Source organism: Eucyclogobius newberryi, unplaced genomic scaffold, assembly GCF_026437365.1.
Source record: "Eucyclogobius newberryi isolate DKJ021-1_F unplaced genomic scaffold, fEucNew1.0.hap1 SCAF_12, whole genome shotgun sequence".
Taxonomy (NCBI): Eukaryota; Metazoa; Chordata; class Actinopteri; order Gobiiformes; family Gobiidae; genus Eucyclogobius; species Eucyclogobius newberryi.
The window spans coordinates 512,303-583,111 of NW_027315746.1; the positions used below are offsets into that span (position 1 = coordinate 512,303).

The window sequence follows — 70,809 nt, forward strand, 5'->3', positions numbered from 1 at the left end:
TGATGCTAACGGCGTGGTGGAATGTGGGTGTGATGCTAACGGCGTGGTGGATGTAGGTGTGATGCTAACGGCGTGGTGGATATGGGTGTGATGCTAACGGCGTGGTGGATGTAGGTGTGATGCTAACGGCGTGGTGGATGTAGGTGTGATGCTAACGGCGTGGTGGATGTAGGTGTGATGCTAACGGCGTGGTGGATGTGGGTGTGATGCTAACGGCGTGGTGGATGTAGGTGTGATGCTAACGGCGTGGTGGATGTGGGTGTGATGCTAACGGCGTGGTGGATGTGGGTGTGATGCTAACGGCGTGGTGGATGTGGGTGTGATGCTAACGGCGTGGTGGCTGTGGGTGTGATGCTAACGGCGTGGTGGATGTGGGTGTGATGCTAGCGGCGTGGTGGATGTGGGTGTGATGCTAACGGCGTGGTGGATGTGGGTGTGATGCTAACGGCGTGGTGGATGTGGGTGTGATGCTAACGGCGTGGTGGATGTGGGTGTGATGCTAACGGCGTGGTGGATGTAGGTGTGATGCTAACGGCGTGGTGGATGTGGGTGTGATGCTAACGGCGTGGTGGATGTAGGTGTGATGCTAACGGCGTGGCGGATGTAGGTGTGATGCTAACTGCGTGGTGGATTGTAGGTGTGATGCTAACTGCGTGGTGGATTGTGGGTGTGATGCTTACGGCGTGGTGGATGTAGGTGTGATGCTAACGGCGTGGTGGATGTGGGTGTGATGCTAACGGCGTGGTGGATGTAGGTGTGATGCTAACGGCGTGGTGGATATAGGTGTGATGCTAACGGCGTGGTGGATTGTGGGTGTGATGCTAACGGCGTGGTGGATGTAGGTGTGATGCTAACGGCGTGGTGGATGTGGGTGTGATGCTAACGGCGTGGTGGATGTAGGTGTGATGCTAACGGCGTGGTGGATGTAGGTGTGATGCTAACGGCATGGTGGATGTGGGTGTGATGCTAACGGCGGGGTGGATGTAGGTGTGATGCTAACGGCGTGGTGGAATGTGGGTGTGATGCTAACGGCGTGGTGGATGTAGGTGTGATGCTAACGGCGTGGTGGATATGGGTGTGATGCTAACGGCGGGGTGGATTTAGGTGTGATGCTAACGGCGTGGGGGATGTAGGTGTGATGCTTACGGCGTGGTGGATGTAGGTGTGATGCTAACGGCGTGGTGGATGTAGGTGTGATGCTAACGGCGTGGTGGATGTAGGTGTGATGCTAACGGCGTGGTGGATGTAGGTGTGATGCTAACGGCGTGGTGGATGTGGGTGTGATGCTAACGGCGTGGTGGATTGTGGGTGTGATGCTAACGGCGTGGTGGATGTAGGTGTGATGCTAACGGCGTGGTGGATGTGGGTGTGATGCTAACGGCGTGGTGGATTGTGGGTGTGATGCTAACGGCGTGGTGGATGTAGGTGTGATGCTAACGGCGTGGTGGATGTGGGTGTGATGCTAACGGCGTGGTGGATGTGGGTGTGATGCTAACGGCGTGGTGGATGTGGGTGTGATGCTAACGGCGGGGTGGATGTAGGTGTGATGCTAACGGCGTGGTGGATTGTGGGTGTGATGCTAACGGCGTGGTGGATGTAGGTGTGATGCTAACTGCGTGGTGGATGTAGGTGTGATGCTAACGGCGTGGTGGATTGTGGGTGTGATGCTAACGGCGTGGTGGATGTAGGTGTGATGCTAACGGCGTGGTGGATGTAGGTGTGATGCTAACTGCGTGGTGGATGTAGGTGTGATGCTAACGGCGTGGTGGATTGTGGGTGTGATGCTAACGGCGTGGTGGATTGTGGGTGTGATGCTAACGGCGTGGTGGATGTGGGTGTGATGCTAACGGCGAGGTGGATGTAGGTGTGATGCTAACGGCGTGGTGGATGTAGGTGTGATGCTAACTGCGTGGTGGATGTGGGTGTGATGCTAACTGCGTGGTGGATGTAGGTGTGATGCTAACGGCGTGGTGGATTGTGGGTGTGATGCTAACGGCGTGGTGGATGTAGGTGTGATGCTAACTGCGTGGTGGATGTAGGTGTGATGCTAACGGCGTGGTGGATTGTGGGTGTGATGCTAACGGCGTGGTGGATGTGGGTGTGATGCTAACGGCGAGGTGGATGTAGGTGTGATGCTAACGGCGTGGTGGATGTAGGTGTGATGCTAACGGCGTGGTGGATGTAGGTGTGATGCTAACGGCGTGGTGGATTGTGGGTGTGATGCTAACGGCGTGGTGGATGTAGGTGTGATGCTAACTGCGTGGTGGATGTAGGTGTGATGCTAACGGCGTGGTGGATTGTGGGTGTGATGCTAACGGCGTGGTGGATGTAGGTGTGATGCTAACGGCGTGGTGGATGTAGGTGTGATGCTAACGGCGTGGTGGATTGTGGGTGTGATGCTAACGGCGTGGTGGATGTAGGTGTGATGCTAACTGCGTGGTGGATGTAGGTGTGATGCTAACGGCGTGGTGGATTGTGGGTGTGATGCTAACTGCGTGGTGGATGTGGGTGTGATGCTAACTGCGTGGTGGATGTAGGTGTGATGCTAACGGCGTGGTGGATGTAGGTGTGATGCTAACGGCGTGGTGGATGTAGGTGTGATGCTAACTGCGTGGTGGATGTAGGTGTGATGCTAACGGCGTGGTGGATTGTGGGTGTGATGCTAACGGCGTGGTGGATGTAGGTGTGATGCTAACGGCGTGGTGGATGTAGGTGTGATGCTAACTGCGTGGTGGATGTGGGTGTGATGCTAACGGCGTGGTGGATGTAGGTGCTGTTGCATGGGCGCCAGGTCAGAGAGTTTCAAAGGTGCGTTTTAACATGTGTGAAGACAGCATGGCTCTTCCTTCTCCGTCCGTTCTTCATCAGTGTGTGTGAGCGTTACATCGAGGTGGTGCTTTTGTTCCTGGGGAGGTGTTGTAGACGTTTTCATGTTTCTTTGTGTTGCATCGACTCCTCCTGAATTCACCTCGGACATGAGCTCACTGTAATTTGGAAGAAGAACCGTGAGAAAGGTCTTGTTCCTTCTTTGTGGACCTGTTGACCCTGACTTACAGCTTTCCCGGTATCATTTTTGCTCTGCAGATCTTCCTTGTCTTCTCCATCTGTGTTTGATATCTCAGAACTGTAGGGCCAACGCCCTTCTTTCAGCGTGTTCCTTTTCGCCCCCTCAAACAACAAAACAAATAAAATGGAACGCCCTCAGATCCTCATCACAGAGTTGGTCTGTTTATGAGCAGCTTTTGTCACCTTTTTATCTCCTGAACTTGTCTCTGCGTCTCTAAGAGTTTTACACTTTTCGACTCTAAGTCTTAATCCTTCTCTCAGTGCATTCCATTGTTTCACATCTGGCATTGGCTCATAGTTAGGTGCACATTTTTTGTTTTTGTGAACGATTAGTAGCTCATGTAGTCATACAAAATGTATTACAGTTTCCCAAAACTATATTAAAGGTGGGATGGACGATTTTTTTCAGCAATTTTTTTATCATATTTCCTGGTGTCGTGGATAAATCATTTGTCCTGCCACGTATCGATCATAAAACGCACCTGTCGCTCACCTGCTGCCGCGTGCGGTTTGTCCCCACGTTTCCGCGTGCCTAAGCGCATGGATCTATCATAATATAGTTCCCTCAGTGCACGGGGCAAAATGAAGACGGAGAAAGACAGTTGGAGCTGACGCAGAAGTGACAGAAATCTACGAGAGACGAGAGATGTGATGTGATCCGTTGCGCTAATAAACAAACGCACGTGTGTGTTGTATCAGTCCACACGGGGGAGTGGCATGAGCACGGGGGAGTGGCATGAGCACGGGGGAGTGGCATGAGCACGGGGGAGTGGCATGAGCACGGGGGAGTGGCATGAGCACGGGGGAGGGGCATGTGCACTTCCACCTGCGTTCTCAAATCGCCGAAAAATCGTCCATTGCGCCTTTAACTCCTTATATTGTAAATGAGTTTTCTGACTTTATATCAAACTTAGTGTTAGCCTGGGATAAAGTAGTTATAGCTGGAGCCTTTAATATCCACGTGAACGTGAGTGATGACTCTCTCAGTAATGCCTTCAGCGCCTTGTTAGACAGCATCAGTTTCACTCAGAGTGTAAATAAACTGACTCACACTCTGAATCTTGCTGCAAGAGTCAGTCTGCTCCAGTGTCTCCCTCTAGTGGACGTGTGGAGTACTGCTGTTTTCTCTGTCAGGTTTTTGTTCAGAGTGTTGGTGTTTCCTGTCACTGTGGGCCTCACAGCACAGTAGTACACAGCAGAGTCTCTCACATCCACATCCTGGATCTTCAGCATTTCATGCTCAGCATTAAACCTGGGGTTGTTCAAATCTGGAGATATAGCTACAGTCAAACTGCCAATTATCGTCATCATGTACTTCAGAGCTCCTCGTCCTTCTTGTTTGTACCAGAGCAGTGTTGAAAATGAACCTGCATGAAACTCACAGAGTATAGTAGCTGAGCGTCCCTGAGTGGCAGAGGCGTCTCCTGCTGGCTGGGTCACTGTGTCTTCTCCTTTACACTCTGGGGAAGAACACAGGAGCACAACCAGAGCTGAGAGCAGTGTACACAGGGCAGACTCCATCTTAAAAGCTGAAATCCTCTCAAGTGTCTGTGTCTGCTCCTCTCTTACAGTCTGGCTCCTCCCTCAGGTCTCTGTGGTGGTGACACTGATGCAGTTGGAGGTCTGTAAATACATCAGATCAGACACAATGTGTTTCTCCTTCAGTTTATGGACTGGAGTGTTCATCTGCAGCTCCTTTGAGTCCAGAGAGTTTGAACTAGAACAGGAGGCAGAGTCTTTATCTTCAGCCTCCTCTGTTACTGCTCTGTTCTGGAGAGAAGTCCACACATTTCACTGAGACATTTCAGCGAACTGAAAATATTGTAACTCATAATGTGAGAATAAACCTTTCTCTTAGTAAAGATTTGAGTCTCTCAACACTGAGAAAGAAGAGAAGAGGGCCAAGGACTGACCCCTGAGGATCAACAGCAAACTGCAAAAAATAAGATAAGATAAGATAAGATAACCTTTATTTGTCCTACGTTGGGAAAATTCCAGTGATGCAACACAGATTAGGCAAAGAAGTATAATAATAAAAAACAGATAACTTAGAAGTAAAATCTTATAATCTTAATAATAATAATACTCTTATTTACAGCTGTTATATGGACAGAAAATATTGCACCAGGATGATTGACATTATGTCACAGTATTGCACATGATTATTTCAGTATTGCACATGATTCTAGGGATGAGCCCCAGGTGCAGAGCAGCAGTTCAAGACGCTCCTCTGTCGCTGAACTCTCGCCCGCTCTGTTACATGTGAAGTGTTCAGATTCAAGACAGATAGAGACTGTGTGTGTCCCTCGTGTCCCTCGTGTCCCTCGTGTTCCTCGTACAAATAATGCCAAAAAGTCACATCTCAGAAAAAATATTTCAGGCGTCAGACCAAATATCTTAAGGAAAATAACAATCACAAATGACACAAATACACAAATGAATAAACACGTAAAATGTGGACTGCTAAACATTAGAGCAATTTCCTCCAAATCGCTCTTAGTTAATGAATTAATTAGTGACTATAACATAGATCTTCAGCTCTAACTGAAACGTGGCTTCAACAAGACGACTACGTCAGACTAAATGAGTCCACCCCACCCACCCACCCATGTTAACCCCACCCACTCATGTTAACCCCACCCACCCATGTAACCCCACCCACCCATGTTAACCCCACCCACCCATGTTAACCCCACCCACTCATGTTAACCCCACCCACCCATGTTAACCCCACCCACCCATGTAAACCCCACCCACCCATGTAAACCCCACCCACCCATGTTAACCCCACCCACCCATGTAAACCCCACCCATGTAAACCCCACCCACCCATGTAAACCCCACCCACCCATGTTAACCCCACCCATGTTAACTTTCAGACTGCCAGGAGCACAGAGGTGGGCGTGGCAGTGATCTCACACTCGACTCATGAGCCCTAAAACTAACAATGCATTTCACTCATTTGAAAGCCTTATGCTGTCGATCACATGTCCAAATATGAAAAACCAAAAAGGAGTTTTGTTCATAGTTATCTACCGACCTCCTGGTCCCTACTCAGAGTTTTTAACAGAGTTTTCTGACTTTATATCAAACTTAGTGTTAGCCTGGGATAAAACAGTTATAGTTGGAGACTTTAATATCCACGTGAACATGAGTGATGACTCTCTCAGTAATGCCTTCAGCGCCTTGTTAGACAGCATTGGTTTCACTCAGAATGTAAATAAAGCGACTCACACTCACAAGAACACTCTGGATCTTGTCCTAACGTATGGAACAGAGATTAGTGATAATGAAAAGGACAATGAAAAGGACAATATCTGAAAAATCTATCTCAAAATTCAAAGAAATAATAGAGCCAATATTCAGTGACATGTCATGTGATCATGTCATGTGATCATGTCATGTGATCGTGTCATGTGATCGTGTCATGTGATCGTGTCATGTGATCCTGCTGAGAACAGCTTTAGTCCCAGTTTAAGTGATCAATTTGTCGACTTGACCATGAATTCTCTGAATTCTGCTCTTGACGTTGCAGCTCCGTTAAAACAGAAGGTCATTAGGTCAAAGCGCCTCCTCCTGGTACAACCAAGAACTGCGTTCACATAAACAAAGAGTTAGAAAGTTAGAGGGATTATTTCGTCGCTCTCACAGAAGAATCTCTAAAAGCAGGAAAAGTTGCTCCTGTCCTGTCAGCAGCTCTGAGTGAGGCCCAAACCAGATATTATTCAAATCTAATAGAAGTCAACAAAAGTAACACTAAATTCCTTTTCAGCACTGTAGCTAGGCTAACAAACTGTCACAGTGCAGTAGAGCCCTCACTCCCAGCTACACTTAGCTCTGATGATTTCCTCCTATTTTTTAACAATAAAATAAAAACAATCAGAGATAAATGAGATGAAATTACCCCCGCTATTAGCCCTGAACTAGCCCAAGCTGTAAATCTAACGTCCCATATAAATCCACCTGTAAACTTAGAAAGGTTCACAGCTGTTGATCAAGAGAGAGAACTTCAGCCCTTATGTCCTCTAAAAGCTCCACTTGTGTCCTAGACCCCATTCCAAGCTCCTCAAAGACATTCTCCCCCTAATTATAGACCCTATTCTTAATATAATAAATACTTCAGTAGAAAGTGCTTATGTTCCACGTCCTTCAAACATGACGTCATTAAACCTCTTCTGAAAAAGACTCATCTAGATCCCGACCTATTGGTAAACTACAGACCTATTTCAAATCTTCCCTTCGTCTCTAAAATCCTTGAAAATGTTGTAGTAAAACAGTTTTGTCGCCACCTGCAGGACAATAACTTATTTGAAGTTTTCCAGTCAGGGTTCAGAGCCCACCACAGCAGGGTTCAGAGCCCACCACAGCAGGGTTCAGAGCCCACCACAGCAGGGTTCAGAGCCCACCACAGCAGGGTTCAGAGCCCAACACAGCAGGGTTCAGAGCCCACCACAGCAGGGTTCAGAGCCCACCACAGCAGGGTTCAGAGCCCACCACAGCAGGTTCAGAGCCCACCACAGCAGGGTTCAGAGCCCACCACAGCAGGGTTCAGAGCCCACCACAGCAGGGTTCAGAGCCCACCACAGCAGGTTCAGAGCCCACCACAGCAGGGTTCAGAGCCCACCACAGCAGGGTTCAGAGCCCACCACAGCAGGGTTCAGAGCCCACCACAGCACTGAAACTGCACTAGTTAAAGTCACAAATGATTTGTTATTAGCCGCTGATGATGGACTGGTCTCAGTCCTGGTTCTGTTGGACCTCAGCGCAGCGTTTGACACCATCGACCACAACATTCTACTGCAGAGGTTAGAATGTGATGTAGGTGTTGGAGGAACAGCCCTCAGAGGCCCCGCCCTCAGCTGGTTTAAATCCTATCTATCTGATAGGTTCCAATTTGTTCATGTAAACCAGAGCTCCTCACCAAGCTCTAAAGTAATTTACGGTGTGCCACAGGGTTCGGTACTCGGTCCAATTCTGTTTACTCTTTATATGCTACCATTAGGCAACATTATCAGAAAGCATGGCATTAACTTCCACTGCTATGCAGACGACACTCAGCTGTATTTATCAATGAACCTGATCAGAGCGATCAAGGAGACAGACTTAGTACTTGTGTGAAGGAGATAAAAACCTGGATGACACTAAACTACCTGCTTCTTAACCCTGAAAAAACCGAGGTCATTGTGCTGGTCCTAAGCATCTACGAGACGCTCTATCTGAGCAGATAGTCACACTGGACAATGTCAGTGTAGCCTCCAGTTCTACTGTAAGAAACCTTGGAGTCTTATTTGACCAGGAGCTCTCATTTAAAGCTCATATAAATCAAGCTTGTAAAACAGCCTATTTCCATTTGTGCAACAAGAGCCAAAATCAGAAGAATCCTGCCTAAAAGTGATGCCGAAAAACTTATCCATGCATTTGTAACGACTAGATTAGACTACTGTAACTCCCTGCTCGCAGCGTGTCCTAAAAGCTCCATAAAAAGCTTTCAACTGGTTCAAAATGCAGCAGCAAGATTACTAACAGGAACAAAAAGAAGAGAGCACATTACGCCGGTGCTGAAGTCTCTTCACTGGCTCCCCGTCGAGTCTAGAATCAAATTCAAAATTCTACTCTTGACCTACAAAGCCATAAATGACATGGCCCCATCCTACCTCAAAGATGCTATAGAACCATATCATCCAAACAGAGCTCTTCGCTCTCAGAATGCCGGCCTTCTGGTGGTGCCAAGAGTCTCTAAAAGTACAGTAGGAGGTAGAGCGTTTAGCTACCAAGCTCCTGTGTTATGGAATCAGCTCCCGACCCATGTTAAATATGCTGACACAGTCTCTTCATTTAAGTCCAGGCTTAAAACGTTCCTCTTCGAAATCGCTTATGGTCAGACTAGTTAGGAACAGAAACATAAACCCACAGCTTTAGCTACGCTGCCCTAGGAGTAACTATGCTGGGGGAAGTATGACAGCTTGAGCACTATCCTCTTCTTCTTCTGACTACTTATGCTATCAAACAATATTTATTTTTTAATTCCACTTGCAAACTGTTCACCGCCTTCTTTTTCTTTCTCTCACTCCTGAGGACCTGTGGACCCAGATGCCCCTCCCCTGGTGAAGTGGTCCCTGCCCTGTGTGGACGGTCCCTCATCTGCCTGAAGAGTGGGTCCAGCTCCAGTCTCCCTCACGTCTGTGAGAGTCGGATCTCTCCTCCACTGGAACTCCTCCAGGTTTCTACGCTTTTTTCCCAAAGAGGTTTTTTTTGTAGTTTTTCCTGGCCGAGAAGGAGAGTCTAAGGACAGAGGACCCTGGGACATCGTCCCTCGCCACCACAGACATTGTTGATTCATTTCTCCCTGTGGCCCTCAGAGGCAACTGTTGTTGTGATTTTGGGCCTTCCATCCATCCATTTTCTACCGCTTGTTCCCTTTTGGGGTCGCGGTGATTTTGGGCCTTACAAAAATAAATTGATTTGATTTGATTTATTTTCAATTCAATTTATTTTTGTAACGCCCAAAATCACAACAGTTGCCTCTGAGGGCCACAGTAAAAAAAATTAGCAATGTCTGTGGTGGCGGGAGACGATGTTGCAGAGTCCTCTGTCTGTCAAATTATGATTAGGCTGAGCAAAATAATATGTCTGTTTGTCGTAACCCGACCGACCCGGTTTGAAACTCGCCGACTGAAAAAAAATATCACCATTTTGTCGAAAAAACGTCAAAATCTTTTAATTTTCAATTATTTCGCCGACTCACCGACCTTTCTTTCCTAAACCGCCATGTCGAATATTTTTATCACATTGATAAACCTATCTTTCATTTCAAAGGACGGAAGACGCACTGCGCAATACATGTGCATCTTCATAGTCAGCTCTCCACATGCTTCTGTAACGAAACAGAACGTACAGAAGTGTCGGTATATTGCCTTTCACAGGATGGTTTGTCTCTGTCCATAGGACATGTGTTTCTCTATCACGGTGTGAAATTTGACTTACGCAATGCATTCTGGGATGAAACACGTCCAGCAACGTCATCACAACACACATGGTGGGGCCCGTGTCCCCCGCATGTTCCCCCCACTCGCCTTTGCTACCAAAATAAAGGATAACGACGAACAAAAGGTCGATTTAAATATCTTAAAATCGTGAGATTTAGTCTCATGATCGGGTTGAAAGAGACATTTTCCGTCACTGACTGTTGAAGCCTGACCTCTGGACTGTTGAAGCCTGACCCCTGGACTGTTGAAGCCTGACCCCTGGAGGTCGCTCCGAGTCAAAAAAATTGCAAGATTTGGATCTTTTTTTTTTGCCTTCAAAGTAAAAAAAATAAGAATTTGCCTACCGACCGACCCACTTGAAAAATGTTGGCTCGGGTTACAGCAAACAGACAATTTATTTGGGGCAAACTTATGACAGTATTGCACATGATTGTGACAGTATTGCATATGATTAAGTCAGTATTGCACATGGGTATGACAGTATTGCACATGTGTATGTCAGTATTGCATATGATTAAGTCAGTATTGCACATGGGTATGACAGTAATGGGTATGACAGTATTGCACATGAGTTTGTCAGTATTGCACATGAGTATGTCAGTATTGCACATGGGTATGACAGTATTGCACATGTGTATGTCAGTGTTTGTTGTAGAGTCTGACAGCAGCAGAAGGACAGACTGTAAAACGTCTCCTTCACACAACGAGGGTGGATCAGTCACTGAAGCTGCTCTCCAGAGTGGACAGAGTGCCCTGCAGGGGACAGAGTGTCCTGCAGGGGGCGACACTCGTGGTCCAGCAGAGATGTGAGTTTAGACATGACCCTTCTGTCCCCCACCTCCTGCACCGAGTCCAGAGCACAGCCCAGGACGGAGCTTTGTCCAGCTTCTTCCTCTCCCTCTGTGATGACCACACCTACAGGAGCTGATGCACCACAGAGTCAGAGAAGGTCTTCAGGAATGGCCCTGTCAGGAGCGGCCCTGTCAGGAGTGGCCCTGTCAGGAGTTGCCCTGTCAGGAGTGGCCCTGTCAGGAGCGGCCCTGTCAGGAGCGGCCCTGTCAGGAGCGGCCCTGTCACTCCAAAAGACCTGAGTCTCCTCAGGAGGTGGAGCCGACTCTGGCTCTTCCTGTACAGTCTGTGTTATGAGTCCAGTCCAGTTTGTGGTTCAGATGAACACCAGGTCCTTGTATGAGTCACTCTCTCAATGTCCCGTCCCTGGATGTTCACTGGTGAGGGGGGCGTGGCCTGTCCCGTCCCTGGATGTTCACTGGTGAGGGGGGCGTGGCCTCTGTGGAAGTCCACCACCATCTCCTTGGTCTTCCCCGCGTTGATGAGGAGGTGGTTCCACAAAGTCCTGCTCCAGTCCTCTGTCCTCCACATCATCGTCGTCTGTGATGAGTCCGATGATGGCAGAGTGGTCAGAGAACCTCTGCAGGACACAGCTGTCCGTGTCGTGTCTGAGGTCTGCAGTTTAGAGGGTGAAGAGAAAGGGCGAGAGGACGGTGCCCTGGGGCGCCCCCACACTGCAGGTCCCCCACACTGCAGGTCCGACACTGGAACCAGAAGCAACATTTGAGCGGTGAGAAGACTGCAGCAGCTTCTACCACAGGAGGAGACTGTGGAGCAGTCTCAGGAAGTGCAGCAAGAGTCAGTCTGCTCCAGTGTCACCCTCTAGTGGAGCTACTGCAGTATTGTCTTTGCTCCAGAGGTTTTTGTTCAGAGTTTTGGTGTTTCCTGTCACTGTGGGCCTCAGAGCACAGTAGTACACAGCAGAGTCTCTCACATCCACATCCTGGATCTTCAGAGAGAAAGAGTTCTTCTCAGCCTCAACTTCAAATCTCTTTTCATTGAAATCTGGAGATTTGTATGTCTTAAGCCAAGAAGATGATGACTTAGTTTTCTTCATCATGTATTCTGGAGCTCCTCGTCCTTCTTGTTTGTACCAGAACAAAGTTGGAGTTGAATCACTAGTTTCAAACTCACAGAGTATAGTGGCTGAGCGTCCCTGAGTGGCAGAGGCGTCTCCTGCTGGCTGGGTCACTGTGTCTTCTCCTTTACACTCTGGGGAAGAACACAGGAGCACAACCAGAGCTGAGAGCAGTGTACACAGGGCAGACTCCATCTTAAAAGCTCAAATCCTCTCAAGTGTCTGTGTCTGCTCCTCTCTTACAGTCTGGCTCCTCCCTCAGGTCTCTGGTGCTTTGAGGTCTACAGTTTGTGGTGAAGTGTGAGGAGGCCTGGTCTGGAGCATGTTTGAAGCACAGCCTCTGCAGCTTTCAGCAGTCTGGTTTTCACCTGCACAGACATAAATGTATTCATTAATTTATTTAGGTTTATTTGATTGGGACAAATGTGTTTCTTGAGCTCATTTCACAAACTACAACATTTGTTCCGGGGCTAATTCTATGAACTATGAACCCCTGTGCTCTGAGAGGAACTGTGAACCCCTGTGCTCTGAGAGGAACTGTGAACCCCTGTGCTCTGAGAGGAAGGAACTATGAACCCCTGTGCTCTGAGAGGAACTAGAAACTCATGTGCTCTGAGAGGAACTAGAATCTTCTGTGCTCTGAGAGGAACTATGAACCCCTGTGGAACAATGGACCCCTGTGCTCTGAGAGGAACTGTGAACCCCTGTGTTCTGAGAGGAACTATGAACCCCTGTGCTCTGAGAGGAAGGAACTATGAACCCCTGTGCTCTGAGAGGAACTATGAACCCCTGTGGAACAATGGACCCCTGTGCTCTGAGAGGAACTGTGAACCCCTGTGCTCTGAGAGGAACTATGAACCCCTGTGCTCTGAGAGGAACTATGAACCCCTGTGCTCTGAGAGGAAGGAACTATGAACCCCTGTGCTCTGAGAGGAACTATGAACCCCTGTGCCTGACAGAAGTGGCCTGGGACCAGGAGTTGCAGCAAGAACTTAAGTGTGAGAAGATCATAAAGTGCATGAAACTATGAGCAGGATGAAACTGCAGATAGTCCCTGATCAGTCTGAATGTGTATAAGCTTGATTTGGCAACTCTGGATAAGTTCAGCTTGAGTTTGGGCTCAGTTCAGGTTTAGTTTAAGTTCAGGCTAAGTTCAGGTTTAGTTTGACTTTAGGCTAAATTCCGGTCTAGTTTGAGTTCAGGCTAAGTTCAGGTTTAGTTTGAGTTTAGGCTAAATTCAGGTTTAGTTTGAGTTCAGGCTAAGTTCAGGTTTAGTTTGACTTTAGGCTAAATTCCGGTCTAGTTTGAGTTCAGGCTAAGTTCAGGTTTAATTTTAGTTTAGGCTAAGTTCAGGTTTAGTTTGAGTTCAGGCTAAGTTCAGGTTTAGTTTGAGTTTAGGCTAAGTTCAGGTTTAGTTTGAGTTTAGGCTAAGTTCAGGTTTAGTTTGAGTTTAGGCTAAGTTCAGGTTTAGTTTGAGTTTAGGCTAAGTTTAGGTTTAGTCTAATTTAGGCTAAGTTCAGGTTTAAGGCAAGGCAAGGCAAGTTTATTTGTAGAGCACATTTCATACACAAGGCAATTCAAAGTGCTTCACAGCAGGAAAAATGCATTCAAATCACAAAGAAATTAGAGAAATACAATAAAATTAACTAAATTAAAAATTATCAATCCAACTGATTTTCTAAACTAATCAAATCACAAACAAAAGAGAAGAGTGCAAAGAAAAAATCCTTTCAGTCATATGCGCAGCTAAACAAAACTGTTTTTAGCTTAGATTTGAACATTGTCAGAGTAGAAGCCTGTCTCACATCTTCAGGAAGACTGTTCCAGATTTTAGCTGCATAAAACTGAAACGCAGATTCCCCATGTTTTGTCCTGACTCTGGCACCAGCAGGAGGCCGGTCCCTGAGGTCCTCAGAGTCCGAGATGGTTCATATGGCACTAACATATCCAAGATGTACTTTGGTGCTAGGCCATGGAGAGACTTGTACACAAGCAGAGCTGCTTTAAAGTCTATTCTCTGAGCCACAGGGGGCAGTGCAGAGACCTGAGAACAGGACTAATGTGATGGTACTTCCTGGTTCTGGTCAGGACCCGAGCAGCAGCGTTCTGGATGTACTGCAGCTGTTTTACAGCTCGTTTGGAGAGACCAGTGAGCAGGCCGTTACAGTAGTCTAATCAACTGGAGACAAACGCGTGGATAAGTCTCTCTAAATCTGGTTTTGACACTATATTTTTGATTTTGGCAATGTTTTTTAGATTTTCAAAGTTTATCATTTCCATAAACAGTGCACCTGTGCCATCACTTATGTGTCTCCTCTGAACAACTGCAGGACCAACCGGAGGTTTGGGAGAAACAGACAGGTCAAAGAAGACACAGAAATGATCAGACAGAGCAACATCGATCACATTAACGTTTGAAATATTTACCCCCTTTGTAATTATGAGATCTAGAGTGTGTCCTTTGCTGTGGGTGGGGCCTCTCACATGCTGAGTAAGACTGAAGGTTTCAAGGACAGCATCAAGCTCTTTAGCGTTTCTGTCACAAATATTATCAACATGCACATTGAAATCACCTGTAATGACCAAACCATCAAAGTCTGTGCGACTGAAACGTCTCAGTAAAATCATCAGTCAAACGTTGTCAGTGCTGGAGAGTCTTGTGTTGAACAATGAAGAGAATGAGACTGTTTTAGCTCCATTTTAAAGGATACATACTCAAATGATGAAAACACCCCAAAAGACAACCTGCGGGTAATTATTTCATCTCTAAAGACAGCACAGACTCCACCCCCTTTTTTGTTTTCTCGTGTTTCAGATTCAAACTTAAAGTTGGGTGGAGCAGATTCTATCAGAACTACATTTCCTGTGTTTTTGTCAAGCCATGTTTCAGTTAAAAACATAAAATCAAGATTATAAGAAGAAATACAATTATTAATTAAGAGAAATTTGTTACATAAGGATCTGACATTTAGCACAGCAAGTTTCAGACTAGTTTCAGTGAGACTGGGCTTTATCTTTTCACAGGGAATATGAATCACATTTCTCAGATTGGGCCTGACTCGCATTTTGTTTTTCCATCTGTGTGATGTGACACAGAAACAGCACTAGGGGGGGCTCTTTTTACATAGGGCCCCGGGTTGGTTTGATTTTTAATGTGACAATAAGTCAGGTTTAAATTTAGTTTAGGCTAAGTTCAGGTTTAGGTTGAGTTTAGTCTAAGTTCAGGTTTAGGTTGAGTTTGAGTTAAGGCTAAGTTCAGGTTTAGTTTGAGTTTAGGCTAAGTTCAGGTTTAGTTTGAGTTTGAGTTTAGGCTAAGTTCAGGTTTAGTTTGAGTTTAGGCTAAGTTCAGGTTTAGTTTGAGTTTAGGCTAAGTTCAGGTTTAGTTTGAGTTTGGGCTAAGTTTAGGTTTAGTTTGAGTTTAGGCTAAGTTCAGGTTTAGTTTGAGTTTAGGCTAAGTTCAGGTTTAGTTTGAGTTCGGTCTAAGTTCAGGTTTAGTTTGAGTTTGGGCTAAGTTCAGGTTTAGTTTGAGTTTAGTCTAAGTTCAGGTTTAGGTTGAGTTTGAGTTAAGGCTAAGTTCAGGTTTAGTTTGAGTTTAGGCTAAGTTCAGGTTTAGTTTGAGTTTGAGTTTAGGCTAAGTTCAGGTTTAGTTTGAGTTTAGGCTAAGTTCAGGTTTAGTTTGAGTTTAGGCTAAGTTCAGGTTTAGTTTGAGTTTGGGCTAAGTTTAGGTTTAGTTTGAGTTTAGGCTAAGTTCAGGTTTAGTTTGAGTTTAGGCTAAGTTCAGGTTTAGTTTGAGTTCGGGCTAAGTTCAGGTTTAGTTTGAGTTTGGGCTAAGTTCAGGTTTAGTTTGAGTTTAGTCTAAGTTCAAGTTTAGTTTGAGTTTAGTCTAAGTTCAGGTTTAGTTTGAGTTTGGGCTAAGTTCAGGTTTAGTTTGAGTTCGGGCTAAGTTCAGGTTTAGTTTGAGTTCGGGCTAAGTTCAGGTTTAGTTTGAGTTTGGGCTAAGTTCAGGTTTAGTTTGAGTTCGGGCTAAGTTCAGGTTTAGTTTGAGTTCGGGCTAAGTTCAGGTTTAGTTTGAGTTTAGTCTAAGTTCAGGTTTAGTTTGAGTTTGGGCTAAGTTCAGGTTTAGTTTGAGTTTAGTCTAAGTTCAGGTTTAGTTTGAGTTTAGTCTAAGTTCAGGTTTAGTTTGAGTTTAGTCTAAGTTCAGGTTTAGTTTGAGTTTAGTCTAAGTTCAGGTTTAGTTTGAGTTTGGGCTAAGTTCAGGTTTAGTTTGAGTTTAGTCTAAGTTCAGGTTTAGTTTGAGTTTAGTCTAAGTTCAGGTTTAGTTTGAGTTCGGGCTAAGTTCAGGTTTAGTTTGAGTTTAGTCTAAGTTCAGGTTTAGTTTGAGTTTAGTCTAAGTTCAGGTTTAGTTTGAGTTTGGGCTAAGTTCAGGTTTAGTTTGAGTTTAGTCTAAGTTCAGGTTTAGTTTGACCTCCGTAACACAGAGTCTCTTCGTCTCTTAAATCCAGACTCAAACCTGTTCAGATCCTACACCTCATTACACGTCCTGATTCATGAGAAATGCACAGTATTGGACTGTTTCCCGATACAGTATCAGAACAACTCCTGACCCAGGTCCTGGACATTGTATCAGGCCATTTAGAGCGACTTGATTATGTGTGAAAATATCTCTGATTGACGTCTGAATGAGAAGATGGAATCGTCACAGGCGTGATGGCTGTTCTATCTCTTTTGGAGCTGATTGAGTGTGATGATGTGCATACGTGTCAAGTGTTTGTCACCGCCTTTAAAAGGATGTACTCTGTAAGTGTTATGTCAGGTAGGGACAGACTCTGTCAGGGAAAGAGAGTTTATCCACTGTGAATAAACCTCCACCTTTTGAGAGAGACTCTGTTTCTGCTTCATCTTTTCTTGGTCATTGTTTGCAGAACTTCAGTAACAAGGGTCAGGACATGGCTCGAGGGTCAGGACATGGCTCGAGGGTCAGGACATGGCTCGAGGGTCAGGACATCAGGACATGGCTCGAGGGTCAGGACATCAGGACATGGCTCGAGGGTCAGGACATGGCTCGAGGGTCAGGACATCAGGACATGGCTCGAGGGTCAGGACATGGCTCGAGGGTCAGGACATCAGGACATGGCTCGAGGGTCAGGACATGACTTGAGGTCAGGTCACCTCACGCCTCAGGACATGGCTCGAGGGTCTGGACATGGCTCGAGGGTCAGGACATGGCTCGAGGGTCAGGACATGGCTCGAGGGTCAGGACATGGCTCGAGGGTCAGGACATGGCTCGAGGGTCAGGACATGGCTCGAGGGTCAGGACATCAGGACATGGCTCGAGGGTCAGGACATGGCTCGAGGGTCAGGACATGGCTCGAAGGTCAGGACATGGCTCGAGGGTCAGGACATGGCTCGAGGGTCAGGACATGGCTCGAGGGTCAGGACATGGCTCGAGGGTCAGGACATGGCTCGAAGGTCAGGACATGGCTCGAGGGTCAGGACATCAGGACATGGCTCGAGGGTCAGGTCATGGCTTGAGGGTCAGGACATGGCTCGAGGGTCAGGACATGGCTCGAGGGTCAGGACATGGCTCGAGGGTCAGGACATGGCTCGAGGGTCAGGACATCAGGACATGGCTCGAGGGTCAGGACATGACTTGAGGTCAGGTCACCTCACGCCTCTGGACATGGCTCAAGGGTCAGGTGTTGTGGAAAAATATAATCTGGCCCTTTGCTTTTTAACTTTAAATCCTATTTTCAATTGAATTTAGTTCTAACACAGTCAACAGCCTGAAACGACTCCTCTTGGCCTGGAAATTTACATGTCCGGACCTCCTGGAGTGACTAGGAAGTCCCACGTTCTGTTTCACACTAGGACAAAGCCAGCAAGACATGTGAATTTAATTAATGCAAATGTTCTGTACTGTCTCCTTCCTGAAACCACTGTTTCTTTGATGTCCCATTTGCTCCTTGGTTCCTTTGTACCTGAGAGACCAGTGACCGGGAACTTCTGTGTGTGTGTGGTCATGTGACCATCTGTGATTTAAGGAAGGGGACAGAGGTGGCACGGGAGGACTTGGGAGACACACATTTTGGGAAGCAGGCAAGAGACAGACGTGTGGACTTGGCCTTCCATGAGAATGGCCGAGTCCACACGAGTTTCTTTCCGATTCAGCCATAAGATTAAACAGTTTACTTTTGAAACGAGACAACTTGCTTCTTTGTCTTAACTAGAGATTTTTACCACCACACAGGTCACCTCACGCCTCAGGACATGGCTCGAGGGTCTGGACATGGCTCGAGGGTCAGGACATGGCTCGAGGGTCAGGACATGGCTCGAGGGTCTGGACATGGCTCGAGGGTCAGGACATGGCTCGAGGGTCAGGACATCAGGACATGGCTCGAGGGTCAGGACATGGCTCGAGGGTCAGGACATCAGGACATGGCTCGAGGGTCAGGACATGACTTGAGGTCAGGTCACCTCACGCCTCAGGACATGGCTCGAGGGTCAGGACATGGCTCGAGGGTCAGGTCATGAGTCAGTTTATGTAACTGCTTTAAAAGGATGTGATGTCATTGTTCTGGAGGATGAGGGACTTTGTCAGGGAAAGTGTTTTTTTACTGACCACGAGTAAATAAACATCCACCTTTTGAGAAAGACAAACTCTGTTTAAATCTTTATTTATTTGTAGAAATTCCACAACAGTCTGACACTGGAACCAGAAGCAGAAGGTTTTTGTTCAGAGTTTAGGTGTTTCCTGTCACTGTGGGCCTCAGAGCACAGTAGTACACAGCAGAGTCTCTCACATCCACATCCTGGATCTTCAGAGGGAAAGAGTTCTTCTCAGCCTCAACTTCAAATCTCTTTTCATTGAAATCTGGAGATCTGTATGTCTTAAGCCAAGAAGATGATGACTTAGTTTTCCTCATCATGTATTCTGGAGCTCCTCGTCCTTCTTGCTTGTACCAGAACAGAGTTGGAGTTGGATCACTGGTTTCAAACTCACAGAGTATAGTAGCTGAGCGTCCCTGAGTGGCAGAGGCGTCTCCTGCTGGCTGGGTCACTGTGTCTTCTCCTTTACACTCTGGGGAAGAACACAGGAGCACAACCAGAGCTGAGAGCAGTGTACACAGGGCAGACTCCATCTTAAAAGCTCAAATCCTCTCAAGTGTCTGTGTCTGCTCCTCTCTTACAGTCTGGCTCCTCCCTCAGGTCTCTGGTGCTTTAAGGTCTTTGAGAGACGTTTTTATCTGGAACCACCTGCTGAGATAAAGCAGAAGAGAGCGTCGCACAAGAAAACAATATCATATCATATCTTTTATTTTCCTTCTGAATGGACCAAACAATTTGAGTTTAAGCTAAGTTTTAGTTTGACCTCTGTAACACAGAGTCTCTTCGTCTCTTAAATCCAGACTCAAACCTGTTCAGATCCTACACCTCATTTTTTCTCCACACTCCCTGAATGTTCTTCTGCTGCAGCTGCTCCTCCATCCTCCTCTTGTAGCCGGCCTCAGCCTGCCTGATCTCCCTCCTCAGCTCATTCTGCACGGTCCTCAGCTCCTCCTTGTTCCCTGACCTGAAGGCTCTCTTCTTCTCCTCCAGCAGAGCCTTCAGTTCACGGTTAATCTATGGCTTGTTGTTTGGAAAACACTGCACCGTCCAGGAGGGAACAATGTTCTCAAAACAGAAGTTGATGTAGTCCGTGATGCACTCTGTGATGGTGTTGATGTCCTCCCCATGTGGGTCATAAAGCTCAGTCCAGACAGTGGTGCTGAAGCAGTCCCTCAGAGCCTCCTCACTCTCAGCAGACCACATCCTCACCTCACGGGACACCACAGGCTGCCTGCGCACGATGGGTTCATACACAGGCCTCAGATGTACAAGGTTGTGGTCCGAGCTGCCCAGGGGAGGGAGGGGGGAAGAAGAATAAGCCTCCTTGGTGTTGGCAAAAAACAAGTCCAATGTTCTATTGTTCCTGGTGGGGCAGGTGACATACTGGGTGTATGTTGGTAGAACAGAAGAGGGAGAAGCGTGGTTAAAGTCACCAGAGATGAGGAAGAGAGCCTGTGGATGCTGTGTTTGCAGCCTACAAGTGCAGGAGAGCAGTGCTTCACAAGCATCTTCAGCATTGGCAGACGGGGCCACATACTCTGCGATCAAAATCACATGTGAGAACTCCCGGGGCAGATAATATGGCCTCATGCCAATAGCCAATAGTTCAATATCCTTGTTACATAGCTGCTGCTTCACTGCAGTGTTCGGGTTTGGACCAGCTCGTGTTCACATACACAGCCAGACCTCCACCTCTCTTCTTCAGACCTCCACCTCTCTTCTTCAGACCTCCACCTCTCTTCTTCAGACCTCCACCTCTCTTCTTCAGACCTCCTCCTCTATTCTTCCCGGATTCTCTCGTTCTGTCGCCCGCAGCAGATGAAAATTGTCCAAACCTACAATAGAGTCTGGCATTTCTGCTGTTAACCAGGTCTGTGAAAATCAAGACGCTGCTGTCCCTATAAATCCTCTGGGACCGCATGAGGCTCGCTATTTCTGTCATTTTATTTTGAAGGGACCTCACGTTACCCATGACTACAGCGGGAACCGGCTTTCTGTTTCCTCCTCTCTTCTCTCGGAGTTCACGTCCAGCCCTTCTGCTTCTCTGCGTTTTCCTTAGGATGTTCCCCGGGATAACGTGACGATCTCCGGGCAAGACGACGGTGCTCCGCAGTTTCATGAGTTCTTCCTTTGTGTAATCAAGCACCGGCGCCGCCCGGGGAGCGCGGGGGGCGGGGCAGGGCCGGGGGGGCTCGGAGCTGAGGCACATCGCGACGACACGACGAAAACACTCAATCCAGCCGAACAAAGTCAAAACAAGTTGAATTAAAGCGATTCCAGTGTGTGTCCCGATCGTTCATGAAGTTCCTCTTTTATATAAACGTGTACCACGTAATATGGGCCCCTGATTAAGATGGTCCGTATCACGCCTCAGGACATGGCTCGAGGGTCAGGTCAAGGCTCGAGAGTCAGGACATGGCTCGAGGGTCAGGACATGGCTCGAGGGTCAGGACATGAGTCAGTTTATGTCACTGCTTTAAAAGGATGTGATGTCATTGTTCTGGAGGATGAGGGACTTTGTCAGGGAAAGTGAAAAGCGAAAGTGAAGCAGCAGCTTCTACCACAGGAGGAGACTGTGGAGCAGTCTCAGGAAGTGCAGCAAGAGTCAGTCTGCTCCAGTGTCTCCCTCTAGTGGAGCTACTGCAGTATTGTCTTTGCTCCAGAGGTTTTTGTTCAGAGTTTAGGTGTTTCCTGTCACTGTGGGCCTCAGAGCACAGTAGTACACAGCAGAGTCTCTCACATCCACATCCTGGATCTTCAGAGGGAAAGAGTTCTTCTCAGCCTCAACTTCAAATCTCTTTTCATTGAAATCTGGAGATTTAACTGTCTCAAGCCATTTTGAAAGAGATCTAGTTTTCTTCATCATGTATTCTGGAGCTCCTCGTCCTTCTTGTTTGTACCAGAACAGATATGCAGTTGAATCACTGGTTTCAAACTCACAGAGTATAGTAGCTGAGCGTCCCTGAGTGGCAGAGGCGTCTCCTGCTGGCTGGGTCACTGTGTCTTCTCCTTTACACTCTGGGGAAGAACACAGGAGCACAACCAGAGCTGAGAGCAGTGTACACAGGGCAGACTCCATCTTAAAAGCTCAAATCCTCTCAAGTGTCTGTGTCTGCTCCTCTCTTACAGTCTGGCTCCTCCCTCAGGTCTCTGTGGTGGTGACACTGATGCAGTTGGAGGTCTGTAAATACATCAGATCAGACACAATGTGTTTCTCCTTCAGTTTATGGACTGGAGTGTTCATCTGCAGCTCCTTTGAGTCCAGAGAGTTTGAACTAGAACAGGAGGCAGAGTCTTTATCTTCAGCCTCCTCTGTTACTGCTCTGCTCTGGAGAGAAGTCCACACATTTCACTGTAAAGACTCATTCTCACAATCCAAAGATTGAGAAGAACTTTTTGGTTTTAAGTTGAAGCGTTATGTGTGGAGAAAATCAGACCCTGCTCATCATCTGTAATGTAATGACACTTTATTTTGTGCAGTTTGTTTTATATTTAGTTTTATGTTTTATATTACCTTAATTTTATTTTGAAGCCCTTTGGTCACTTTAAGTGTTGTAAAGGTGGAGGAGGAGAGCTGAGATAAATCAGTGACAGCTCCTTAAACACCTGAGATCCAACTAAATATTGAAACTGTGCCAGTTGTGTAGGTGTGAATGTAAGTGTGATTGGAGTGAACTCTTTTGAAGCAGCAGGATGAATGGAAACAAAACAGTGTCAACACAAACTTGTAGTTGGTTGAAGTAGATTGAGAGACCATCTCATTAAGGCTCTAGGTGGAAGGAATTAGGAGTTTAAAACCTTCTGTATTTCTGGGATCGAGCCCCCAGTACGTGGCTGGATCAGACAATAGGTTTGACCTAGAAACTTGCCACGTAGGAAACACACTACGGTTCATGAGTCGTTCTCCTTGAATTCCAACCACACTCCGTAACTAAGAATCGATATAAAATGTTGTATAAGTTGAAAGAGAAGTTAATAGAACATATGTAAGCAGTTACATAAATTAGCAGAGGGGCTTTAAGCCAACACCAGCCCACCTCTCAAGGAGATGGTTCCAGAACCCAAACTGTGCGTGGAAGTGAGGCCGACTTTATCTAGTTGATACCGCTCAACTTCCCGCACAAGCTCAGGCTCTTTCCCCCCAGCGAGGTGAAATTGGTGACATGTGACAGTGGTTTGCCTCCTGGTGGTGCTGTTTGGGTCAGAGCAATGAGGTCGAAGGAACTGTCCAAGGAACTCAGAGATAGAATTGTGGAAAGGCACAGATCTGGCCAAGGTTACAGAAGAATTTCTGCAGCACTCAAGGTTCGTAAGAGCACAGTGGCCTCCATAATCCTTAGATGGAAAAAGTTTGGGACGACCAGGACTCTTCTTCGAGATGACCGTCCAGCCAAACTGAGCAACCGTCGGAGAAGATCCTCTGTGAGAGAGTTCAAGAAGAACCCAAAGATCACTGTGGCTGAGCTCCAGAGATGCAGGAGAGAGATGGTAGAACGTTCCACAAAGTAAACACTCACTGCAGCTCCACCAGTTGAGGCTTTATGGCAGAGTGGTCCGACAGAAGCCTCATCTCAGTGCAGGACATATGAAAGCTTCATAGAGTTCATAGAGAAGATTCTCCGGTCGGATGAACTTGGTCTTTTTGGCGTTAAGTCTAAGCGTTATGTGTGAAGAAAACCAGGCCCTGCTCATCATCTGCCCAATGCAATCCCAACAGTGAAACATGGAGGCAGCATCGTAATGTGGGTGTGTCTTTGAGCAGCAGGAACAAGGTGACTGTGGCCAAACACAGAGAGATCCTGCAAGAAAACCTCTTCCAGAGTGTTCAGGACCTCAGACTGGGCAGAAGGTTCACCTTCCAACAAGACAATGACCCTAAGCACACAGCTAAAAGATCAAAGGAGTGGCTTCAGAACAACTCTGTGACCATTCTTGACCAGCCCAGACAGAGCCCTGACCTAAACCCAACTGAGCATCTCTGGAGAGACCTGAAAATGGCTGTCCACCAACGCTCACCATCCAACCTGATGGAACTGGAGAGGATCTGCAAGAAGAATGCCAGAAGATCTACTAATCCAGGTGTGTAAAACTTGTTAAATAGACACATTTCACCAAATAAACATGTGACTGTAGCTCCTCCACTGAGATGGACACACTTTCCCACTCTTCATCCGTCAAAACAAGATGAGCTTCTCTTTCATAATTGTTTTTCATATATTTAGTATTTGTCCAGATCAGAAATACTTTGATATAATTTACATATTATTCCCCTTGAAAGTTCTGATTTATAAGCCTTGATACTCGGCAGTCTCAGGAAGTGCAGCAAGAGTCAGTCTGCTCCAGTGTCTCCCTCTAGTGGACGTGCGGAGTACTGCTGTTTTCTCTCTCACGTTTTTGTTCAGAGTTTAGGTGTTTCCTGTCACTGTGGGCCTCAGAGCACAGTAGTACACAGCAGAGTCTCTCACATCCACATCCTGGATCTTCAGAGAGAAATTGGTCTCATTCAGCTCAGCATCAAATCTTCTTTTGTTAAAATCTGGAGAATTGTCCTCTGACCTGAATGTGTCTCGCCGCAAAATGTACTTTAGAAAATCACCATGGCTTTGTCTATACCAGAACAAATAGTAGTTTGTTAAGCTATTTCTCTTAAACGTACAGAGTATAGTAGCTGAGCGTCCCTGAGTGGCAGAGGCGTCTCCTGCTGGCTGGGTCACTGTGTCTTCTCCTTTACACTCTGGGGAAGAACACAGGAGCACAACCAGAGCTGAGAGCAGTGTACACAGGGCAGACTCCATCTTAAAAGCTCAAATCCTCTCAAGTGTCTGTGTCTGCTCCTCTCTTACAGTCTGGCTTTGTGTTACTGTAGGTTTATAGTAAAGTTTTCTGTCCCTCTAGTGGACGTGTGGAGTACTGCTGTTTTCTCTATCAGGTTTGAGTTTTGGTGTTTCCTGTCACTCACAGGCCTCAGAGCACAGTAGTACACAGCAGTCTCTCACTGCAGCAGACGACAGGAGCAGACGACAGGAGCAGACGACAGGAGCAGACGACAGGAGCAGACGACAGGAGCAGAGACACTCTACGTCGGCCCTTGAGGTGAGCAGAAAAACGTGTGTGATCGGACTGAAGCTGCCGGCCTCGAAGCGTTCACTCCAGAGACGTAGAAGAGGAACTGAGGAGCGTCTCCAGGATTCTGATGATAAAAGAAGAAATCGTTTTATTCCTGAGCTTTTATTGGAAACAGACACGTCGAAGCCTCGAGAAACAACCTGCTCCAGGCTGAGAGGAGAGAACATCACACCTGAAACACCTGAAACACCTGAAACAACCTGCTCCAGGCTGAGAGGAGAGAACATCACACCTGAAACACCTGAAACACCTGAAACAACCTGCTCCAGGCTGAGAGGAGAGAACATCACACCTGAAGCACCTGAAACACCTGAAACAACCTGCTCCAGGCTGAGAGGAGAGAACATCACACCTGAAACACCTGAAACACCTGAAACAACCTGCTCCAGGCTGAGAGGAGAGAACATCACACCTGAAACACCTGAAACACCTGAAACAACCTGCTCCAGGCTGAGAGGAGAGAACATCACACCTGAAACACCTGAAACACCTGAAACAACCTGCTCCAGGCTGAGAGGAGAGAACATCACACCTGAAACACCTGAAACACCTGAAACAACCTGCTCCAGGCTGAGAGGAGAGAACATCACACCTGAAACACCTGAAACACCTGAAACAACCTGCTCCAGGCTGAGAGGAGAGAACATCACACCTGAAACACCTGAAACAACCTGCTCCAGGCTGAGAGGAGAGAACATCACACCTGAAACACCTGAAACACCTGAAACAACCTGCTCCAGGCTGAGAGGAGAGAACATCACACCTGAAGCACCTGAAACACCTGAAACAACCTGCTCCAGGCTGAGAGGAGAGAACATCACACCTGAAACACCTGAAACACCTGAAACAACCTGCTCCAGGCTGAGAGGAAAGAACATCACACCTGAAACACCTGAAACAACCTGCTCCAGGCTGAGAGGAGAGAACATCACACCTGAAACACCTGAAACACCTGAAACAACCTGCTCCAGGCTGAGAGGAGAGAACATCACACCTGAAACACCTGAAACACCTGAAACAACCTGCTCCAGGCTGAGAGGAGAGAACATCACACCTGAAACACCTGAAACACCTGAAACAACCTGCTCCAGGCTGAGAGGAGAGAACATCACACCTGAAACACCTGAAACACCTGAAACAACCTGCTCCAGGCTGAGAGGAGAGAACATCACACCTGAAGCACCTGAAACACCTGAAACAACCTGCTCCAGGCTGAGAGGAGAGAACATCACACCTGAAACACCTGAAACACCTGAAACAACCTGCTCCAGGCTGAGAGGAAAGAACATCACACCTGAAACACCTGAAACAACCTGCTCCAGGCTGAGAGGAGAGAACATCACACCTGAAACACCTGAAACACCTGAAACAACCTGCTCCAGGCTGAGAGGAGAGAACATCACACCTGAAACACCTGAAACACCTGAAACAACCCGCTCCAGGCTGAGAGGAGAGAACATCACACCTGAAACACCTGAAACAACCTGCTCCAGGCTGAGAGGAGAGAACATCACACCTGAAACACCTGAAACACCTGAAACAACCTGCTCCAGGCTGAGAGGAGAGAACATCACACCTGAAACACCTGAAACACCTGAAACAACCTGCTCCAGGCTGAGAGGAGAGAACATCACACCTGAAACACCTGAAACACCTTAAACAACCTGCTCCAGGCTGAGAGGAGAGAACATCACACCTGAAACACCTGAAACAACCTGCTCCAGGCTGAGAGGAGAGAACATCACACCTGAAACACCTGAAACACCTGAAACAACCTGCTCCAGGCTGAGAGGAGAGAACATCACACCTGAAACACCTGAAACAACCTGCTCCAGGCTGAGAGGAGAGAACATCATACCTGAAACACCTGAAACACCTGAAACAACCTGCTCCAGGCTGAGAGGAGAGAACATCACACCTGAAACACCTGAAACACCTGAAACAACCTGCTCCAGTCTGAGAGGAGAGAACATCACACCTGAAACACCTGAAACAACCTGCTCCAGGCTGAGAGGAGAGAACATCATACCTGAAACACCTGAAACACCTGAAACAACCTGCTCCAGGCTGAGAGGAGAGAACATCACACCTGAAACAACCTGCTCCAGGCTGAGAGGAGAGAACATCACACCTGAAACACCTGAAACAACCTGCTCCCGGCTGAGAGGAGAGAACATCACACCTGAAACACCTGAAACACCTGAAACAACCTGCTCCAGGCTGAGAGGAGAGAACATCACACCTGAAACACCTGAAACACCTGAAACAACCTGCTCCAGGCTGAAAGGAGAGAACATCACACCTGAAACACCTGAAACAACCTGCTCCAGGCTGAGAGGAGAGAACATCACACCTGAAACACCTGAAACACCTGAAACAACCTGCTCCAGGCTGAGAGGAGAGAACATCACACCTGAACACCTGAAACACCTGAAACAACCTGCTCCAGGCTGAGAGGAGAGAACATCACACCTGAAACACCTGAAACAACCTGCTCCAGGCTGAGAGGAGAGAACATCACACCTGAAACACCTGAAACACCTGAAACAACCTGCTCCAGGCTGAGAGGAGAGAACATCACACCTGAAACACCTGAAACACCTGAAACAACCTGCTCCAGGCTGAGAGGAGAGAACATCACACCTGAAACACCTGAAACAACCTGCTCCAGGCTGAGAGGAGAGAACATCACACCTGAAACACCTGAAACACCTGAAACAACCTGCTCCAGGCTGAGAGGAGAGAACATCACACCTGAAACACCTGAAACACCTGAAACACCTGAAACAACCTGCTCCAGGCTGAGAGGAGAGAACATCACACCTGAAACACCTGAAACACCTGAAACAACCTGCTCCAGGCTGAGAGGAGAGAACATCACACCTGAAGCACCTGAAACACCTGAAACAACCTGCTCCAGGCTGAGAGGAGAGAACATCACACCTGAAACACCTGAAACACCTGAAACAACCTGCTCCAGGCTGAGAGGAGAGAACATCACACCTGAAACACCTGAAACACCTGAAACAACCTGCTCCAGGCTGAGAGGAGAGAACATCACACCTGAAACACCTGAAACAACCTGCTCCAGGCTGAGAGGAGAGAACATCACACCTGAAACACCTGAAACAACCTGCTCCAGGCTGAGAGGAGAGAACATCACACCTGAAACACCTGAAACACCTGAAACAACCTGCTCCAGGCTGAGAGGAGAGAACATCACACCTGAAACACCTGAAACAACCTGCTCCAGGCTGAGAGGAGAGAACATCACACCTGAAACACCTGAAACACCTGAAACAACCTGCTCCAGGCTGAGAGGAGAGAACATCACACCTGAAACACCTGAAACACCTGAAACAACCTGCTCCAGGCTGAGAGGAGAGAACATCACACCTGAAACACCTGAAACACCTGAAACAACCTGCTCCAGGCTGAGAGGAGAGAACATCACACCTGAAACACCTGAAACACCTGAAACAACCTGCTCCAGGCTGAGAGGAGAGAACATCACACCTGAAACACCTGAAACACCTGAAACAACCTGCTCCAGGCTGAGAGGAGAGAACATCACACCTGAAACACCTGAAACAACCTGCTCCAGGCTGAGAGGAGAGAACATCACACCTGAAACACCTGAAACACCTGAAACAACCTGCTCCAGGCTGAGAGGAGAGAACATCACACCTGAAACACCTGAAACAACCTGCTCCAGGCTGAGAGGAGAGAACATCACACCTGAAACACCTGAAACAACCTGCTCCAGGCTGAGAGGAGAGAACATCACACCTGAAACACCTGAAACACCTGAAACAACCTGCTCCAGGCTGAGAGGAGAGAACATCACACCTGAAACACCTGAAACAACCTGCTCCAGGCTGAGAGGAGAGAACATCATACCTGAAACACCTGAAACACCTGAAACAACCTGCTCCAGGCTGAGAGGAGAGAACATCACACCTGAAACAACCTGCTCCAGGCTGAGAGGAGAGAACATCACACCTGAAACACCTGAAACAACCTGCTCCAGGCTGAGAGGAGAGAACATCACACCTGAAACACCTGAAACACCTGAAACAACCTGCTCCAGGCTGAGAGGAGAGAACATCACACCTGAAACACCTGAAACACCTGAAACAACCTGCTCCAGGCTGAGAGGAGAGAACATCACACCTGAAGCACCTGAAACACCTGAAACAACCTGCTCCAGGCTGAGAGGAGAGAACATCACACCTGAAACACCTGAAACACCTGAAACACCTGAAACACACAGGGCTCAGTGAGGAGGGTCCTGAGGTCTGTGGGGGCGGGGCCAGGCCTTTAATTGTTGGTTGTCCTGAAAAGACCCATTTATTTAAGTGAGCCACATAGTGAGACTAAAGAGCCACAAAGCACTGGATCAAAGACAGAGAGAAGATTCTGATTTTATCATTTAAGATAAGATATTCCTTTATTGTCCCACATGGGGAAATTTCATTGTTGCAATGCAGGTAGATACAGAAGAAGAGAACAGATCACTTATAGGAAGTTTGAAAAACACTCTCAGTAGAAGATCTTCTATAAACAAAAACTCCCATTTCACAACAAGGGATGGAGGGGAAAATAATAAAGATAAACATAAATACATAAATACCATGTCATGTGTCACGACGGCACATGAATGTCACAGTAATGACACATGTTCAGGACAAACAGTGTTTGTTCTAAAGTCTGACATCAGCAGAAGGAAAGACCTACGGAACCTTTTCTTTCACACAGAGGGTGGATCAGTCTCTCACTGAAGCTGCTCTCAAGAGAGGACAGAGTGTCCTGCAGCGGACAGAGTGTCCTGCAGCGGACAGAGTGTCCTGCAGGGGACAGAGTGTCCTGCAGGGGACAGAGTGTCCTGCAGCAGACAGAGTGTCCTGCAGGGGACAGAGTGTCCTGAAGCGGACAGAGTGTCCTGCAGGGGACAGAGTGTCCTGCAGAGGACAGAGTGTCCTGCAGGGGACAGAGTGTCCTGCAGGGGACAGAGTGTCCTGCAGAGGACAGAGTGTCCTGCAGGGGACAGAGTGTCCTGCAGGGGACAGAGTGTCCTGCAGAGGACAGAGTGTCCTGCAGAGGACAGAGTGTCCTGCAGCGGACAGAGTGTCCTGCAGCGGACAGTGTGTCCTGCAGGGGACAGAGTGTCCTGCAGAGGACAGAGTGTCCTGCAGGGGACAGAGTGTCCTGCAGGGGACAGTGTCCTGCAGCGGACAGAGTGTCCTGCAGGGGACAGTGTCCTGCAGCGGACAGAGTGTCCTGCAGGGGACAGAGTGTCCTGCAGGGGACAGAGTGTCCTGCAGAGGACAGAGTGTCCTGCAGAGGACAGAGTGTCCTGCAGCGGACAGTGTGTCCTGCAGGGGACAGAGTGTCCTGCAGAGGACAGAGTGTCCTGCAGGGGACAGAGTGTCCTGCAGAGGACAGAGTGTCCTGCAGCGGACAGAGTGTCCTGCAGGGGACAGTGTCCTGCAGCGGACAGAGTGTCCTGCAGGGGACAGTGTCCTGCAGCGGACAGAGTGTCCTGCAGCGGACAGAGTGTCCTGCAGCGGACAGAGTGTCCTGCAGCGGACAGAGAGTCCTGCAGGGGACAGAGTGTCCTGCAGGGGACAGAGTGTCCTGCAGTGGACAGAGTGTCCTGCAGGGGGCGACATGGTCCAGCAGAGATGTGAGTTTAGCCAGGACCCTCCTGTCCCCCACCTCCTGCACCGTGTCCAGAGGACAGTCCAGGACGGAGCTTTGTCCAGCTTCTTTCTCTCTGTGATGACCACACCTACAGGAGCTGATGCACCACAGAGGAGGAGAAGGTCTTCAGGAGTGGCCCTGTCAGGAGTGGCCCTGTCAGGAGCGGCCCTGTCAGGAGCGGCCCTGTCAGGAGTGGCCCTGTCAGGAGCGGCCCTGTCAGGAGTGGCCCTGTCAGGAGCGGCCCTGTCACTCCAAAAGACCTGAGTCTCCTCAGGAGGTGGAGCCGACTCTGTCCTGTACAGTCTGAGTCCAGTTTGTGGTTCAGATGAACACCAGGTACATTTAAACTATGGTGCAGTGGTTAAGGCACAGCACATGTGCCAGACTCCAAATGCAGCCAGCCACAGGGTCATGGGTTCAAATCCTGACTGACAGTTTATTGAAGATTAAAAAAAAAAAGAAATTGAGTCTAAATAATGTGCCTCAGAGCTGTGAGAACGTGCGGTCCGGAGGAGAAGAACGTGGACTTTAAATGTGTCTTCTGAAGTTGTGGGTTCAAATCCTGACTCTGACTCAAACTTTATGAAACTCCAAACTCTTGATGTATGTCTTCTCCTTTAGACAGTGGAGAAGACACTGTCTAAAGACAGAGACACTCTCACCCTCAGGTGTCTCTGTTCAGTCCTGGGTCTGTGGCAGAAGCAGGAGTTGAACCAGTGACCTCCAGATCCAGCTGGACTCTGCTGTAGTGTGTGCTCTCCTTCCTCCTCCATGGGGCCCCTGGCCTCCCGAGCTCCATGTGTAAAACAGCTTAAGTCTCTGTCCAGGAGCTGAACCAGAAACCTCAGATCACAGAGAGTCCAAAGCCAGTGCTGGACCTCCTGAGGCACCAGAGGCTGAAGCAGAGACAGATTCAGACACGAGTGAAAGAGCCACTCCACCAGGAGCTTTAGGGTTCAAACCCCCTTCCTCCAGCTCAGGTTAAACAAGGCTCCTCCCCCTGCCTCCAGCTCAGGTTAAACAAGGCTCCTCCCTCTGTAGCTCCTCCCACTGCCTCCAGCTCGGATTCAACCAGGCTCCGCCCCCAGCCTCAGGTTAAACCAGACCCGGAAACAGTTTAATTTCATAAAACATTTATTGAACACTTTGCTCAATCTGCATTTGTACATTTTATCTTGTCATTTGTTCTTCCGACACAAACACTGCAGATATTCATCATAAACATGTTTTAAAATACTCTTTCTGGAGAAAATCCCGCTCATCTCGAGTCAGATCACAGATAATACAGACTTCACATTTCTGTCATTACCAAAAACAAACAATAATGTAGTGGTGTGTTAAAAAATAGAGTAAAATATATAATATTGCAGTAGTTCTTTTGGAGATTGGCAAAATTAGAAAACAGAGTTTATCATTTCAACTGTTCATAGGGGTCGCCGCAGGGGTCGCCGTTCTCTCTTTATATAAACTTTGACCTGGGACAGCAAACGTGTCCAGTCTTTCCCTGAAGACATTTTCATATTTCATTTAACTGAAGTCCACATATTTCTCTGGGACATTCTCCTCCCACAGGCCTTAAAGAAGCTCCTCCCACAGAGACCTAAAGATCAGGCCTTAAAGAAGCTCCTCCCACAGAGACCTAAAGATCAGGCCTTAAAGAAGCTCCTCCCACAGAGACCTAAAGATCAGGCCTTAAAGAAGCTCCTCCCACAGAGACCTAAAGATCAGGCCTTAAAGAAGCTCCTCCCACAGAGACCTAAAGATCAGGCCTTAAAGAAGCTCCTCCCACAGAGACCGAAAGATCAGGCCTTAAAGAAGCTCCTCCCACAGAGACCTAAAGATCAGGCCTTAAAGAAGCTCCTCCCACAGAGACCTAAAGATCAGGCCTTAAAGAAGCTCCTCCCACAGAGACCGAAAGATCAGGCCTTAAAGAAGCTCCTCCCACAGAGACCGAAAGATCAGGCCTTAAAGAAGCTCCTCCCACAGAGACCGAAAGATCAGGCCAGTTTTCAGTAAAAAAAATTGACATTTTGGCTGTTTTTAGAAAGTCTTATTTTTCTATGAAACACTTTCCAGGAGACGTTCTCTTAATGTTCCTTAAACTGAGCTCATCTCCAGAACAAGACGATCCAGTTCTGTGCCACACGTGTTATATATACTCTAAATATACTCTTTTGTTCTCCAGATAAAGCAAAAAGATAAAAGATATTTGTCAATATTACTGTAGTACTGTAGTAGTAGTAGTAGTTGCAGTAGTAGTGATGGTTGTAGTAGTTGTAGTAGTTGCAGTAGTAGTAGTAGTAGTAGTTGCAGTAGTAGTGATGGTTGTAGTAGTAGTAATAGTTGCAGTAGTAGTAGTAGTAGTAGTTGCAGTAGTAGTGATGGTTGTAGTAGTAGTAATAGTTGCAGTAGTAGTAATAGTTGCAGTAGTAGTAGTAGTAGTTGCAGTAGTAGTGATGGTTGTAGTAGTAGTAGTAATAGTTGCAGTAGTAGTAATAGTTGCAGTAGTAGTAGTAGTAGTTGCAGTAGTAGTAGTTTTACACTGACCAATCAAAATCCCGTTGCTCCTTTTCATTCTGTCCTTGTTTCTTCCAGATTCATCTCAGGTTTAGACCTGGTTTAGTCCTGGTTTAGTCCTGGTTTAGTCCTGGTTTAGTCCTGGTTTAGTCCTGGTTTAGTCCTGGTTTAGTCCTGGTTTAGACCTGGTTTAGACCTGGTTTAGTCCTGGTTTAGTCCTGGTTTAGACCTGGTTTAGTCCTGGTTTAGTCCTGGTTTAGTCCTGGTTTAGACCTGGTTTAGACCTGGTTTAGACCTGGTTTAGTCCTGGTTTAGTCCTGGTTTAGTCCTGGTTTAGTCCTGGTTTAGACCTGGTTTAGACCTGGTTTAGTCCTGGTTTAGACCTGGTTTAGACCTGGTTTAGTCCTGGTTTAGTCCTGGTTTAGTCCTGGTTTAGACCTGGTTTAGACCTGGTTTAGACCTGGTTTAGACCTGGTTTAGTCCTGGTTTAGACCTGGTTTAGTCCTGGTTTAGTCCTGGTTTAGACCTGGTTTAGTCCTGGTTTAGTCCTGGTTTAGACCTGGTTTAGTCCTGGTTTAGTCCTGGTTTAGACCTGGTTTAGTCCTGGTTTAGTCCTGGTTTAGACCTGGTTCAGTTCTGGTTTAGTCCTGGTTTAGACCTGGTTTAGTCCTGGTTTAGACCTGGTTTAGTCCTGGTTTAGTCCTGGTTTAGTCCTGGTTTAGACCTGGTTTAGTCCTGGTTTAGTCCTGGTTTAGACCTGGTTCAGTTCTGGTTTAGTCCTGGTTTAGTCCTGGTTTAGACCTGGTTTAGTCCTGGTTTAGTCCTGGTTTAGTCCTGGTTTAGTCCTGGTTTAGTCCTGGTTTAGTCCTGGTTTAGACCTGGTTTAGTCCTGGTTTAGTCCTGGTTTAGACCTGGTTTAGTCCTGGTTTAGACCTGGTTCAGTTCTGGTTTAGTCCTGGTTTAGTCCTGGTTTAGTCCTGGTTTAGTCCTGGTTTAGTCCTGGTTTAGACCTGGTTTAGACCTGGTTCAGTCCTGGTTCAGTCCTGGTTTAGTCCTGGTTTAGTCCTGGTTTAGACCTGGTTCAGTTCTGGTTTAGTCCTGGTTTAGTCCTGGTTTAGTCCTGGTTTAGTCCTGGTTTAGTCCTGGTTTAGACCTGGTTCAGTCCTGGTTTAGTCCTGGTTCAGTCCTGGTTTAGTCCTGGTTTAGTCCTGGTTTAGTCCTGGTTTAGTCCTGGTTCTTGACTTGGCGTAGGTTTACAGTTCATTTGCAGAAACACTTTTTTGCTGTCACATCTTCTCTGTTGGAGTTGACTAAAAGCTCTGGAAACCATGACGACGATGTAAAAACAGACCTTCTCCTTTTATGATCCAAATAAAAGAATGCTCTCGCTCTCTGGATTCCTTCTTACGGACGTTGGGTGAATTAGAGATTGAACATTCTTTAGCAGTAAAATCTTTTCTCACTGACACTAAACCATGATCCAAACTGAAGAGAATCACACCAAGAAGCAATAAAACACATGGAAACAAAGTCATGAACTCTTCTTCCTCCTTGTTGACTTTCAGCGTCTCATCACTGCCACACGTCCAGCAGGAGGAGGAGCAGCAGGAGGAGGAGCAGGAGGAGGAGGAGGAGGAGCAGCAGGAGGAGGAAGAGCAGGAGGAGCAGGAGGAGGAGCAGCAGGAGGAAGAGCAGGAGGAGCAGGAGGAGGAGCAGCAGGAGGAAGAGCAGGAGGAGGAGCAGCAGGAGGAGGAGCAGCAGGAGGAAGAGCAGGAGGAGCAGGAGGAGGAGCAGCAGGAGGAAGAGCAGCAGGAGGAAGAGCAGGAGGAGCAGGAGGAGCAGCAGGAGGAGGAGCAGCAGCAGCAGGAGGAGGAGCAGCAGGAGGAAGAGCAGCAGGAGCAGCAGGAGGAGGAGCAGCAGCAGGAGGAGCAGCAGGAGGAAGAGCAGCAGGAGCAGCAGGAGGAGGAGCAGCAGGAGGAAGAGCAGGAGGAGCAGGAGGAGGAGCAGCAGGAGGAAGAGCAGGAGGAGGAGCAGCAGGAGGAAGAGCAGGAGGAGCAGGAGGAGGAGCAGCAGGAGGAGGAGCAGCAGGAGGAGGAGCAGCAGGAGGAGGAGCAGCAGGAGGAAGAGCAGGAGGAGGAGCAGCAGGAGGAGGAGCAGCAGCAGCAGGAGGAGGAGCAGCAGCAGGAGGAGCAGCAGGAGCAGCAGGAGGAGGAGCAGCAGGAGGAGGAGCAGCAGCAGCAGGAGGAGGAGCAGCAGGAGGAAGAGCAGGAGGAGGAGCAGCAGGAGGAGGAGGAGCAGCAGCAGGAGGAGGAGCAGCAGGAGGAGGAGCAGCAGCAGCAGGAGGAGGAGCAGCAGGAGGAGGAGCAGCAGGAGGAAGAGCAGGAGGAGGAGCAGCAGGAGGAGGAGGAGCAGCAGCAGGAGGAGGAGCAGCAGCAGGAGGAGCAGCAGGAGGAAGAGCAGCAGGAGCAGCAGGAGGAGGAGCAGCAGGAGGAGGAGACGGGTGAGTGGCTAAACCAGCTTCAGATCTTTTGACCCAACTCTTCTCTAAATCACTGTCGGTCCTGGCCCGAGCCCCGGTCCTGGCCCGAGCCCCGGTCCTGGCCCCAGCCCCGGTCCTGGCCCCAGCCCCGGTCCTGGCCCCAGCCCCGGTCCTGGCCCGAGCCCCGGTCCTGGCCCGAGCCCCGGTCCTGGCCCGAGCCCCGGTCCTGGCCCGAGCCCCGGTCCTGGCCCGAGCCCCGGTCCTGGCTCAGACCCTCCTGGTTCTACCTCCCGAAGATGGCGTCGCACTCTAGGAGGATGAGCTCCACGATCTGGTTCTGGTAGACCATGTGCACGGCCATGTTCCAGGTCTCGGTCTCTGGTCGCAGCAGAGTCGGCCCGAACACGATGGCCACGCTCTGGATCGTCATGCGGTTATTGTCGCCATGGTCCACCACCCTGACAACGACAACGCGCAGAATTTTAATAAATGTCAAATAAATGTGAACAAACCTACTGCCTTTAACTGTAAGCCTTGTGTGGCAAGTTATTCCAACAGTAAATAGTTATCAAAACCAGCCGCGTTATGAGAAATAAACATATAATCAGCAGTAGTATTTGTATTTGCAGTAGTATTTGCAGTAGTCATACTTGCGCAGGTGCTTGAACAGGACTTGCATGGTGTCGTGGTTGGGTTTGGGCAGTTGTCGGATCAGATCTTTGATGGACTGAACTCTCTGTCTGTAATCTGGACTTTCTGCAGAGACAAAAACACGTTAGTCTGAAGAACACCCGCAAAGAACTAACCCCAACTCGACCCCAACACAACTCGACCCCAACCCCAACACAACCCTAACTCGACCCCAACATGACCCCAACACGACCCCAACACAGTTGGTGTTTTACAAAATTGTGAATAAAGTGTTAAGGTGATATTCCCTGCCAAAATTATTTATTGTGCATTTGTAATTGGCCTCATTCTTCCCATCGTGGTATCGGGTTTCATATTTCAAGCTTTATTTGGTTAAAATGGCAACAGTAAAATGACTCACTGATGGCGCTGATGAAGTCGTGGAACAGGCCGAAGGGAAACAGAGGCTCAGGAAGCTCTCGGAAGAACATCTTCAAGGCTCCGGTCGTCACGTGGATGTCCTCCCACTTACTGTCACACAGGTTCACCTTCTCATCTGAAACCCACAACACTACACTGAAACACAGAGAGACTGATCGCGTCCGAGAGAGACTAACTGACCGCGCCAGAGAGCGACTGACCACGTTTGAGAGCGACTGACCGCGTTTGAGAGCGACTGACCGCGTTTGAGAGCGACTGACCGCGTTTGAGAGCGACTGACCGCGTTTGAGAGAGACTGACCGCGTTTGAGAGAGACTGACCGCGTTTGAGAGCGACTGACCGCGTTTGAGAGAGACTGACCGCGTTTGAGAGCGACTGACCGCGTTTGAGAGCGACTGACCGCGTTTGAGAGAGCCTGACCGCGTTTGAGAGAGACTGACCGCGTTTGAGAGCGACTGACCGCGTTTGAGAGAGACTGACCGCGTTTGAGAGAGACTGACCGCGTTTGAGAGAGACTGACCGCGTTTGAGAGAGACTGACCGCGTTTGAGAGAGACTGACCACGTTTGAGAGAGACTGACCACGTTTGAGAGAGACTGACCGCGTTTGAGAGAGACTGACCATGTTTGAGAGCGACTGACCGCGTTTGAGAGCGACTGACCGCGTTTGAGAGCGACTGACCGCGTTTGAGAGAGACTGACCGCGTTTGAGAGAGACTGACCGCGTTTGAGAGAGACTGACCACGTTTGAGAGAGACTGACCACGTTTGAGAGAGACTGACCACGTTTGAGAGAGACTGACCACGTTTGAGAGAGACTGACCGCGTTTGAGAGAGACTGACCACGTTTGAGAGAGACTGACCATGTTTGAGAGAGACTGACCGCGTTTGAGAGAGACTGATCGCGGTTGAGAGAGACTGACCGCGTTTGAGAGAGACTGATCGCGGTTGAGAGAGACTGACCGCGTTTGAGAGAGACTGACCGCGTTTGAGAGAGACTGATTGCGGTTGAGAGAGACTGACCGCGTTTGAGAGAGACTGACCACGTTTGAGAGAGACTGATTGCGGTTGAGAGAGACTGACCGCGTTTGAGAGCGACTGACCGCGTTTGAGACTGACCATGGTTAATGGCAAAGCGTAGTTTCTGGATGACGGCCAGGTTCCCGCTGACTCTGTACAAACCGTCCACGCTGACGCCTGCAAAGGATCATGGGAGACAGAGACGTTAAACCAACACGTTCTGCTGCTGTAAACAAAGTCACGGGCCTCGATTTGAAGTTCGGACTCATTTAAACCGATTGGCATTTGTCTTTATCAGATTATTGTGAGAAAAAGAGATAATTGTGCTGCTGTTCATAATCTGTACAATCTAAAACCACACGAGACCTGTCCATCCTGTGGCGTGCGGCCTGCAGTGCGGCCTGCAGTGTGGCCTGCAGTGTGGCCTGCAGTGTGGCCTGCAGTGTGGCCTGCAGTGTGGCCTGCAGTGTGGCCTGCAGTGTGGCCTGCAGTGTGGCCTGCAGTGCGGCGTGTGGCCTGCAGTGCGGCCTGCAGTGTGACCTGCAGTGCGGCGTGTGGCCTGCAGTGCGGCGTGTGGCCTGCAGTGCGGCGTGTGGCCTGCAGTGCGGCGTGTGGCCTGCAGTGTGGCCTGCAGTGTGGCCTGCAGTGTGGCCTGCAGTGTGGCCTGCAGTGTGGCCTGCAGTGTGGCCTGCAGTGTGGCCTGCAGTGTGGCCTGCAGTGTGGCCTGCAGTGTAGCGTGCGGCGTGTGGCCTGCAGTGCGGCCTGCAGTGCGGCGTGTGACCTGCAGTGCGGCGTGTGGCCTGCAGTGCGGCGTGTGGCCTGCAGTGCGGCGTGTGGCCTGCAGTGCGGCGTGTGGCCTGCAGTGCGGCCTGCAGTGCGGCGTGTGGCCTGCAGTGCGGCGTGTGGCCTGCAGTGCGGCCTGCAGTGTGACCTGCAGTGCGGCGTGTGGCCTGCAGTGCGGCGTGTGGCCTGCAGTGCGGCCTGCAGTGTGACCTGCAGTGCGGCGTGTGGCCTGCAGTGCGGCGTGTGGCCTGCAGTGCGGCGTGTGGCCTGCAGTGCGGCCTGCAGTGCGGCGTGGTGTGGTGTGTTGCATGTTGCGTGTCCTGTGGCGCGCGGTGCCGTGTAGAGTGTGGTGCCGTCGCGTAGCCTGTGGTGTCGTGTGGCATCACATGGTGGCGTGTCGTGTGTGGTGTGGCGTGTTGTGTGGCGTGTCATGTTGCGTGTCTGGCATGTTGTGTGTGTCATGTCGTGCTGCGTGTGGTGTCGTGCTGCGTGTGGTGTCGTGCTGCGTGTGGTGTCGTGCTGCGTGTGGTGTCGTGCTGCGTGTGGTGTCGTGCTGCGTGTGGTGTCGTGCTGCGTGTGGTGTCGTGCTGCGTGTGGTGTCGTGCTGCGTGTGGTGTCGTGCTGCCTGTGGTGTCGTGCTGCGTGTGGTGTCGTGCTGCGTGTGGTGTCGTGCTGCGTGTGGTGTCGTGCTGCGTGTGGTGTCGTGCTGCGTGTGGTGTCGTGCTGCGTGTGGTGTCGTGCTGCGTGTGGTGTCGTGTTGCGTGTGGCGTTGCGTGTTGTGTTGCATGCGGCCTGTGGTGTTGCGTGTGGGGTGTCGTGTTGCGTGTTGTGTAGTGTGTGGCCTGTGGTGTTGCGTGTGGCGTGTTATGTCGTGTTGCGTGTGGCCTGTCTTGTTGCGTGTTGTGTTGCGTGTGGCGTTGCGTGTGGTGTTGCGTGTGTGGCGTTGCGTGTGGTGTTGCGTGTGTGGTGTTGCGTTTGGCGTGTCGTGATGCGTGTCGTGTCGTTGCGTTTGGCGTGTCGTGATGCGTGTGTCGTGTCGCGTGTGGTGTTGTGTGTGGCGTGTCGTGATGCGTGTGGTGTTGCGTTGTGTGTGGCGTGTTGTGTGGCGACGCACCGTTGGTCTCCACGTGGTCGATGCACAGTTTGACAAATGGAGGCACAGTGGAGTTTTCCCTTTGGCACAAACTGGACAAACTGCAGCCGAAAACCTGGTCTGGATTTGAACAGAAACACGTTAAAAGAGAAAACACCAGGACAAAGTCAAACAGAAGAAAAAGATTCAAAGAGGAATATGTGGCTCTTGGATGACCTCTAGTGGACATGATCAGTGCTGCAGAAGAGGCACGTCATTCACTCTGACAGATATGTTTTTATAGTAATGTTAAGACATATTTATTACAAATCACATGTGAGGGGTCAAAGGTCACGTTTGTCCTCACAGCTCAGGTTTTTAACACATTTAGAACAGTTTAATGACATTAGTCTGCTTTATGGCCTGTTTCAATGTCATCATATTATTTATATTTTACAGAGGTGTCAACATTAATATGATCATAGACTAAAAAACAGTGAGCGGACTTAAAAGGACGTAAGTGTGAGAGAGATATCAATATCAAATCATCAGTTCAAAGTAAGAGAAAACCTCCTCCTGTGTCGTATTGACCAGTGAACGATCATTCGATTAGTTCATTAGTGATAATGGACGAGTTGTGATTAACGGATGAACTTGTTGCAGGCCTGAGTGGGCACGGTAACCACGGTAACAAAGGTAACTAACTAAGGTTAGAACGTCTCTATCATGTGAATTGCATAATCACATGTAAATATAGACTTAAAGCAGAACCAAGTAACTGATGGTAGAGCGCCCCCTGCTGCTCTTTTGGCAAAACACATTTCAGAAAACCATTATTTTTTTGTAAGAGCCAGTGTTTGTCTTCCCCTTAGAGACAGCAGGGGGCGACGGCGGGCACTTCGCGTGTGAGAGAGACTGACCCGAGAGACTGACCAAGAGACTGACCGAGAGACTGACCGAGAGACTGACCGAGAGACTGACCGAGAGACTGACCGCGAGTGAGAGCGACTGACCGCGAGTGAGAGCGACTGACCGAGAGACTGACCGAGAGACTGACCGAGAGACTGACCGAGAGACTGGCCGCGAGTGAGAGCGACTGACCGCGAGTGAGAGAGACTGACCGCGAGCGAGAGCGACTGACCGCGAGCGAGAGCGACTGACCGCGAGTGAGAGAGAGACTGACCGAGAGACTGACCGAGAGACTGGCCGCGAGTGAGAGCGACTGACCGCGAGTGAGAGAGACTGACCGCGAGCGAGAGAGACTGACCGCGAGCGAGAGCGACTGACCGCGAGTGAGAGAGAGACTGACCGCGAGCGAGAGAGAGACTGACCGAGAGACTGACCGAGAGACTGACCGAGAGACTGGCCGCGAGTGAGAGCGACTGACCGCGAGCGAGAGCGACTGACCGCGAGTGAGAGAGAGACTGACCGAGAGACTGGCCGCGAGTGAGAGCGACTGGCCGCGAGTGAGAGCGACTGACCGCGAGTGAGAGAGATTGACCGCGAGTGAGAGAGATTGACCGCGAGTGAGAGAGATTGACCGCGAGTGAGAGCGACTGACCGCGAGTGAGAGCGACTGACCGCGAGTGAGAGCGACTGACCGCGAGTGAGAGAGATTGACCGCGAGTGAGAGCGACTGACCGCGAGTGAGAGCGACTGACCGCGAGTGAGAGCGACTGACCGCGAGTGAGAGCGACTGACCGCGAGTGACCGAGAGACTGACCGAGAGACTGACCGAGAGACTGACCGCGAGTGAGAGCGCGAGTGAGAGCGACTGACCGCGAGTGAGAGCGACTGACCGCGAGCGAGAGCGACTGACCGCGAGGACCGCGAGTGAGAGAGACTGACCGCGAGTGAGAGAGAGACTGACCGCGAGTGAGAGCGAGACTGACCGCGAGTGAGAGCGAGACTGACCGCGAGTGAGAGCGAGACTGACCGCGAGTGAGAGAGACTGACCGCGAGTGAGAGCGACTGACCGCGAGTGAGAGCGACTGACCGCGAGTGAGAGCGACTGACCGCGAGTGAGAGAGACTGACCGCGAGCGAGAGACTGACCGCGAGTGAGAGAGCGACTGACCGCGAGTGAGAGCGACTGACCGCGAGTGAGAGCGACTGACCGCGAGTGACCGAGAGACTGACCGAGAGACTGACCGAGAGACTGACCGCGAGTGAGAGCGCGAGTGAGAGCGACTGACCGCGAGCGAGAGCGACTGACCGCGAGCGAGAGCGACTGACCGCGAGGACCGCGAGTGAGAGAGACTGACCGCGAGTGAGAGAGAGACTGACCGCGAGTGAGAGAGAGACTGACCGCGAGTGAGAGCGAGACTGACCGCGAGTGAGAGCGAGACTGACCGCGAGTGAGAGCGAGACTGACCGCGAGTGAGAGAGACTGACCGCGAGTGAGAGCGACTGACCGCGAGTGAGAGCGACTGACCGCGAGTGAGAGCGACTGACCGCGAGTGAGAGAGACTGACCGCGAGCGAGAGACTGACCGCGAGTGAGAGAGAGACTGACCGCGAGTGAGAGCGACTGACCGCGAGTGAGAGCGACTGACCGCGAGTGAGAGAGAGACTGACCGAGAGACTGACCGAGAGACTGACCGCGAGTGAGAGCGACTGACCGCGAGTGAGAGCGACTGACCGCGAGTGAGAGAGACTGACCGCGAGTGAGAGAGACTGACCGCGAGTGAGAGAGACTGACCGCGAGTGAGAGCGACTGACCGCGAGTGAGAGCGACTGACCGCGAGTGAGAGAGACTGACCGCGAGTGAGAGAGACTGACCGCGAGTGAGAGCGACTGACCGCGAGCGAGAGAGACTGACCGCGAGCGAGAGAGACTGACCGCGAGCGAGAGAGACTGACCGCGAGGACCGCGAGTGAGAGAGAGACTGACCGAGAGACTGACCGAGAGACTGACCGCGAGTGAGAGCGACTGACCGCGAGTGAGAGCGACTGACCGCGAGCGAGAGCGACTGACCGCGAGCGAGAGAGACTGACCGCGAGTGAGAGAGACTGACCGCGAGGACCGCGAGTGAGAGAGAGACTGACCGCGAGTGAGAGAGAGACTGACCGCGAGTGAGAGAGAGACTGACCGCGAGTGAGAGAGAGACTGACCGCGAGTGAGAGAGACTGACCGCGTCAATACGACACAGGATGAGGTTTTTCTCTTACTTTTAAATTATGATTTGAGATTTCTCTCATAAGTGGTGCTGAATGGTACGGTTTTCTTGGCTCAGTGGCGGAAGGTCGTGACCTTTACGTGACCTTTACCTTTGATGTAGCCCTTGTCGCGCACCGCCTGCAGCGTCGGCCGCCGCGTCAGGAACTTCTTCAGTTTGTGCCTGGTTTTGTGCTCGGACACGTCCACGCTGCTGCTGCTGCTCTTCATGCCTGCGCAGACCAATGAGGAAAGCCGTTAGGACACGCGCAAACAACGGCCAGCAGAGGGCGCTCTGATCCTGGCGTGGCACAAGCTCTGCTGACCAACGCGGCAGGCGAAAACCGAAACCTTTATGTTTAAAGCGAATTTACGGCACGTGCCACGGAAAACGGCAAAAGGAAGCGTTTATCTGAACAGGAAATCACCAAGAACGGCATAAAAAGAAGAATTATGATGTTTTTGTGTTTTCAGGGCTTAATCAGTTGTTCAAGTTCAAAAGACGGCGATGGATGAACGCTGAAGGTCTCGTTTTGGACTTCACAAACACCGAGTCTGATGAATGTGAGACGTTAAAAGAGCGACCTGTCGTAGACCTGACGTGGAGCGGAGGCTCAGTTTTACTTCTTCACTTTCCTCCATTAGTTATGATGCAGATTTGTTTCATTTTACAAACTGATCTCTTTAGACGCGTCGATCCCTTTCTGGTCCTGGATTGGTCCGTTTCAGGTTCTGCTCCGCCTCCTGAGCCTCTGACATCACAAACTGAACTGTTTCCTTCATAAATCTGATTTAAATCCTCCTGAAGGGGCGCGGCTAAAGCTAGTGTGTGTGAGGGGCGTGGCTAAAGCTAGTGTGTGTGAGGGGCGTGGCTAAAGCTAGTGTGTGTGAGGGGCGTGGCTAAAGCTAGTGTGTGTGAGGGGCGTGGCTAGAGCTAGTGTGTGTGAGGGGCGTGGCTAAAGCTAGTGTGTGTGAGGGGCGTGGCTAAAGCTAGTGTGTGTGAGGGGCGTGGCTAAAGCTAGTGTATGTGAGGGGCGTGGCTAAAGCTAGTGTGTGTGAGGGGCGTGGCTAAAGCTAGTGTATGTGAGGGGCGTGGCTAAAGCTAGTGTGTGTGAGGGGCGTGGCTAAAGCTAGTGTGTGTGAGGGGCGTGGCTAAAGCTAGTGTGTGTGAGGGGCGTGGCTAAAGCTAGTGTGTGTGAGGGGCGTGGCTAAAGCTAGTGTGTGTGAGGGGCGTGGCTAAAGCTAGTGTGTGTGAGGGGCGTGGTTAAAGCTGGTGTGTGTGAGGGGCGTGGCTAAAGCTAGTGTGTGTGAGGGGCGTGGCTAAAGCTAGTGCCTGTGAGGGGCGTGGCTAAAGACTCTTCAGACTCGTCTTACCTCGGTCTTTCTTGGAGTCGCGATGCTCCTTCTCGTTCTTCTCGTCTCGTCCTGGAGACGAGGACAGGTCGTCGTCCATTCCCTCGTCAGATTCCCAGGCCTGGAACGCAGCAGAGCGACATTCAGCAAAAGAGTCTTTGAAACACATTCATCTGCCCAACATGTGGAATCATCTTAAGAAACCACAGCAAGAGCAAGAGAGAACACACACAGACACACACTCTCACGTGTGTGGTGATGCTCTCCTGTAGAGCTCGGAGCCACTCTTGGACCAGGGCCTCGTTGTCAGACTGGATCAGCAGCTCAGTGCCATGTCGCAGCTCCAGCTGGAAACACCATCATCAGAATCGTGAACGGCTAATGGCTAACAGCTAACTCACAGATACAGAGATCATGTGACTTTACCTCGTCTTGTGTGACAACCATGATATATAGATCGATATCACAGACACAGAGACACACAGAGACACACAGAGACACACAGAGACACACACAGACACACAGAGACACACAGAGACACACACACACACACACACACACAGACACACAGACACACAGACACACACACACACACACACACACACACACACACACACACACACACACACACACACACACACACACACACACACACACACACACACACACACACACACACACACACACACACACACACACACACACACACACACACACACACACACACACACACACACACACACACACACACACACACACACACACACACACACACACACACACACACACACACACACACACACACACACACACACACACACACACACACACACACACACACACACACAATGTGTTGGGGGCGGGGCCTGTGTGGTCTTTACCTCCAGGACGTGCTTCTTGCTGGAGCGCTCTTTCAGAGCCCAGTCCACAGTGGCTCCTCTGAGGTCCAGCGTCAGCTCAGGTTTGGACTGGCCCCCAAACTGCACACAGCACCGGGTCAGAGTCAGGACCACAGCACCGGGTCAGAGTCAGGACCACAGCACCGGGTCAGAGTCAGGACCACAGCACCGGGTCAGAGTCAGGACCACAGCACCGGGTCAGAGTCAGGACCACAGGTTCTGACCCTCATAAAGACGCCATAATGAACTCTAACGAGTCGTCATAAATGTGTTTGTCTGAAAAAGAGCTTCATAACAAAGACATTATTCATTATCTAAATATCATCAATAAAACACTTCATTCATAAATATTCTCTCTGAAGCTCCGGTCACAGAGTTACACACTCACCCAGCTGCTGCCCCCTGTCTGTCCTTTAGTGAACAGCAGCGTGGAGCCCTGCAGCACCGTCCACGACGACGTCCAGTTTTTCCTGAAAACACGTTCCATCCGTCAGTTTAAAGACAAACGCCAATCATGAGACTGCCCCCTGCAGGTGAGCCGCACCTGAACACTGACAGGAGTACAGGGTGTGTTCAGCGCTGCCCCCTGCAGGTGAGCCGCACCTGAACACTGACAGGAGTACAGGGTGTGTTCAGCGCTGCCCCCTGCAGGTGAGCCGCACCTGAACACTGACAGGAGTACAGGGTGTGTTCAGCGCTGCCCCCTGCAGGTGAGTCGCACCTGAACACTGACAGGAGTACAGGGTGTGTTCAGCGCTGCCCCCTGCAGGTGAGTCGCACCTGAACACTGACAGGAGTACAGGGTGTGTTCAGCGCTGCCCCCTGCAGGTGAGCCGCACCTGAACACTGACAGGAGTACAGGGTGTGTTCAGCGCTGCCCCCTGCAGGTGAGTCGCACCTGAACACTGACAGGAGTACAGGGTGTGTTCAGCGCTGCCCCCTGCAGGTGAGCCGCACCTGAACACTGACAGGAGTACAGGGTGTGTTCAGCGCTGCCCCCTGCAGGTGAGCCGCACCTGAACACTGACAGGAGTACAGGGTGTGTTCAGCGCTGCCCCCTGCAGGTGAGCCGCACCTGAACACTGACAGGAGTACAGGGTGTGTTCAGCGCTGCCCCCTGCAGGTGAGCCGCACCTGAACACTGACAGGAGTACAGGGTGTGTTCAGCGCTGCCCCCTGCAGGTGAGTCGCACCTGAACACTGACAGGAGTACAGGGTGTGTTCAGCGCTGCCCCCTGCAGGTGAGCCGCACCTGAACACTGACAGGAGTACAGGGTGTGTTCAGCGCTGCCCCCTGCAGGTGAGCCGCACCTGAACACTGACAGGAGTACAGGGTGTGTTCAGCGCTGCCCCCTGCAGGTGAGCCGCACCTGAACACTGACAGGAGTACAAACCTGACTTTCTTGCCGTGCTCCGTGATCTTGGTCATGTTCAGAAGGCCACACTTTTCTGACGGCTGCGAAACAAACAGAGACTTTTATAAAACTCAGATCAAAAAGCTCTGATTCAGCCCCAAAGCAGCTACGGCAACATGTGGCTGCCAATCTGTGCCAAGGGCCCCTGCGGCAAGGGCCCCTGCGCCAAGGGCCCCTGCATCAAGAGCCCCAGAGTCACATGCAAAGCCCAGAGACACAAGAGCAAGCAAGGTCAAAGGTCACGTGTGTGTGGGGTACTGACGGAGGAGGGGGGCCCGGGGGACGTGGGGGAGTCCGGACCTGGGATCCTTAGACTCCCCGAAGGGTCCTGGACACAAGAGAGCGAGGGTCAGGGGTCAGACTGAGGGCCGGACCGAGGTTGTTTATTTGATATTTTAATGCTTCGGTTTCCGTGTTCAGGGATCGCGATTTTTATCATTGATAATGCAAGGGTCCTCTAACGAGCAGTGACATCCTCTAACGAGCAGTGACATCCTCTAACGAGCAGTGACATCCTCTAACGAGCAGTGACATCCTCTAACGAGCAGTGACATCCTCTAACGAGCAGTGACATCCTCTAACGAGCAGTGACATCCTCTAACGAGCAGTGACATCCTCTAACGAGCAGTGACATCCTCTAACGAGCAGTGACATCCTCTAACGAGCAGTGACGAGTGAGGCGTACGAGTGAGACCTCAGACCTTGTCCGTCGTCTCGGCGACGTGGGTGCTGTGTCTCCACTTGGTCAGGACGATGGGCTCCAGGCTGCGTCGGTCCAGACTCCGTGTTTTGGCGCCCTCTGTGGTCAGGTGAGGCAGCGAGTGGTTCAACTGTGGACAGAGTCTGGGTTTATGTCTGATGCCCTCCCATCCACTGCACCATCATCTCCCCCTGGAGGACGCTCTCATGTGACGCGCCCCCTGGAGGACGCTCTCATGTGACGCGCCCCCTGGAGGACGCTCTCATGTGACGCGCCCCCTGGAGGACGCTCTCATGTGACGCGCCCCCTGGAGGACGCTCTCATGTGACACGCCCCCTGGAGGACGCCCTTGTGTGACGCGCCCCCTGGAGGACACACCCCCTGGAGAATGCTCTCATGTGACGCGCCCCCTGGAGGACGCTCTCATGTGACACGCCCCCTGGAGGACGCCCTTGTGTGACGCGCCCCCTGGAGGACACACCCCCTGGAGAATGCTCTCATGTGACGCGCCCCCTGGAGGACAAGCCCCCTGGAGGACGCTCACATGTGACGCGCCCCCTGAAGGACACGCCCCTGGAGGACACGCCCCTGGAGGACACGCCCCTGGAGGACACGCCCCTGGAGGACACGCGTGTTCTGGTTTACCTTGGGCAGCTCCCACTCTGACCTGGAGGCGTCTGAGCTGGAGAACAACGTAATGAGTACAAGAACCGAACTCCTCCCCCTCCCTCACCTCTGCTCCTCCCCCTCCCTCACCTCTGCTCCTCCCCCTCCCTCACCTCTGCTCCTCCCCCTCCCTCACCTCTGCTCCTCCTCTGCTCCTCCCCCTCCCTCACCTCTGCTCCTCCCCCTCCCTCACCTCTGCTCCTCCCCCTCCCTCACCTCTGCTCCTCCCCCACCTCTGCTCCTCCTCACCTCTGCTCCTCCCCCTCCCTCACCTCTGCTCCTCCTCACCTCTGCTCCTCCCCCTCCCTCACCTCTGCTCCTCCCCCTCCCTCACCTCTGCTCCTCCCCCTCCCTCACCTCTGCTCCTCCCCCTCCCTCACCTCTGCTCCTCCCCCTCCCTCACCTCTGCTCCTCCCCCTCCCTCACCTCTGCTCCTCCTCACCTCTGCTCCTCCCCCTCCCTCACCTCTGCTCCTCCCCCTCCCTCACCTCTGCTCCTCCTCACCTCTGCTCCTCCCCCTCCCTCACCTCTGCTCCTCCCCCTCCCTCACCTCTGCTCCTCCTCTGCTCCTCCCCCTCCCTCACCTCTGCTCCTCCCCCTCCCTCACCTCTGCTCCTCCCCCTCCCTCACCTCTGCTCCTCCCCCACCTCTGCTCCTCCTCACCTCTGCTCCTCCCCCTCCCTCACCTCTGCTCCTCCTCACCTCTGCTCCTCCCCCTCCCTCACCTCTGCTCCTCCCCCTCCCTCACCTCTGCTCCTCCCCCTCCCTCACCTCTGCTCCTCCCCCTCCCTCACCTCTGCTCCTCCCCCTCCCTCACCTCTGCTCCTCCCCCTCCCTCACCTCTGCTCCTCCTCACCTCTGCTCCTCCCCCTCCCTCACCTCTGCTCCTCCCCCTCCCTCACCTCTGCTCCTCCTCACCTCTGCTCCTCCCCCTCCCTCACCTCTGCTCCTCCCCCTCCCTCACCTCTGCTCCTCCTCACCTCTGCTCCTCCCCCTCCCTCACCTCTGCTCCTCCCCCTCCCTCACCTCTGCTCCTCCTCACCTCTGCTCCTCCCCCTCCCTCACCTCTGCTCCTCCCCCTCCCTCACCTCTGCTCCTCCTCACCTCTGCTCCTCCCCCTCCCTCACCTCTGCTCCGCTCTGGTCTCGGGTTCGAGGAGGTTTCCACGTTCTCTCTTGAGTGTTCTGGTTCACGTAGAAGAGTCGCCCGCTTGGTTCGCGGTGAGTGTCCCAGTCTCCGCCGGAGGACAGGGGCAATCCGGAGGGCAGGGGGGGCGGGGCTGCTCCGGGCGGCAGGAGCGCTCCCGACGGCAGGGGTGGCAGGAGCGCTCCCGACGACAGGCTTGTGTAGAGTGAGTCTGAGCCTGTCTGTGGTGCAGAGGAGAAGGAGGGTCAGAGAGAAGCGGGCCCAGAACAGAGCCCTGAGGCACACCACAGGCCAGCGAGGCAGCAGAGGACTGAAAGCTTCTGTCGGTCAAATATCACTCAAACCAAGAGCCACAGGTCCAGACCATAAGGCGGGACCATCAGTATTTCGTGGATTAAACCCCTTGTTATTTAGCCTCAGTCTGAGTTAGCATAGCTGCTAACATCAGAAAATCAGAAGAATCCTGCCTAAATGCGACACATTTGTAACGTCTCGATTAGACCAGTGGCCGTCAGGACCAGCAAGGCCTTCTCTGATGGCCTAAACATAATCAGAATATAAAATAAAATAGATATATTTTCCCACAAATATGTATTAAATGATTCCCAGAGTCAGAGTTATTCTCTTCATGTCTTTCCTCTTGTTGCTTCTGCCCCAGGTTCAGATTTGGAGTCTTTATGTGAGATCTTTGATCCAATCATATTCAGCCTCATGCGATGCCAGGTCTAAAATCTGACCTCTGACCTTCATCTGACCTCTGACCTTCAGAATCAAAAGTGTGGCGCTTAAAGTGATTGATTGGATCACCAGTATTGAGAGGCGTGTCCTGTGGGCGGGGCTGTGCAGAACCTCAGATGGAGGAAACTGGATGTGACAGACACATTAATCCTGTTCTACTGAGACGTTTAACCCACAACGTGAAGGAGGACAATAGATGGATTTGGTCGAGGAAATAATTATAACGTCTTTCTCAAGACGAACTTTTCAAGAAAAGTCAGACATTGTAAGAAGAAGTCGTCCTGCACCGACGCTGCAGAGCCTGTTACAGGTGTGTCCCACTTTCAAAGTTCCAACTACGAGCGCTCTCATTGGCTCTCAGGCTCGATAATCCCTGCAAACTCCTCCTCGCACATAGTGATCAAATTCACCACAAACGGACACCGGGGGCTCTAACAGGAAGAGCAGAGCCATAAATGACATGGCCCCTCCCACCTCAAAGATGCTCTAGAACCATCTCATCCAATCAGAGCTCTTCACTCTCAACATGCTTCTGGTGGTGCCAAGAGTCTCTAAAAGCTCAGGAGGAGCTAGAGTCCTGTCCATGTGAAAGAGGCCGAGTCTCTTCATTTAAGTCCAGGCTTAAACGTTCCTCTTGAAATGACTTATGGTCAGAGCAGTTTGGAACAGAAATATAAAGCTACAGTTTCAGCTCCGCTGCCCTAGCAGCAACTCTGGGGGAAGTATGAGCTCTGTCCTCTGACAAACACTTATTCTATCAAACTGTGGGTCTTTCAAAACAATGGCAAAGTCAGATTTCAAGTGCCAAAACCCAAGAGCAAACATATTTACAGTGAGCAAAAATACATCAACTTACAGCGCTCTCTCTGGAGTGACGGAGGAGTGACGGAGGAGGAGTGACGGAGGAGTGACGGAGGAGTGACGGAGGAAGAGTGACGGAGTGACGGAGGAGTGACGGAGGAAGAGTGACGGAGGAGTGACGGAGGAGGAGTGACGGAGGAGGAGTGACGGAGGAGGAGTGACGGAGGAGTGACGGAGGAGTGACGGAGGAGGAGTGTCGGAGGAGGAGTGACGGAGGAGTGACGGAGGAGGAGTGACGGAGGAGTGGAGGAGGAGTGACGGAGGAGTGGAGGAGGAGTGACGGAGGAGTGGAGGAGGAGTGACGGAGGAGGAGTGACGGAGGAGTGACGACGGAGGAGTGACGGAGGAGTGACGGAGGAAGAGTGACGGAGTGACGGAGGAGTGACGGAGGAAGAGTGACGGAGTGACGGAGGAGTGACGGAGGAAGAGTGACGGAGGAGTGACGGAGGAGGAGTGACGGAGGAGGAGTGACGGAGGAGGAGTGACGGAGGAGTGACGGAGGAGTGACGGAGGAGGAGTGACGGAGGAGGAGTGACGGAGGAGGAGTGACGGAGGAGGAGTGACGGAGGAGGAGTGACGGAGGAGGAGTGACGGAGGAGGAGTGACGGAGGAGGAGTGACGGAGGAGGAGTGACGGAGGAGTGGAGGAGGAGTGACGGAGGAGTGGAGGAGGAGTGACGGAGGAGGAGTGACGGAGGAGTGACGGAGGAGTGGAGGAGGAGGAGTGACGGAGGAGTGACGGAGGAGGAGTGACGGAGGAGTGACGGAGGAGTGACGGAGGAGTGACGGAGGAAGAGTGACGGAGGAGTGACGGAGGAGGAGTGACGGAGGAGGAGTGACGGAGGAGGAGTGACGGAGGAGTGACGGAGGAGTGACGGAGGAGGAGTGACGGAGGAGTGACGGAGGAGGAGTGACGGAGGAGGAGTGACGGAGGAGTGACGGGAGGAGTGACGGAGGAGTGACGGAGGAGGAGTGACGGAGGAGGAGTGACGGAGGAGGAGTGACGGAGGAGGAGTGACGGAGGAGTGACGGAGGAGGAGTGATGGAGGAGTGGAGGAGGAGTGACGGAGGAGTGGAGGAGGAGTGACGGAGGAGTGACGGAGGAGTGACGGAGGAGTGGAGGAGGAGGAGTGACGGAGGAGTGACGGAGGAGGAGTGACGGAGGAGTGACGGAGGAGTGACGGAGGAGTGACGGAGGAAGAGTGACGGAGTGACGGAGGAGTGACGGAGGAAGAGTGACGGAGGAGTGACGGAGGAGGAGTGACGGAGGAGGAGTGACGGAGGAGTGACGGAGGAGTGACGGAGGAGTGACGGAGGAGGAGTGACGGAGGAGGAGTGACGGAGGAGGAGTGACGGAGGAGGAGTGACGGAGGAGTGACGGGAGGAGTGACGGAGGAGTGACGGAGGAGGAGTGACGGAGGAGGAGTGACGGGAGGAGTGACGGAGGAAGAGTGACGGAGGAAGAGTGACGGAGGAGTGATGGGAGGAGTGACGGAGGAGTGACGGAGGAGGAGTGACGGAGGAGGAGTGACGGAGGAGGAGTGACGGAGGAGGAGAGATGGAGGAGGAGTGACGGAGGAGGAGTGACGGAGGAGGAGAGATGGAGGAGGAGAGATGGAGGAGGAGAGATGGAGGAGGAGTGACGGAGGAGGAGAGATGGAGGAGGAGTGATGGAGGAGGAGTGACGGAGGAGGAGTGATGGAGGAGGAGTGATGGAGGAGGAGTGACGGAGGAGGAGTGACGGAGGAGGAGTGATGGAGGAGGAGTGACGGAGGAGGAGAGATGGAGGAGGAGTGACGGAGGAGGAGAGATGGAGGAGGAGTGATGGAGGAGGAGTGACGGAGGAGGAGTGACGGAGGAGGAGGAGTGTAACTCTCCTCACTCTCTGAATGTTGGGAATTTAAACCCGTTTTTCTTGTTCTTCAGGCTCAGAGTTTTTTGCTCTGAGCCTCGTTTACCAAGAGGCTCAGAGCAAAAGACAGAACGTCTCCTCGTGTCCTCGTTTCGTCTCCTCGTGTCCTCGTTTCGTCTCCTGATGTCCTCGTCTCCTCGTGTCCTCGTTTCGTCTCCTCGTGTCCTCGTTTCGTCGTCTCGTGTCCTCGTTTCGTCGTCTCGTGTCCTCGTTTCCTCGTTTCGTCTCCTGATGTCCTCGTCTCCTCGTGTCCTCGTTTCGTCTCCTCGTGTCCTCGTTTCGTCTCCTCGTGTCCTCGTTTCGTCTCCTCGTGTCCTTGTTTCGTCTCCTCGTGTCCTCGTTTCGTCTCCTCGTGTCCTCGTTTCGTCTCCTCGTTTCGTCTCCTCGTGTCCTCGTTTCGTCTCCTCGTGTCGTCTCGTCCTCGTTTCGTCTCCTGATGTCCTCGTCTCCTCATGTCCTCGTTTTGTCTCGTGTCCTCGTTTCGTCTCCTCGTGTCCTCGTTTCGTCTCCTCGTTTCGTCTCCTCGTGTCCTCGTTTCGTCTCCTCGTGTCCTCGTTTCGTCTCCTCGTGTCCTCGTTTCGTCTCCTCGTGTCCTCGTTTCGTCTCCTGATGTCGTCTCCTCGTGTCCTCGTTTCGTCTCCTCGTTTCGTCTCCTCGTGTCCTCGTTTCGTCTCGTCTCCTCGTGTCGTCTCCTCGTGTCGCCGTGTCCTCGTTTCGTCTCCTGATGTCCTCGTCTCCTCATGTCCTCGTTTTGTCTCGTGTCCTCGTTTCGTCTCCTCGTGTCCTCGTTTCGTCTCCTCGTTTAGTCTCCTCGTGTCCTTGTTTCGTCTCCGTGTCCTCGTTTCGTCTCCTCGTTTCCTCGTTTCGTCTCCTGATGTCCTCGTCTCCTCATGTCCTCGTTTTGTCTCGTGTCCTCGTTTCGTCTCCTCGTGTCCTCGTTTCGTCTCCTCGTTTCGTCTCCTCGTGTCCTCGTTTCGTCTCCTCGTGTCCTCGTTTCGTCTCCTCGTGTCCTCGTTTCGTCTCCTCGTGTCCTCGTTTCGTCTCCTGATGTCGTCTCCTCGTGTCCTCGTTTCGTCTCCTCGTTTCGTCTCCTCGTGTCCTCGTTTCGTCTCGTCTCCTCGTGTCGTCTCCTCGTGTCGCCGTGTCCTCGTTTCGTCTCCTGATGTCCTCGTCTCCTCATGTCCTCGTTTTGTCTCGTGTCCTCGTTTCGTCTCCTCGTGTCCTCGTTTCGTCTCCTCGTTTAGTCTCCTCGTGTCCTTGTTTCGTCTCCGTGTCCTCGTTTCGTCTCCTCGTGTCCTCGTTTCGTCTCCTCGTGTCCTCGTTTCGTCTCCTCGTGTCCTCGTTTCGTCTCCTCGTGTCCTCGTTTCGTCTCCTGATGTCGTCTCCTCGTGTCCTCGTTTCGTCTCCTCGTTTCGTCTCCTCGTGTCCTCGTTTCGTCTCGTCTCCTCGTGTCGTCTCCTCGTGTCGCCGTGTCCTCGTTTCGTCTCCTGATGTCCTCGTCTCCTCATGTCCTCGTTTTGTCTCGTGTCCTCGTTTCGTCTCCTCGTGTCCTCGTTTCGTCTCCTCGTTTAGTCTCCTCGTGTCCTTGTTTCGTCTCCGTGTCCTCGTTTCGTCTCCTCGTTTCCTCGTTTCGTCTCCTGATGTCCTCGTCTCCTCATGTCCTCGTTTTGTCTCGTGTCCTCGTTTCGTCTCCTCGTGTCCTCGTTTCGTCTCCTCGTTTCGTCTCCTCGTGTCCTCGTTTCGTCTCCTCGTGTCCTCGTTTCGTCTCCTCGTGTCCTCGTTTCGTCTCCTCGTGTCCTCGTTTCGTCTCCTGATGTCGTCTCCTCGTGTCCTCGTTTCGTCTCCTCGTTTCGTCTCCTCGTGTCCTCGTTTCGTCTCGTCTCCTCGTGTCGTCTCCTCGTGTCGCCGTGTCCTCGTTTCGTCTCCTGATGTCCTCGTCTCCTCATGTCCTCGTTTTGTCTCGTGTCCTCGTTTCGTCTCCTCGTGTCCTCGTTTCGTCTCCTCGTTTAGTCTCCTCGTGTCCTTGTTTCGTCTCCGTGTCCTCGTTTCGTCTCCTCGTTTCCTCGTTTCGTCTCCTGATGTCCTCGTCTCCTCATGTCCTCGTTTTGTCTCGTGTCCTCGTTTCGTCTCCTCATGTCCTCGTTTTGTCTCGTGTCCTCGTTTCGTCTCCTCGTGTCCTCGTTTCGTCTCCTCGTGTCCTCCAGGATTTACAAACTGAGATTTAAAGCTGAGCCTCTTCTTGACAGTGACACTGGTGGTTCTTTCATTTTAATCTGAACAAACCCTGTCATTATGAGACACGCCCCTCTGAGAGACACGCCCCTCTGAGAGACACGCCCCTCTGAGAGACACGCCCCTCTGAGAGACACGCCCCTCTGAGAGACACGCCCCTCTGAGAGACACGCCCCTCTGAGACAGAGGAGCTCATTTATGTATTTTATACATTAAATATTAGAGGGCAACATCCATCCATCTTCTTCCTCTTCTCCGGGGCCGGGTCGCAGGGGCCGCAGTTTAAGCAGGGACTCCCAGACTTCCCCCTCTCCAGACACTTCCTCCAGCTGCTCCGGGGGATCCCTAGGTGTTCCCAGGCCAGAGAGAGACATAGTCCCTCCAGCGTGTCCTGGGTCTTTCCCGGGGCCTCTTCCCGGTGGGACATGCCCGGAACACCTGCCCAGGGAGGCCGCTAGGAGGAGCAGCGGCTCTACTCCGAGCTCCTCCCGTGTGACTGAGCCCCTCCCCCTATCTCTAAGGGAGCGCCCAGCCACCCGGCGGAGGAAACTCATTTGGACCGCTTGTATCCACGATCTTGTCCTTTGGGTCATTAAAGCTCATGACCATAGATGAGGTCAGGAACATAGAGTGACCAGTAAATCCAGAGCTTTGTCTTTGGACTCAGCTCCTTCTTCACCAACAGTCGATGTGTTTGTCTCTTTCAGAATCCTTTATTTTATTATTATCACTGATAAAAGTCTGGTCCACGTTTCAGAGCGAGACGCGAACCTCCAAACACCAAATGGAATTAGATTTATTGTTGGGCCACAGGGGCCAATCAGAGCCGAGCACCGGGGCCAATCAGAGCCGAGCACCGGGGCCAATCAGAGCTGAGCACCGGGGGCCAATAAAATTCAGGGGCGACCAAGGCTCCAAAGAACGACTGGAGAAAAGTTTTATCCCCATATATCAACCACCTAAAGCCCCCAGGAGACACGGCCCCCAGGAGACACGGCCCCCAGCCCCCAGGAGACACGGCCCCCAGCCCCCAGGAGACACGGCCCCCAGCCCCCGGCCCCCAGCCCCCAGGAGACACGGCCCCCCGGAGACACGGCCCCCAGGAGACACGGCCCCCCGGAGACACGGCCCCCAGGAGACACGGCCCCCAGGAGACACGGCCCCCCGGAGACACGGCCCCCCGGAGACACGGCCCCCCGGAGACACGGCCCCCCGGAGACACGGCCCCCAGGAGACACAGCCCCCAGGAGACACGGCCCCCAGCCCCCAGGAGACACGGCCCCCCGGAGACACGGCCCCCCAGGAGACACGGCCCCCACAGTCTGAACATGACTGGTAGTTAGACGGAGATTTATCAAAATATGAACAATGTCACAATGATCAGGGTTTTGACACAATTATAATTTAGAGTTTGAATTAAAACTGTTAAAATCTAAAAAAGGAATAAAAACGTGACATTTCTGCACTTTGTGCTTCATTAGCGTTTAAGTCATGTACGTACTAATGACCTGAAGGACAGATGACCAGAGGGTCAGATGACCAGAGGGTCAGATGACCTGAAGGACAGATGACCTGAAGGACAGATGACCTGAAGGACAGATGACCTGAGGGTCAGATGACCAGAGGGTCAGATGACCAGAGGGTCAGATGACCTGAAGGACAGATGACCTGAAGGACAGATGACCTGAAGGACAGATGACCTGAAGGACAGATGACCTGAAGGACAGATGACCTGAGGGTCAGATGACCTGAAGGACAGATGACCTGAGGGTCAGATGACCTGAGGGTCAGATGACCTGAGGGTCAGATGACCTGAAGGACAGATGACCTGAGGGTCAGATGACCTGAGGGTCAGATGACCTGAAGGACAGATGACCTGAAGGACAGATGACCTGAGGGTCAGATGACCTGAAGGACAGATGACCTGAGGGTCAGATGACCTGAGGGTCAGATGACCTGAAGGACAGATGACCTGAGGGTCAGATGACCAGACTCTGACCTGCAGCTGTTCGGTGGAGCTGGAGCTCAGGTCAGACTCGGACTCGTGGCTCCTCAGATCGTCTCCAGATCCGCTCTGATGATTGTCCACGTCCAGAGGCTCCCGCTGCAGCTCTGGAGAGCGGCCCCTGGAGCGCGGCAAGGTACTGCTGCTGTGTCTGAGAGACCCCTGGGGCTCGGGGCCCCGCTCTGCGTCCGAGAGCGGCCCCGAGAGCGGCCCCGAGGTGGGGCTGTGGAGCGGGCTGCCGTCCCTGAGCATCGACGAAGAGCGACGAGGGTTGGACTCCCTCTGACCGTCACCATGGAGATCCAGAGGTTTGACCCAGAGAGAGGGGGCGTGTCCGTGCACAGAGGGGGCGTGTCCGTGCACAGAGGGGGCGTGTCTTGGGGGCATCAGCGCCTTGCGGACCTCGCGGACGTACTGCGCCGGCACGTAGAAGGCCCTGGAGCCGTCGTCGCGCCGCACCTGCCACCAGTCCTCGTTGGTCTTCTTCACCAGCAGGAAACAGTCTCCGGCGCGGATGGAAACCGCACGACCTTTAGAGTTGTAGTCGTAGTCGTACTCGACCTCCACGTACGGCTGCCCCGGGGCGAGCGGCAGGTCGGCCATGGCAACCGGAGGAACATCAGCTGCACCTGATCTACAAATATACAAATATCACTGATGTCATCAGCAGAATATACTCACATATTCATGTACAAATATAGACTATAAATACATATACTGTGTACATAATATACTCCATGTGCAGCCGGCCAATGTGTCAGGAGTTTGAATCCCGGCTCTGACACTTTGCTGAATGTCCTCCCGCTCTCATCCACATCACACTGTATAATCATGATAATCCTTCATAAAAACTGCCCAAAGTGTTTGTTTAAAGAATCTGAGTTTGTGAAATCTCAGCACAGGAAGTTACATCACTATTTTACCCGGTTTAGTCCCGGTTTAGTCCCGGTTCAGGTCCAGGTCGTGGTCACAGTAAATCTGACTTCCTGGAGCCCGGGGCCCCGGGGCCAGACTCAGACCTGCTTAAGAGGCTTAACTCTGAGTCTGTCCCGGTTCAGACGGAGCTGTCCCGGGATATTCCCGGTGTTCTCACCAGACCCGGGACAGTCTTTCCCGGGTCTGGTCAGAACTTTAGCCCGTGTTTAGCTCGTGTTTAGCCCGTGTTTAGCTCCGAGGCTACACCGTGCGGAGCTGCGCCCTGCCGCGCCTTTACGCACCTTCTCCGCTGGAATGCGCGGCTCTGTGGCGTCTTGTGCCCGGGCCGAGGCGCCTCCCGCTCGGGTTCGCTTCTCTCAGCTCCCGCTCGGCCTGTTGGTGCCTGTTGTCCCGGGAAACACGCGCGTTGCTCCCGGTTTGGCCGCAATTTGTCCCGGGTTCGCTCCCGTGGGCCCCGTGCGTCCTGGCGCGTGGAGGTGTCACTGCGCGCGCGTCACCGCACGCGCTTCTTCCGCGTCGGACGATCTTTAAAGACGCGGGAAGTCGTTCTGACGCCGCGACTTTCCAAACATTTCAGTCCAAACGGCTCGAGCGCGTCAGACGCGAAACTCAAAGCGTCAAACTGTTTGTGTCACTTTTACCTCTGAGTCTTTGTGACATGCGCAGAGTGAGACCTCCTGTTCTGAGCCGCAGGTGCTCGAGGCGCGAGGACGGCGCCCTCTGGCGGCCACGTTACACTTTACACTTTACACTTTACACACTTTACACGCTTTAAGGACTTTACACACTTTACACACTTTACACACTTTACACTTTACACACTTTACACACTTTACACACTTTACACGCTTTAAGGACTTTACACTTTACACACTTTACACACTTTACACTTTACACTTTACACGCTTTACACACTTTACACTTAACACACTTTACACACTTTACACTTTACACGCTTTACACACTTTACACTTAACACACTTTACTCACTTTACACACGTTACACACTTTACACGCTTTACACACTTTACACTTAACACACTTTACACACTTTACACTTTACACTTTACACGCTTTACACACTTTACACTTAACACACTTTACTCACTTTACACACGTTACACACTTTACACGCTTTACACACTTTACACTTAACACACTTTACACACTTTACACTTTACACTTTACACGCTTTACACACTTTACACTTAACACACTTTACTCACTTTACACACGTTACACACGTTACACACTTTACACTTAACACACTTTACACACTTTACACTTTACACACTTTACACACTTTACACTTTACGCACTTTACACACTTTACACACTTTACACACTTTACACACTTTACACACTTTACACTTTACACACGTTACACACTTTACACGCTTTACACACTTTACACTTTACACACTTTACACGCTTTACGCACTTTACACTTTACACGCTTTACACTTTACACGCTTTACACACTTTACACTTAACACGCTTTACACTTTACACGCTTTACACACTTTACACTTAACACACTTTACTCACTTTACACACGTTACACACTTTACACGCTTTACACACTTTACACTTTACATACTTTACACTTTACACACTTTACATGCTTTACACACTTTACACGCTTTTTACACTTTACACACTTTACACGCTTTTTACACTTTACACACTTTACACGCTTTACTCACTTTACACGCTTTACACACTTTACACTTAACATACTTTACTCACTTTACACACTTTACACACGTTACACACTTTACACGCTTTACACACTTTACACTTTACACACTTTACACGCTTTACACACGTTACACACTTTACACACTTTACACTTTACACACTTTACACGCTTTACACACTTTACACACGTTACACACTTTACACTTTACACTTTACACGCTTTACACACTTTACACGCTTTACACACTTTACACGCTTTACACTTTACGCGCTTTACACTTTACGCACTTTACACGCTTTACACACTTTACACACGTTACACACTTTACACTTTACACGCTTTACACACTTTACACTTTACACACTTTACACACTTTACACGCTTTACGCACTTTACACTTTACACGCTTTACACTTTACACGCTTTACACACTTTACACGCTTTACGCACTTTACACACGTTACACACTTTACACTTTACACGCTTTACACACTTTACACTTTACATACTTTACACGCTTTACACACTTTACACGCTTTACACTTAACACACTTTACACGCTTTACACTTACACACTTTACACGCTTTACACACTTTACACTTTACACGCTTTACACTTAACACACTTTACACATTTTACACTTAACACACTTTACACGCTTTACACTTTACACGCTTTACACACTTTACACACTTTACACGCTTTACGCACTTTACACACGTTACACACTTTACACTTTACACGCTTTACACACTTTACACTTTACATACTTTACACGCTTTACACACTTTACACGCTTTACACTTAACACACTTTACACGCTTTACACTTACACACTTTACATACTTTACACGCTTTACACACTTTACACGCTTTACACTTAACACACTTTACACGCTTTACACTTACACACTTTACACGCTTTACACACTTTACACTTTACACGCTTTACACTTAACACACTTTACACATTTTACACTTAACACACTTTACACGCTTTACACTTTACGCACTTTACACACTTTACACTTTACATACTTTACACACTTTACACTTTACACACTTTACACACTTTACACACTTTACACACGTTACACACTTTACACTTTACACGCTTTACACACTTTACACTTTACACACTTTACACACTTTACACACTTTACACGCTTTACGCACTTTACACTTTACACGCTTTACACTTTACACGCTTTACACTTTACACTTTACATACTTTACACACTTTACACACTTTACACACTTTACACGCTTTACACTTTACGCACTTTACACACTTTACACTTTACATACTTTACACACTTTACACTTTACACACTTTACACACTTTACACACTTTACACACTTTACACACTTTACACTTAACACACTTAACACACTTTACACGCTTTACACACTTTACACACTTATATATATATATAGTTTTTTTCTTTTTTAAAAATAAACAAATGATGAATAAAGAACTGAATGACCAGAAAGAATAAGAGAAAAAACACACGCGACAAAAGGATCGTGATCGTTTGTGTTTCTCTTTCAGATGTGTAAAAGTTACTCCAGCCCAGTACTTTTACTCTTGTGTACTTCTTAACACTTTGTACTTTTACTGAAGTCATGTTTTTAGGAGATGTTACTGAGTGTAATTTTCTCCATCAGCTCTCTAAGCCCCACCCACTTGCACATAAGCCCCGCCCACATGTACATAAGCCCACCCACTTGTACATAAGCCACGCCCACATGTGCATAAGCCCCGCCCACTTGCACAGGTGCTGTGACTTTCATGGATGGGACAAGACCTGGGGTCATGAACCCGGGTCAAACACCCGACCTACTGAGCTACACTACCAAACAGCACATGCTCAGTTAGAGCTTCACTTCTCAGCTACGACATCACAGACTGGGAGGAGCTACACGGACACTGTGATGTCACACTGATGTCACACTGATGTCACACTGTGATGTCACACTGATGTCACACTGTGATGTCACACTGTGATGTCACACTGTGATGTCACACTGATGTCACACTGTGATGTCACACTGTGATGTCACACTGTGATGTCACACTGTGGTGTCACACTGTGATGTCACACTGATGTCACACTGTGATGTCACACTGTGATGTCACACTGTGATGTCACACTGTGATGTCACACTGTGATGTCACACTGTGATGTCACACTGTGATGTCACACTATGATGTCACACTGATGTCACACTGTGATGTCACACTGATGTCACACTGTGATGTCACACTGATGTCACACTGATGTCACACTGTGATGTCACACTGATGTCACACTGATGTCACACTGTGATGTCACACTGTGATGTCACACTGATGTCACACTGTGATGTCACACTGATGTCACACTGTGATGTCACACTGATGTCACACTGATGTCACACTGTGATGTCACACTGATGTCACACTGTGATGTCACACTGTGATGTCACACTGATGTCACACTGATGTCACACTGTGATGTCACACTGATGTCACACTGTGATGTCACACTGTGATGTCACACTGATGTCACACTGTGATGTCACACTGTGATGTCACACTGATGTCACACTGTGATGTCACACTGATGTCACACTGTGATGTCACACTGATGTCACACTGATGTCACACTGTGATGTCACACTGATGTCACACTGATGTCACACTGTGATGTCACACTGTGATGTCACACTGATGTCACACTGTGATGTCACACTGATGTCACACTGTGATGTCACACTGATGTCACACTGTGATGTCACACTGATGTCACACTGATGTCACACTGTGATGTCACACTGATGTCACACTGATGTCACACTGTGATGTCACACTGTGATGTCACACTGATGTCACACTGTGATGTCACACTGTGATGTCACACTGTGATGTCACACTGTGATGTCACACTGATGTCACACTGATGTCACACTGTGATGTCACACTGTGATGTCACACTGTGATGTCACACTGTGATGTCACACTGTGATGTCACACTGTGATGTCACACTGATGTCACACTGATGTCACACTGTGATGTCACACTGTGATGTCACACTGTGATGTCACACTGATGTCACACTGATGTCACACTGTGATGTCACACTGTGATGTCACACTGTGATGTCACACTGTGATGTCACACTGTGATGTCACACTGTGATGTCACACTGATGTCACACTGTGATGTCACACTGATGTCACACTGATGTCACACTGTGATGTCACACTGATGTCACACTGATGTCACACTGTGATGTCACACTGATGTCACACTGTGATGTCACACTGTGATGTCACACTGTGATGTCACACTGATGTCACACTGATGTCACACTGTGATGTCACACTGTGATGTCACACTGTGATGTCACACTGTGATGTCACACTGTGATGTCACACTGTGATGTCACACTGATGTCACACTGATGTCACACTGTGATGTCACACTGATGTCACACTGTGATGTCACACTGTGATGTCACACTGATGTCACACTGTGATGTCACACTGTGATGTCACACTGTGATGTCACACTGTGATGTCACACTGATGTCACACTGTGATGTCACACTGTGATGTCACACTGTGATGTCACACTGTGATGTCACACTGTGATGTCACACTGTGATGTCACACTGATGTCACACTGATGTCACACTGTGATGTCACACTGTGATGTCACACTGTGATGTCACACTGTGATGTCACACTGATGTCACACCGTGATGTCACACTGTGATGTCACACTGTGATGTCACACTGTGATGTCACACTGTGATGTCACACTGATGTCACACATTAAACATCTCACACCAAAGTCACTTTCAACATGACAAACCCTGATTCACACTGAAACTGAGGCTGAGGCGGCAGTTCTCCAACAACAGCCCCGCCTCTGTGAGGAGTGGCCCCGCCTCTGTGAGGAGTGGCCCCGCCTCTGTCTGGAGTGGCCCCGCCTCTGTGTGGAGTGGCCCCGCCTCTGTGTGGAGTGGCCCCGCCTCTGTGTGGAGTGGCCCCGTCTCTGTGTGGAGTGGGCTCTGGCTTCTCACCAATTACAAGCCCAGAGCTCCCCACTCTGCAGACGACCGGAAACTGAACCAGCAGCTCACAGCCCCTCCCACAGCTCACAGCCCCTCCCACTGCGTCTGGGGAAGAATGTCTCAGACACACAGACCATCAGCACAGGAGCTCCACAGGGCTGTGTACTGTCTCCTCTGCTCTTCTCCCTGTGACAAACTGCTGCACCTCCAGCCACGACGACACCGCCCTCATCGCCACGACGACACCGCCCTCATCGCCACGACGACACCGCCCTCATCGCCACGACGACACCGCCCTCATCGCCACGACGACACCGCCCTCATCGCCACGACGACACCGCCCTCATCGCCACGACGACACCGCCCTCATCGCCACGACGACACCGCCCTCATCGCCAGGACGACACCGCCCTCATCGCCACGACGACACCGCCCTCATCGCCACGACGACACCGCCCTCATCGCCACGACGACACCGCCCTCATCGCCACGACGACACCGCCCTCATCGCCACGACGACACCGCCCTCATCGCCACGACGACACCGCCCTCATCGCCGCGACGACACCGCCCTCATCGCCACGACGACACCGCCCTCATGGACTCATCTGGGACGGGGATGAGTCCGTCTACAGGAGGTGCAGCGGTAACAACCTGGAGCTCAACATCCAGAAGACAGTGGAGACAATCGTGGACGATGGGAGCCACCATCACCCGGCACCTCAAGTGGGAGCCACCATCACCCGGCACCTCAAGTGGGAGCCACCATCACCCGGCACCTCAAGTGGGAGCCACCATCACCCGGCACCTCAAGTGGGAGCCACCATCACCCGGCACCTCAAGTGGGAGGAGCCACCATCACCCGGCACCTCAAGTGGGAGCCACCATCACCCGGCACCTCAAGTGGGAGCCACCATCACCCGGCACCTCAAGTGGGAGCCACCATCACCCGGCACCTCAAGTGGGAGCCACCATCACCCGGCACCTCAAGTGGGAGGAGCCACCATCACCCGGCACCTCAAGTGGGAGGAGCCACCATCACCCGGCACTTCAAGTGGGAGGAGCCTCCATCAGCTCCTCATCAAGAAGGTCCAGCAGAGAATGTACTTCCTGCTGCAGCAGAGGAAAGACAAGCTGATGATGGTGCAGTTCTACACGACCATCATCGAGTCCATCCTCACCTCCTCCATCACCTCCATCACCTCCTCCATCACCTCCTCCATCACCTCCATCACCTCCTCCATCACCTCCTCCATCACCTCCATCACCTCCTCCATCACCTCCTCCATCACTTCCTCCATCACCTCCATCACCTCCTCCATCACCTCCATCACCTCCTCCATCACCTCCTCCATCACTTCCTCCATCACCTCCTCCATCACCTCCTCCATCACCTCCTCCATCACTTCCTCCATCACCTCCTCCATCACCTCCTCCATCACCTCCTCCATCACCTCCATCACCTCCTCCATCACCTCCATCACCTCCTCCATCACCTCCTCCATCACTTCCTCCATCACCTCCTCCATCACCTCCTCCATCACCTCCTCCATCACCTTCATCACCTCCTCCATCACCTCCATCACCTCCTCCATCACCTCCTCCATCACCTCCTCCATCACTTCCTCCATCACCTCCTCCATCACCTCCATCACCTCCTCCATCACCTCCTCCATCACCTCCTCCATCACCTCCTCCATCACCTCCTCCATCACCTCCATCACCTCCTCCATCACCTCCTGCATCACCTCCTCCATCACCTCCTCCATCACCTCCTCCATCACCTCCTCCATCACCTCCTCCATCACCTCCTGCATCACCTCCTCCATCACCTCCTCCATCACCTCCTCCATCACCTCCTGCATCACCTCCTCCATCACCTCCTCCATCACCTCCTGCATCACCTCCTCCATCACCTCCTCCATCACCTCCTCCATCACCTCCTGCATCACCTCCTCCATCACCTCCTCCATCACCTCCTCCATCACCTCCTCCATCACCTCCTCCATCACCTCCTGCATCACCTCCTGCATCACCTCCTCCATCACCTCCTGCATCACCTCCTGCATCACCTCCTGCATCACCTCCTCCATCACCTCCTCCATCACCTCCTGCATCACCTCCTCCATCACTTCCTCCATCACCTCCTCCATCACCTCCATCACCTCCTCCATCACCTCCTCCATCACCTCCTCCATCACCTCCTCCATCACCTCCTGCATCACCTCCTGCATCACCTCCTCCATCACCTCCTGCATCACCTCCTGCATCACCTCCTCCATCACCGTGTGATACGCTGGAGCTGAAGGTGATCGGCTGCAGACTTCCATCTCTATTTGAGCCACTCCCCTCAGGCAGGAGGCCACTCCTCTTTTTGACTCATGTTGTTTTATCATCATTTATGGTTTTATGAATCACCAAGACCTAGTTCCTATATTTTTTTTTGGTAGCTATTTTTCACAAGAATTAATTTAGTTTAAATGAACGCAAACTTTGAAAATAATCAATTTTAGTTTGACGGATGAAGAGTGGGAAAGTGTGTCCATCTCAGAGGAGGAGCTACAGTCACATGTTTATTTGGTGAAATGTGTCACGTTTCTCCATAACTCCAGGTCAAAGGTCAAAGGTCTCATTCTTCACAGGGAAATGCAACTGTTGTAGAAACAGCGCCACCAGGAGGTGAACCACTGTCACATGACCCGAGACTGTCCTGAGCGCCAAGAATCATCTACAACAACAACAACATCTATGATCTTGGTGAATTGTTTGTAGATTCGTGTCATGTCGGAGCTTCCGGCTTGTTCCACAGAATCAACCGTCCTGTCGCCATAGAGATGAGCCTTAGAGTTGAAGTCTATAGTCTAATATTCTAAATGACTGAATAGACTTGAAGGGTCACCGCGGGGTCAGGAGGAGGGGCTTGGACACATGATGGACGATGGTTTAAAAGGTGTAATTAGCGCCCCCTACTGGAGTGGTTTCAGCTACACCGTGAAAACAAATGAGAAAAGTACAAACTGTATTTAAATGGACCGACGCACAATGATGACATCACAGAGGGATTCCTGTGTTATGGAATCAGCTCCCGACCCATGTTAAATCTGCTGACACAGTCTCTTCATTTAAGTCCAGGCTTAAAACGTTCCTCTTCGAAATCTCTTATGGTCAGACTAGTTAGGAACAGAAAGATAAACCCACAGCTTCAGCTACGCTGCCCTAGGAGTAATTATGCTGGGGGAAGTATGACAGCTTGAGCACTATCCTCTTCTTCTTCTGACTACTTATGCTATCAAACAATATTTATTTCTTAATTCCACTTGCAAACTGTTCACCGCCTTCTTTTCTTTCTCTCACTCCTGAGGACCTGTGGACCCAGATGTCCCTCTCCTGGTGAAGTGTCCCTGCCCCGTGTGGACGGTCCCTCATCTGCCTGAAGAGTGTCTCCAGCTCCAGTGTCTCCCTCACGTCTGTGAGAGTCACATCCTCCTTCACTGGAACTAACACAGGGACATACGCTTTTGTCCCAAAGAGGTTTTTTTTGTAGTTTTTCCTGCAGAAGGAGGAGCTAAGGACAGAGGACCTGGGACATCGTCCCTCGCCACCACAGACATTATTGATTCATTTCTCCCTGTGGCCCTCAGAGGCGACTGTTGTTGTGATTTTGGGCCTTACAAAAATAAATTGATTTGATTTGATTCCGTACCTTGTCACTTGCCTCTGGACTGATGCAAAACAAACACTTACTGGATTTATTATTAATAATCTCGTAAACACGCGTCAGCACTTTATTGAATGAATACAATGATGGATAAAGAGAACTCACGTGTTTAAAATGAGGATTATTTGCATAAATCGGGGAAACGCCCAGGACCAAAGAGTGAAGCTGAGACACGCCCATAAAGACAGAACAAAAGAGCCGGAGGAACATTTGTCATAATGATTTAATCACATTTACAACATGCAGTCTTCTGTGCCCCGCGTGGAATGATTCTCTCCCAAACACAGCAGCTATTACACAGTAATAAAACATGGTACTATTGATTTAAGTTACAATTTTACACATTTAGGTCTTTTAGTTTGAGCAAAAGCACAAGAATTACATCTCCAATAGTGTTTTCAGCAGCCGGGAGTGCTTTACGGTACAAGAGCGCCACCTCCAGCTCAAACCCACCACAACAACGCCTTCTGGCGGCGCCGGAGAGCACCCTGAGAGTGTCCGAAGAGCGTCCGGAGAGCGCCCGGAGACGCCGGAGACGCCGGAGATTCCAATTCCGCCGCAGAAAACGTGCCAATTTGAAGTTCAGGCCCGGTTCAAACCTTTGGAACATTTGCATATGTTTGAAACACATATTCCACTGTTTTTAGAGTTTCTTACATTCTACGGCTCAGACTTTAGGCTCTTTTTACACCAAACATTGCGACACGTTTAAACTGAGCACGACTTTAACGTCCAACATCGTTTCTACTGAACATGAGACGTTTAGACACATTTTGAACCAAATCAAGTGTAAATCTGCGACTGAAGCTTTATTATGATGAAAGTGTTAGATTTAAGAAGGTTTTAGTCGTGACAAACGCTGGCGCCGCGTCACGGCGTAATCTTTGGTGTAAACGGCGCCTTCAGAGCGACGGTGCGACTTCAGTGTACGTTACAGTTTATTGCACGAGTGTCGTTAACGTGGAGGAGAAACGGGGGCAGCATCAAACAAAAACGCTCAAAAAGTCAAAAAACGGTGAAAAACCCCCACAAACGACACGCTAAAAACAGAAGAAAACGACACCACGTCCTACTGTCAAAACCCTTCATCCTTTAGAGCGCGCCCGGCGTCGGCTCGTCTGATTGGTCGATCAGCGGCTCCTCGGACCAATCGCCAAACCAACGCGCTCGTCGTCTTTCGCGTCCCGAGGGGGAAAAACAAAACAAAATAAGACGTAAAAATCACAAACGGAAAGAAAAAGGGGAGAATCAGCGATGGACGAGGCACGAGACGTTTTCTGTGCGAAACACGACGGGGGAACGTGAAGCACGACTTTTACCGGAGATCGAGCGCCGCCGGCACAAGACGGCCTCCGAGCTCGTGCGGCGCCAGAATCGACAAGAATAAATTACCGTTACGTTATCTACATTTCCCGACCTTCTGCTCCTTCCCCACGTTCAAGCCTCGATGTGGACTCAAGCACCGACCCGAGCGGCGACTCGAGCGGCGACCCGAGCGGCGACTCGAGCGGCGACCCGAGCGGCGACTCGAGCGGCGACCCGAGCGGCGACTCGAGCGGCGACCCGAGCGGCGACTCGAGCGGCGACCCGAGCTGCACCTGATTATTATTAAAGATGAAATGTACAGCCGCTATAGGTTAATGTGTGTCTGCCCCGCCCCCAAACCGCACGAAACCGCACGATCCTCAGAGGTCAGGTCGTGTGTGGGTGTCGTGGGCGAGCGGTCAGATGAGGTCGTGTGTCGTGGGCGAGCGGTCAGATGAGGTCGTGTGTCGTGGGCGAGCGGTCAGATGAGGTCGTGTGTCGTGGGCGAGCGGTCAGATGAGGTCGTGTGTCGTGGGCGAGCGGTCAGATGAGGTCGTGTGTCGTGGGCGAGCGGTCAGATGAGGTCGTGTGTCGTGGGCGAGCGGTCAGATGAGGTCGTGTGTCGTGGGCGAGCGGTCAGATGAGGTCGTGTGTCGTGGGCGAGCGGTCAGATGAGGTCGTGTGTCGTGGGCGAGCGGTCAGATGAGGTCGTGTGTCGTGGGCGAGCGGTCAGATGAGGTCGTGTGTCGTGGGCGAGCGGTCAGATGAGGTCGTGTGTCGTGGGCGAGCGGTCAGATGAGGTCGTGTGTCGTGGGCGAGCGGTCAGATGAGGTCGTGTGTCGTGGGCGAGCGGTCAGATGAGGTCGTGTGTCGTGGGCGAGCGGTCAGATGAGGTCGTGTGTCGTGGGCGAGCGGTCAGATGAGGTCGTGTGTCGTGGGCGAGCGGTCAGATGAGGTCGTGTGTCGTGGGCGAGCGGTCAGATGAGGTCGTGTGTCGTGGGCGAGCGGTCAGATGAGGTCGTGTGTCGTGGGCGAGCGGTCAGATGAGGTCGTGTGTCGTGGGCGAGCGGTCAGATGAGGTCGTGTGTCGTGGGCGAGCGGTCAGATGAGGTCGTGTGTCGTGGGCGAGCGGTCAGATGAGGTCGTGTGTCGTGGGCGAGCGGTCAGATGAGGTCGTGTGTCGTGGGCGAGCGGTCAGATGAGGTCGTGTGTCGTGGGCGAGCGGTCAGATGAGGTCGTGTGTCGTGGGCGAGCGGTCAGATGAGGTCGTGTGTCGTGGGCGAGCGGTCAGATGAGGTCGTGTGTCGTGGGCGAGCGGTCAGATGAGGTCGTGTGTCGTGGGCGAGCGGTCAGATGAGGTCGTGTGTCGTGGGCGAGCGGTCAGATGAGGTCGTGTGTCGTGGGCGAGCGGTCAGATGAGGGTTTTGGGGGCGGGGTTTGGGCCGGCGCAGACGCTCCGTTACATTCAGGAGGAGCGGAACCAGCGACAATAAAAAATACAACCGAGAAGTCGAGCTACACACTCGCTCGGGGGCGTGGCCTGTGGGGTCGAGGGTCGGAGGTCGAGAGGCGAGTGAGCGAAAGGGCTGTACAGATGAGGACTCTTATTTATAGATATTTATATGGATTTGGGGGAGGAGCCAGTGTGGAAAAGGGGGAGGAGCCTTGCTGCAGTGGGCGACAGGAACGGCCAAACTTCAGCTGAAACAGAAAAACAAAGCACATTATTATAATTATGATTATTATTATGATTATTAAGGTATTAGAGTTTATGATTGTCAGGTGCTGTTTTTAGTTTCAGTCTGATGATTCAATGTTTGCTGCCTCCGCCTCTGATGGAGTGACCTGCAGGTGGCGCTGTGACTCACTTCTTGTCTGGTTTGCTGCCTCCGCGGATGGAGACGCTCTGGCTGTTCTGGTAGAAACCTCCTGCCGAGCGGTTCATGTTGGGGTGAGTGGGCGACGCCACGGGCTGCTGCCCCGGGCGGATCGGCTTAGCTGAGGAGACAAGAGAGCGAGCATGAGGAGCAGCCACGCCCACAGCAACTTTTAAACCCTCTTTCAAGCCCTCAACCCCTTTAAACCCTGTTAAACCCTCTCTTGCCTCTTACACCCCCTCTTGAGCACTCTTGAGCCCTCTTGAGCCCTCTTGAGCCCTCTTGAGCCCTCTTGAGCCCTCTTGAGCACTCTTGAGCACTCTTGAGCACTCTTGAGCACTCTTGAGCACTCTTGAGCACTCTTGAGCACTCTTGAGCACTCTTGAGCACTCTTGAGCCCTCTTGAGCACTCTTGAGCACTCTTGAGCACTCTTGAGCCCTCTTGAACCCTCTTGAGCCCTCTTGAGCCCTCTTGAGCACTCTTGAGCACTCTTGAGCCCTCTTGAACCCTCTTGAGCACTCTTGAGCCCTCTTGAGCCCTGGTGCGTCTCACCGATCTGCGCGCTGTGGCCCCGGCGGGCCATGTTCTTGGCCCTCACGGCCTCCTTGATGCGGTCCACTTCCTGTTGGTAGCGTTTGCGGTCTCGTGCAGCGTTCTCTTTGGCCTCCTTCAGCGCAGACTCCAGCGCCTTGACCCGCTCAGCCGTCGCTCGCAGACGCTTCTCCAGTTTAGGAAGCTCACAGCGCAGATCTGCATTATCCCGCACCAGCTGCA

At 51.1% G+C, this 70,809-nt stretch overlaps 2 protein-coding genes and 2 gene segments (V, D, J or C); all 4 read right to left on the bottom strand.

Annotated features, from left to right (window-relative positions):
- Positions 1 to 18,719: 18,719 nt before the first annotated feature.
- On the bottom strand, positions 18,720 to 19,118 carry LOC140355652 (T cell receptor alpha variable 38-2/delta variable 8-like). The segment is given in 1 exon segment: positions 18,720 to 19,118. A coding segment is annotated over 1 exon segment (399 nt).
- A 2,147-nt stretch (positions 19,119 to 21,265) lies between these two features.
- On the bottom strand, positions 21,266 to 21,664 carry LOC140355653 (T cell receptor alpha variable 38-2/delta variable 8-like). The segment is given in 1 exon segment: positions 21,266 to 21,664. A coding segment is annotated over 1 exon segment (399 nt).
- A 14,002-nt stretch (positions 21,665 to 35,666) lies between these two features.
- On the bottom strand, positions 35,667 to 57,820 carry LOC140355886 (rho GTPase-activating protein 12-like). 2 transcript variants are annotated; one of them, XM_072440528.1, is made up of 16 exons: positions 57,651 to 57,820; positions 56,428 to 57,067; positions 48,668 to 48,907; positions 46,876 to 47,004; positions 46,437 to 46,502; positions 46,154 to 46,215; positions 45,148 to 45,229; positions 44,742 to 44,840; positions 44,109 to 44,207; positions 43,882 to 43,981; positions 42,621 to 42,740; positions 39,396 to 39,494; positions 37,598 to 37,675; positions 36,462 to 36,596; positions 36,061 to 36,166; positions 35,667 to 35,868 (listed from the first exon to the last, which is right to left on the bottom strand). In XM_072440528.1, exons 2-16 carry the CDS (start codon positions 57,034 to 57,036, stop codon positions 35,694 to 35,696), a joined length of 2,199 nt encoding a protein of 732 aa, XP_072296629.1. In that variant the 5' UTR covers positions 57,037 to 57,067; positions 57,651 to 57,820; the 3' UTR covers positions 35,667 to 35,693. The 2 variants fall into 2 exon arrangements, with proteins under 2 accessions (XP_072296629.1, XP_072296628.1); XM_072440527.1 differs by lacking the exon at positions 46,437 to 46,502.
- An 11,746-nt stretch (positions 57,821 to 69,566) lies between these two features.
- The window catches only part of LOC140355887 (kinesin-1 heavy chain), a 24,717-nt gene continuing 23,474 nt past the window's right edge, over positions 69,567 to 70,809 (bottom strand). Inside the window, exons 24-26 of one of the 2 annotated variants that reach the window (XM_072440529.1) lie at positions 70,588 to 70,804; positions 70,026 to 70,155; positions 69,567 to 69,858 (exon numbers count right to left, since the gene is read on the bottom strand). In XM_072440529.1, coding sequence (XP_072296630.1) covers positions 69,855 to 69,858; positions 70,026 to 70,155; positions 70,588 to 70,804 — 351 coding nt within the window. In that variant the 3' untranslated portion in view covers positions 69,567 to 69,854. The remainder of the gene's footprint in view (positions 69,859 to 70,025; positions 70,156 to 70,587; positions 70,805 to 70,809) is intronic. The other variant, XM_072440530.1, reaches the window with a different exon arrangement.

Bases quoted from the DNA above. Each gene is read 5' to 3' on its own strand.
- LOC140355886 (XM_072440528.1), bottom strand. From the start codon at position 57,036: ATGGCCGACCTGCCGCTCGCCCCGGGGCAGCCGTACGTGGAGGTCGAG. The intron at 48,908-56,427 runs GTCAGAGTCTGG...TCTGCACCACAG, and splicing joins GCTCCACCGAACAGCTGCAG to ACAGGCTCAGACTCACTCTA. The intron at 42,741-43,881 runs GTAAGACGAGTC...TGGTCTGCGCAG, and splicing joins CGACTCCAAGAAAGACCGAG to GCATGAAGAGCAGCAGCAGC.